General features: G+C 33.8%; 1 protein-coding gene across 1 annotated transcript; it reads right to left on the reverse strand.

Annotated features, from left to right (window-relative positions):
• Window positions 1–10596: 10596 nt before the first annotated feature.
• On the reverse strand, window positions 10597–29394 carry LOC126878607 (uncharacterized). The gene is made up of 3 exons (XM_050641418.1): window positions 28740–29394; window positions 27222–28540; window positions 10597–10812 (listed from the first exon to the last, which is right to left on the reverse strand). Exons 1-3 carry the CDS (start codon window positions 29392–29394, stop codon window positions 10597–10599), a joined length of 2190 nt encoding a protein of 729 aa, XP_050497375.1.
• Window positions 29395–72089: the final 42695 nt, after the last annotated feature.

Consider the following 72089-nt stretch of genomic DNA (forward strand, 5'->3'; position numbering starts at 1 on the left):
TCCTGGAAGCGGGCATGTCAACTATCTTTCATCAACCATATGTGAGGAAATTGTACATCTGATGGGTCAAAACGTATTAAATGAAGTAGTTTCAAGGATTAAGAAGTCAAAATATTATTCAGTTCATACAAATCAATTAACTGTGACATTTCGTTACATAGAAGGTTTCACTCCTGTTGAAAGGTTTACCATATTTTTGCCAAATCGCCGTCATAAAGCAGAAGATATATTTAATTATCTAATGACATTTTTGCAAGAACATGATATCGATCTGAAAAACTGCAGAAGACCGTTCTACGTTAATGTGTCAGATATCAATGGAAAATACAATGGTGTTCAGGCTGAAATTATAGAACAAAAAGTTACACATCAATACGTGGGTGTTCCGTGCTCGGTGTAGCTGCTTAAGGTACTAGTACACTTTAGAAGACCAAAAATAATCATTTTTTTCAAGAATTTTTTTCTCAGAACCTTTATTAAAAATGAACATACAACTTTTTACATATTATTAACTAACTCTTAGAGAGTGCAAAAAATATATCTTTTTTCATTTATGCACGTACACTAATATTGTAGAGGGCGCAAAAGTCGAAGGCTCCAAAAATGATGGCGGACAGTTAATCTCAGGATTGGGATATCTGAAACAAAAAAATCGTACTGCATTTGAAAGAGGAAGATTTCTTACGTGACAATTTACCACAATTTGACCAAAAAATAAAAAAAAATTTTAACAATGAAAAGCCGAAGAAAAACGGGCGATTTTTTCACAATTTTTTTTCAAATTTCCGTAAATTCCTTTCTTTTGCAGAATTTCTCACTAATGGTGGTAAATTGTCACATAAGAAACCTTCCTTTTTCAAATGCCGTACAATATTTTTGTTTTAGAGATCCCAACCCTGAGATTAACTGTCCACCATCGGAACTACTTTTTTTCGAGGCCTCGACTTTGGCACCTTCTACAATATTAGTGTACATGCATAAATGAAAAAAGATATATTTTTTGTATTCTTTAGAGTTAGATATTAATATGTAAAGAGTTTTATATTCATTTTTAATAAAGGTTCTCAGAAAAAAAAATCTTGAAAAAATGCTTATTTTTGGTGTTCTAAAGTGTACTAGTACATGGATACGGCATGCGCTCCCCTACATATAAACAGCAAACCGGTTAAATCACTGGTTGGCGATCACCAACGTATCTACTATGTGGAGCTGCTACACCGAGCCCGGAGCACCCACGTATCTTAACATCTTGGAGTTGTGGATTCCTTGTGTCGCCCAGTCTCTAAATTTAGTTTCAAAAGCTGCAACTGAGTGTTATCATGCATTAGCATAGCACCGCATTCTTTAATTTCTTAGAAGAACTAGCTTATATATATTTTTCACTTCCTCTACATATAGATACAACTTAACAGAATGTTTTAAAGCTGCGTCTTAAAGCGACAGCAATACAGACCGTGCCAAAAATATTATTGTCCCTAAAAGAGCAAATACTACTAGATGGTCATCGAGGTAATGCCGCAAAAGAACTAGTTAAAGGTTATATTCAGATTAAAGGAGCAATATCCAAAATTTCGGGAGACTATGAGCAACAATCTAAGACTCATTGCAAATGGTTTGTTGTACCTATAATCGAATGTGTTTACTGGAAACAGAGAGGATATCAGGGAGGACAAACAGCACAAGTCGTATTCTTCAAGATCCAAATATTGACCTTAATTCAGGAGTGGCAGTACTTAGATCACTTATACAAATTTTACAGTCAAGACGTGACAATTTCGAAAGATATGAGAACATCGGGGAAGTTTAGAACTCAAAATTTTATCGGTATTATAGATTACGTCTAAGTCAGAGACTTTCTGCATAGGATTCCATCCATTCCAATTTTGGATTTTTACATCATTTTGGAAAATTGGAAAATTTAACTCTGAGTGAAATTGAAGCTCACTCACTAAAGCTTACCAACATTTATAGCAATGATTTAGATGAAAACTTATGTGTCCATCTGGTACAGTTTGTAACATTCTTTAATTCATTTAAAGAGGAAATCAGCTCATCAAATATAAGCAAAGAATTTCAAATGTACCAACTGCTAAAAAAAAGAATATGAATGATGCTTTTCCAAATGTTGAGGTGACACTTTGTTAATATTTAGGTCTGATGCTAACTAACTGCAGTGGTTAGAGATCATTCTTAAAATTTAAGTTAATTAAAAATCGACTTCGGTTTATGATGGGCCAAGAGTGTTAGACTCATCTCTCTACAATGAGCATTGACCACGATGTCTAAATGCAACTTATGTCCCACATAATCGAGAAATTTTTAATTAAAATATCTCGAAAAGTTCCCGGACTTTAACCATACATCTTACTATTATTTTTAGTATTTTACTGTAACAAGTTACAGCTCTTGTACTTTTTATTATTTAAAATTATATTTATAAAAGTAGATCAATATTTTTTTAATGGTAGGAGGTAGGGCCCCCACACCAATTCTGCCCAGGGGCCCCCACAGGCTTAAATCCGGCTCTGAGGAAGGGTCATGTTCAAGGGAGGAATTATTATCGGTAAAAAAATCCTTTAATATTCATCCAACCAACTTTAATAGCTCGCATGTATGTTGATTTGGTTCTATAAACCTGTAATTAGCCTCCTGAGAGATGCGATGCAAGAAAATTTAGTTCAGCATTCATTCGCTTAAAATAATAAAAAATATCAGATGATTCCATATAAGTTTGTTTAGACCATATCGAAGATGAGACTCGAACAAAGAAAAATGAGTTATTTTGGAGGATGCTAAATTGATTTCCTTCAAAACAGATCTTATTGCATAGCAACTGAGGCTAGTTTCTTACTTAATAAGTCGATATGAAGGTTTTTGTCTATAAAAATACCAAGAAATGTTAGAAAATCAATGGTACTGATCTGGTTGTTATTAAGAACCAAAGGTTGAAGAGCTCCTTTATAGGATAATGCTACCGTCTTATCGACATTAATGTTTTTAGCAACTTCTGTTAGATAGTTTAAAATATTCATACGGTATGTGGTACAATTAATGAAACGTTATGATGAATCACATTCATGGTTTTTATTTACAGTAAGTTTCTTGAAATAATGCTACACTGTACAAAGGAGTACTTGTCCACTGCTGAACGTAGCCTCGTGTAGTTAACTGAAATATCCCTTTCAGGCCTGAATTTTTTTTGAGTGAAAATGAAGTTTCCCTTTGAATAAATACGATATACGTTATCTAAAAAGGTGTAAAAAATGCAGAAAAAAAATTCATTGTTTGAATCTGTCACAAATGACATGTCACGTTCGTGCGCTCTGGGCCTATGTTCTATGAATGCATCGTAAGTGTATGAAAAAATTCATTTTTATTAAACGTAAAACACCATTAGGGCCAAATAAAAATTATTTTTATAATTGTTTAATATGCTATTACATACTAACTAAAATAGAACAAACATTTTTTGCTGAAATGTCATGTCTTTGCATTGCCTCTTTGCTGAAGAAGAGCTCGTTGAAGGAACAGGTTCTTCATCCAATACAGGTTCTTCATTTAATACAGTTTCCTCAATATCCTTGTCATCGGTGTTATTTTTAAACATTTGAGCGTCAAAAGCAACATCATTTTCGCCATATAAATCTTCTATTTCGGACTAGTTACCATCATTTAACACCTCTAGAGCCAAATCGTGGGTGAGAGGCACACCTGTAATAATTAGAAAAACTACTTTTATCATTAAAATATAGAAAAATTTATAAAAAGTCAAACCAATAAATATTTAGTATTTTAATTTCCTGCTATTGAACATTGAATGTGTGACGGCAACTCACTATCGTGATATTCAAACATTACAGGACAAGATCTCTACAAACAAACCAATAATTTCTTAAATCTTGTTTATTATCTTGTAGTTGAAACTTTATCTATACCACAACCCCGTTACAATAACATAAACACTTATAAAAAACAAGATATCTTTTACTTACCTTTACCGGTTTTGTCGTCAAAATACACAGCCTTCTTTATAGGGTATTCTATTGCAAACTAAGCGCGAATTCGTTAAATAATTTCAGTTACTCTGATAATGCACCATAGACACAACATATTGATATCATCTTTCCTAGTAAAAATATGTTTATTTTGATATTGATACCCACATAAACATGAGCTCACGATCGTGTCAGCCGGTCACGAAAGGGCTATGTACTTCAAATGATAAAATAGTAAAAATAAATGACTCCTCCAATTTAATTTATCGTCTCCGCCGCTGTAAAATTATGATAAACATCTTGTTAGTTGCTTACAGGTATTATACTCAACCCGCCTTCCGCACCCTCTAACTAAACTCTTAACCGTTCCACTAATCTCGGTTATCCAAGAAACATGTCTTTCCTCCACTATCGGATGCAGTTTACAACATTAAATGGCTCATTACGTTCATTAAGAGTTTTAAGAGTTCGAGAAGGAGGAAAGTATATTGCCATCTAGAGACAAACTTTCTAAATATTAACTACTACTTGCCACCATTTAATATTTCCACAACACCACCAGACACACAAAAGTTATGAAAGGTATAAAGATATTATTTAAATGGATAAGTTTGGTGGGTCTGGTTTAGGATTCATGGGGGCTTATATTAATTCTTTTAAATTATTAATGGGTAGCTTACATACAAATGTGTGTTTTTTAGAGGTACAGAAGTTTGAAGTGGAATAAAACAAAGATTATTTTTTATATTAACATGAAATTGACTTCATTTGAAAGATAATTTTTTGTTATTAAATTTTAAATATGATTTCTGGCATATGACCGCCACGCATAGGCGTAACCAGGGGGGTTTTGGGGGTTATAACCCCCCCTTGGGATGTATTTTGAGCTTTATACGCTTAACACCATACCCCTCGGAGACCTTCCAGTAGTTGTAACCCCCCCCCCCCTTTAGGATTATCCTGGTTACGCCTATGCCGCCACGACTGGCTCGGACGTAGTCTAATCTGCATGTCCAATTTTCGACGACTTTTTCCAACATTTGTGGCCGTATATCGGCAATAACGCGGCGAATGTTGTCCTTCAATTGGTCAATCGTTTCAGGCTTATCGGCATAGACTAGCAACTTCACATAACTCCACATAAAATAGTCTAGCAGTGTTAAATCGCACGATTTTGGAGGCCAATTCACAGGTCCGAAACGTGAGATTATGCGGTTACCAAACATTCCCTCAATAAATCCATTGTGGCATGAGCTGTGTGACATGTTGCATCTTCTTGCTGAAACCATAGCCCCTGCACATCATGTTTGTTTAATAGATCACATGCCATAAGTCAGTTAAAAAAATATCCGTAAGGGGCGCTTACGTCGAGGTTTGGTATTAAATCATAACCTCATATTATTCAGATATACATTTCAATACATTTTTGAGGATTTTTAGCCGTAGTTCCACAGAGTTTAAAATTTGTGAAATTAGTGAGTTACCTATTTTGCTGTGCTTTGTCAATAAATAACTATTTTTTTTATTTTCTGTCTCATAGTTAACCAATGTCATAACACAAATTAAATTTTGTTTAAGACTTATATTTTCCATTTTTCAGAATCGAAAACAAGCAAAAACCATCTTTTACTTTTATATTTTCCAAGTTTAAAACAAATTATACTTGATAAATAGTAAGAAGTCCCAAAATATTATAATATGTGAAACTAATAAACAATAAATGCAGTCCCACCAGGAATTCAATTGATCAATAAATATGTAGATCAATAAATAGCAAAATAATTTTCACAAAGTGTTAACTACTTTAAATTATAAATCATAAAACAGTTATAAATTATTTCATGCATATATGAGAATAATTTAGAAGAAATTCTATCTTTTAGTATTTTATTTTATTTTATTAACAACATCAGAATATGCAGACGACACCGCGATCATGGCTGAAAGTATCGAAGATCTTCAATTCCTTATATAGATCGAGTCACTAGTAGACTAAGAGCCGCTATAGGTGAAATTTCTTAATCATTTTAGGCACGATGGGACCCTATAACTTAAATAGTAGAACCTAAAAGAAAACGTTTGAAAACTGTGCCGTCACTTTTCAGTGGCACATGCGTCGACAGTGGCGCATCAAACGTTCCACTTATGGACGGGATAAATAAATTAAAAGTTAACAGAACTTACTAACAGAATTAATTTTTTTTATTTTTTTAAGTTCTATGTGATTAACACATAGGATTCATCGTGATTTTAACCCACCACCCCCTTCCCTCTGCCCCCACCATCAAAAACTTCATTTTTGGTTTTTATTTTTTTTGGTGGGATACAATAAATTTTGAAATTTCAAAAAATTCACACGCATAGTTGAGGCTTTTATAAAACATGCCTATTTTTTATAGACCCATAGGTAGAGTGTACATAACCTCAAAAAATTAAAAGAAATTTTTTTTTTTCAAAAAAGCGTATAACTTTTTTTGAGGAATAGTTGCAGGTCTAATTTTTTCTTAATCTTGTGTGTTTTATCAAACACTATATTTTTAATTTTTTTCAGATTTTTCCGTAAGTCTCCCCACTTTCAAAAATCCGAAAAACTGTTTTTTGGGGGGTTGTGGGGGATTTTCCCTATTTTATAGACTTCATAATATATCAAATCAATTTTGTTTTTATAGGTTATATGTAACTTGAAGTAACTGAGTTCTTTAGAATATTTAGAAATCATAAAAACACGTGCAAACCCCCCAAAACCCCATTAAAAACAGTTTTTTTGGATTTTTGAAGGTGACTAACGTTACAGAAAAATCTGAAAAAATTGGAAATATAGTGTTTGATAAAATACACAAGACTAAGAAAAAATTAGATCTGCAGCTATCCCCAAAAAAAAGTTATATACTTTTTTTCAAAAAAAAAATTTTAAAATTTTTTTGAAGTTATGTACATTCAACCTACAGGTCTATAAAAAATAGAAGTGTTTTATAAAAGCCTTAACTATGCGTGTAAATTTTTTGAAATTTTAAAATTGATTGCATCCCACCAAAAAAAAATAAAATCGAAAAATAAATTTTTTGATGGTGGGGGCAGGAAGAAGGGGGTGGTGGGTTAAAATTACGATGAATCTTATCTCTTAATCACATAAAACTTTAAAAAATGAAAAAAATTAAATTATGGTAATGAGGGAGGGTATTTTTTAATTTATGTATCCCGTCCATAAGTGGAAAGTTTGATGCGCCACTGTAGACGCATGTGCCACTGAAAAGTGACGGCACAGTGCTCAAACGTTTTCTTTTAGGTTCTACTATTTAAGTTATAGGGTCCCGTCGTGCCTAAAATGATTAAGAATTTTCATCTATAGCGGCTCTTAGTCTATAGAGAATGCTCCAAGAACGGACTTAGCATAAATATAACAAAAACAAAGTTACTTGTGGTTATCAAACAAGACGTCGGCCCTATGCAACTAATTGTCAGTAATGAACCGATAACAAAAGTTAACCATTTTAAATACCTAGGATGTCGGATAAACGGGACACTAAATACGGATGAAGAAATTAAAACTCGTATAGAAATTGCAAGAGGAGCATTTATGAAACTTAGATCTATTCTGAGCAACTCTCAGATAGTGATGAGCAAAACAAGAACAAGGCCAAGACCAGACTAGTCTTGGTCTTGGTCTTGTTCTTGCAAGTTGCAATTGCCGGCCTTCGGTTGTGTCACGTTGTGTTTTGCATGCTGTCGATACCTGCCGCCTGCCTTCAGACCACGTCTTGAGTCTGTATTATTGTTTATTGCCCTGTATTTTAATAAAATGTTAAAGAAAAAGAGCTTCTTAAAGGTGCCACAAATGGTCGGGGACCTTCAATTCACGGATTTTACGAAAAGGGATAAACGGTTTATAGTTGTTAACAGATAATGATCTGCTCCTTTCACTCGAACACTGTGGTATTTATCCTACGAGGGTCAAATTTAAGAACATAAATTAAATTTTTTTTAAGAGAACACAAAAATCAAATATTTTTTACTCTATTTAATCATTATTTAATTTAATTAACTTTTTTTATAAACTAACTAAAACATACTTTTTAGTAAATACGTTCATATTTACCATACCTATTTATAGACCTAATACTATAACATAATAACTAAACCTAATGGGGAGTTATAAACGCTTAATTCTGTAACTTGCTATCTTGCAGTTCTTTAATTTTATTTAAACTACATTGCTCTCGTAACACGAGTTATTCGCACTTTTATTTTCACATATTTTTGGATTGAATACCATTATGACATTTAAAAAGTTGAAAATATTCGGATGTGGATAGTAAAAACTAGAATTTAAAACACACTGAAATGATGCGCATACATTTCAAGTGCGGCACATTCTATTTGTAGTACTGGCCCTTTCTGGGGAAAACCTAGATTCTTCCAAATAGTTTTCTTAGATAAATTAGATTTAGATAGGTTTTAAATAGGATTTAGATAGATTTAGATAAGTTAGACTCTTTCCAAATAATTTTAAAAATTTCCCAGTATCGGAATTTTTGTCATTATATTCAGAAACTGAACCTAAGCTTTGGATTTTGCGATACCAAGCTTGACACATTACAATCGACAACCAGTTATTTTTTATTCAGGCCACAATGCTTTCACAGCATTGTGAATCCCTTTTCAAAATTTATTATGATATTTTTTGTATTAATTTTAAATTTAACGACCTATATTTTTCCTCGATTATGCGAAAAGAATTGAAATAAGTGTCAGTATTTTTATTAGACAAAAAAAGCGAAAACTACTGGTACATAAAAACCGTTTTTAATTGCATTTTTTTTAAATGGATTACCCTATCTATAATTATATTTTTTTTGTCTTACAAGTAATTTCAATTGTCCTTGAACTGTAGCCGTTTGAAAACTTGCCTTCTGGACACTTTGAAGGTTGAGAAAATGCAAACCGTTTGACTTAATCAAAACGACTTAAAAATATAACCAAAATATTATGTATTTTAAAAATTCGATATTGTTTAAGGTTTCTTACAATGTCAGTATATATTATTGAACTAAAAAATAAAGTTAAATAATAAAATCCAATTTTTCTCAAAAAAGTGCAAGAGTCTTGCAGGTTGGTCTTGGTCTTGCGTGGTCTTGCAAGGTTCGGTCTTGGTCTTGGTCTTGTTCTTGCAAGCTTGGTCTTGGTCTTGGTCTTGCTGCAAGACCAAGACCAAGACCGCAAGACTAAGACCAGTCTCGCTCATCACTACTCTCAGATGAATTTACAACTAAGAATCAAGTTCCGAAAATGTATCCTGTATTACTATATGGATGTGAAACCTGGATCATGAAGGTTAACATGATCAACAAATTAGAAGCCTTCGAGATGTGGTCATATCGTAGAATGCTCAGAATATCTTGGGTTCAACGCATTTCAAACAGAGAAGTCTTAAACAGAGTAGGTCAAGGCGAAGGTGACTTAATCAAGATGATAAAAAAGATTAAACTTGAATATCTCGGGTATATAATGTGAGGTAGCAGATACAGGATGCTGCAGTTAATAGTCAATAGAAAGATCGACGGAAAAAGTGGAATTGGTAGGAAGAAATATTCATGGCTCCGAAACCTTCGTCAATGTACTGGCTTATCAGCAGATCAACTATTATATGCCGTGCAAGATCGAGAAGGATATCGGCAAATTGTCATGGAAGCTACCCACGCCTAAAATTTGGGCACTGTACTTAAAGAAGATGAAGAAGAAGCATTTTATGTTTTTTTTTTGTCAATCCTATCATATTTTCAACAGTGATTCTATGATTGGCAATGGCTTTTTCTGTTAACTCAGCTATTTTTTTAAATCGAAGTATATTTAAATGTATTTCTTTTTCCTCTAAAATATCTGATATATTATTATCAAAACCCCTGTCCGCTAAAACATCTCCTTCTTCAATAAGTCCTAAAATTCCGCATTCCACTGTAATTTTTCTATCTGAAATTCTGCCTCCATAAACATCAGATACCTACATAGGTATATTATTTTACCTTTTTCAGAGCATGTTATGTTATCAGTATTTTAAAGGTATTGGTTCCATAATAATATGTAGAATATGTTGCCTGTTGCATAATAGGGTCATTGCTTTGGTCTATTGGAATTTCGGTAGGGTCCAGAATAATTTTGTACTGGTCTTCTGAAGACACAAAATTGTAAGACAACTAGGAAACGAGTACCAAAGAATGTAAATAAATGCCAGAATAAAATAAGGTTATGTTTTAATGCCAAACCCTGACGCCAGTGCCACCTACATGCATGTGATCTATTCAGGAATAAAAAAGTCAGTAATCATGGCTCTACAGCGGTCACCATTAACTGTAACGTTCTGGCCAGCATTGTTTTTGAAGAAGTACGGACCAATGATTCCACCAGCCCATAAAGCACACAAAACAGTCAATTTTTCTGGAGGTAGTAGTTTCTCAACATACACTTGAGGATTGTCTTCACTCCAAATATGGCAGTTTGTTTATTGAAGTAGCCATTTAACCAAAAGTGAGCTTCGTTGCTAAACAAAATTCGCTTATGAAAGTCGGGATAAACGACAATTTCGTTTTGGGCCCATTCATCGAATCTACGCCTTGCTAGGTGATCGTGTGGCTTCAATTCCTGCGCGAGTTGAAATTTGTAAGCACGTGAACCAAGATCTTTTCACAAAATCTTCCATAAAGTGGATGGACACATATTCAACTGCTGTGCACGATGGCGTATAGGTATACTGAAGCGGGTCTTCCTCTATGCTACGCTCAACAGCAGCAACAACATCTTCTGTACGCACTGTACGACGTCTCTGTGGATGCGTATTATCATTTAGAGTTTAGAGTAAACGTGGTGCGAAAACGTTCCACAGTTGTTAATCGAATTAATTGCTCTGATGGGCGATTAGGTATACCATAAAATGGACATAGTGCGCGATACGTATTTCGAAGAGAACTATGATTTTCAAAATAAATTTGCACAAGGTAAAAGCGTTGTTCAAGCGTCAGTCTATTCATATCGAAATGTCAAACCAAATTAAATATAAATCACTTGACAGCTGTCAAAATGGTTGCCAGTTAAAAAAGTGTTGCCAGCTTATATTTCTATACCTCTAAAAGAACACCCATGTAGATACAAATACTTTAGTCACTTGTTCATAAAGATACTGTAATTTCTTATATTTTTATTAAGAAACTCTTCTACTGAATAATATTATGGTCTTTCAGATAGATAGGTTTTTGTAAAGGGAGATGGTTGTATAGTTTTTTTGCAGAAATATAGTTTATGTAGAATACAATATAGATTTATTTACTAACTTAGTGGACGGGATGCATATTTACAAATGCTCCTATACTACGGCACCAGAGTGCTGAAATCGCTTAGCCTTTGATATACACTATTACGCTACAAACCCTCATTGATTTCGGCACCTATTAAATTATAAGACATCTATTAAATTTTGGTGACTAAGTTTTTATTGCAATTAATATTATTGTATAGTATTGTAAGTATTGTATATTTATATTTCAAGTTATTGCTTGAAAAACAGGAATAGAAATGTCTTTTCTTTTCTGAAAAATGTCTTTGGCAAAGCCAATTACCCAGAATTGTTTGGTTTGTGATTAATTGCAGATTCATAGTCATAAATTTCTTATTTGATAACATAAGTACTACAATATTATTTTTATAGATACATAGGTACATCTTGTTGCTTTACTTTTATTTTTTTTTATAGAAATGTCGAAATTTTTAATAGAAATGTCTGAAATGCAATAACCTAGCATATTTAAGAATGTGTTTTTTGACCCTAACCCGAGAAACAAATAAAACAAAAATGATAAAAAACGGCATTGAATAAAAAAGGAATACCTATTTTTTATTTTTATTTATTTATAGGTACAGATATAATTACTCGTATACAGTGCGTCCATAAAGTATCGCATAAATTCATTATTAGCTAAATCAACAACATTAATAGAAATTACCGAAAAAGGTCGACTTTTGATTTTAATTTATGATATTTGGCATATATATCATACTAGTGACGTCATCCGCCTGGACGTGATGACGTAATCGATAATTTTTTAAAGGAGAATAATAGGGGTCGTGTGCTAGCTCATTTGAAAGGCAATTCAATTTTCTATTCAATAATATAAACATTAACATAATTATTTATACAGGGTGTCCAATTTTTTTTATATTAAATTAATTGACACGAAAAGACGAATGTGTGTAATTTATTAATTCAAAATACATTTTACTGCTGTCATAAAATAGAAATAAAATTTTTATTTGGCAAAAAAAACATTGCTTTTCGCTTAAATTAAATGTTTAAACTGTCAAGAGGCAGGTGGGTGGCAGCTTAAACATTGAACTTAAGCAAAAAGTAATGTTTATATTTGAAATAAACATTTTATTTTTGTTTTCTGACAGCAGTAAAATGTATTTTGAATTAAATGAACTACGCAAAGTCAATCAATTTAATTAAAAAATTGTTTTTGGACAACCCTTTATAAATAATTATGTTATGTTTATATTACTGAATAGAGAATTGAATTGCCTTTGAAATGAGCTATCACACGATCCCTATTCTTATTGAAAAAATCATCGATTACGTCATCACGTCCAGACGGATGACGCCACTAGTATGACATATGTATATGCTAAAAAATCATAAATAAAAATCAAAAATCGACATGTTTCGGTAATTTCTAATAATTTTGTTTATTTAGTTAATATTGAATTTATGCGTTACTTTATAGACGCACTGTATACATACGAGTAATTATATCTGTACTTATAAATAAATAAAAATAAAAAATATTTATCTGTTTTTTATTCATTGGCGTTTTTTTTTTAATTTTTGTTTTATTTGTTTCTCCAGTTAGGGTCAAAAAACACAGTCTTAAATATGCTAGGTTTATTGCAGTTTCGACATTTCTATTTGAATAGAATAAATTGAAATATACAATACTTACAATAATATTAATCGCAATAAAAACTTAGACACCATAATTTAATAGATGTCTTATAATTTAATAGGTGCCGAAATCAATGAGGGTTTGTAGCGTAATAGTGTATTTCAAAGGCTAACCGATTTCAGCACTCTGGTGCCGTATTATAGGAGCATTTGTAAATATGCGGACGGGATTGGTAAATAAACATCAAAGGTTGAATTTCTGGTGGAGTAGTGATGATAATCGTGCATCATTCATTAAACTTAAAAAGTTTCTTTGTTGTCGGGATATAAGGTTAGAACTACGCCTAAGGATGCTTCGATGTTACGTGTTCTTTACTCTTCTTTATGGCTTGGAAGCGTGGATGTTGAAACAAGTCCATTTGAATAAGTTGGCCGCCTTTGAATTTTGGTGTTACAGAAGAATCCTACGAATATCATGGATTCAATGAATGTCGAACGTGGAAGTAACTAGAAGGATAGGAAATCAACCGGAAATAATACTAACTATCAAAAGTCGAAAACTTGAGTACTTGGGACATGTGATGAGAGGGCAAAAATACTCATTATTACAACTTATTTTGCAAGGCTAAATCCGAGGAAAGCGAAATGTGGGAAGACGAAGAACATCCTGGCTTAAGAACTTACGGGAATGGTTCGAATGCAGTAGTGCAGAGCTATTTAGAGCGGCAGTCAACAGGGTCCGCATTGCCATGATGATTTCCAACCTTCGATAGAAGATGGAACTTAAAGAAGAAGTGATGATAAGGTCTTGCTGGAAAAAAATGTGGTGTATTTTTGAAGTAGCTTCTGCAATGCGCTGTTCTTCTGAGGCCAAAAAGATACCGTACCTATTGCTCTTTTTGTAATTTAAAAATAACATCAGATTGGGCAGCTGTACTAGAACCCCAAAAAGAAAGACCATATCGAAGATGAAACTCGAACAAGGAAAAATGTGTTATTTTGGAGAATGCTAAATTGATTTCCTTCAAAACAGATCTTATTGCATGGCAACTGAGGCTAGTTTACTTAACAAATCGATATGAAGGGACCATTTAAGGTTTCTGTCTATAAAAATACCAAGAAATTTTAGAGAATCAATGGCACTGATCTGGTTGTTATTAAGAACCAAAGGTTGAAGAGCTGCTTTATAGGATAATGCTACGGTCTCATCGACATTAAGAGGGAGTAAATTAGAGTCGGACCTGAGTCATACTGAGACATACTGAGAAATAATAAGTACCAATATTCTCAACTTATGGTGAAAGGAAAAATCGAAGGAAGGAGAGGACTAGGGAGGAAAAGACTATCGTGGCTCAGAAACATCCGACAATGGACAGGGCTAAATTTTGAACAGCTAATAAGAACAGCTGAAGACAGAGAAGAGTTTGCAATTGTAGTAGCCAACCTCCATTGAGGAGACGGCACTTTAAGAAGAAGAAATCAGAAGTTATAGTTACACGAAGAGTTGCAATATTAAAGTTGCTTCAAGTGATACTTGTATCATCAGCAAAAAGAAACAATTTTTCATTTTTTTAGCAACTTCTGTTAGATAGTTTAAAATATTTATACGGTATGTGGTACAATTAATTTTTTTTATTTATTAAACACCAATAAGATGCTTAAGGACATTACAATCTGATCAAATAATGTGATCAATGAGCAACTTATTTCTAACCTAAATTACTACTAACAACTTAAGACTAAGGACAAACTCAATAGTATAGTAGTAGGTTCTGTTAATATATTGCACAAATTTTAACTTGTACCGTCACTTGCACCGTGCACTATTTTTCACTTAACTAACTCGAAAGGTTTCTTCCTCTTGAGTCTTCTAGCTAGATCCGTGTTGTCGAGGAGCTGGATGGCCTCAACATTGACGTGTTGAAGAAGTCGTTGTTCGTGACTCTTGGCAAATTTTTCTATCGTCTTGTTAACAGTATCCATGTCTAGGTCCCTATGGAGGTCACTGTTCCTATAGTACCAAGAAGCGTTGACAATGTTCCTTAGCACTTTGTTCTGGAATCGTTGAATGATGTTTAAATTAGTATTACTAGCCGCATAGCTGGATGCCATATGTCTATATAGGTTTTATAATCTGTTTATACAGAAGTATTTTATTATAGATCGAGAGAGTGGATTGTCTTCCCAATAAACAATACATTTTTTTATACTTCATGTTAAGCTGTTCTCGTTTCTTTTTAACATGGGCCCTCCAGCGTAGCCTAGCGTCTAGTGTAATACCCAAATATTTTGCGGTATCGGCGTATGGTATCTGGGTATTATTTACGTTAACAGGAATGTATTGTTTTTTCTTTTTTGTAAAATTTATATGTACTGACTTCTTCTTCTTCTTCTTCTTATGCAATCCACTAATGGATGTTCGCGATCACGTTTGACCACGTACTGACTTCATTTAGTTTATTTTAATTCGCCAGCGTTTAGTCTACTTGTTAAGTCTGTTAACATAGATTTGTAGTTTTCTTGCTGCTTCTTCATGGTCTTCACCTACGGCTAAAACGGCAGTGTCATCAGCAAAGGTAGCTATTGTGTTATGATTTACTTCAGGGATGTCACTAGTGTATAATAGGTATAGGACCGGTCCCATCACACTACCTTGTGGTACATCTGCATTGATTTCCTTTAGTTCCAAGTAGGCTTCTTCTTGTTTAACCCTAAAAACTCTCTCTGATATATAAGATTCCAATAATTCTGTGTATTGTCTTGGCAAAATCCTGTTTAATTTGTATTTAAGTCCTTCGTGTCATACCATATCAAAAGCTTGCGCCACGTGGAGGAAGACAGCGGAGCAAACTTTCCTTCCTTCCAGCGACCTCTCTATTATATCCGTTATTCTATGGACTTGGTCGATCTATTATAGTGATATGGTCGTGGTGATCTATTCAGCATTCTTTTAAAGCTTCTAACATTTTCTGGTGGTTTACTGTGTCAACTGCTTTCTCAAAATCCACAAATATTAAGACGACGGGTTTGTTGTACCCTTTACATTTTTCGATGAGGCTTTTAATAACTTGTAGATGGTCATTTGTGCCGAAGCCTGACCTGAATGCTGTCTGCTCACATAATTGGTGAAATTCCATTTTGTTCGAAAGTCTGTTTGTTATAAATTTTGTGAAAAGCTTATGTTTGTGTGGCATGAGGCTAATTGGTCTATAGTTTGCGAGATTTGTTAAATCTCCTTTCTTAAACATTACAATTATCACTGCATTTTGCCATTGGGATGATGTTGCCCACTTTCAAGGCATTTTGTGAAAAGTATGGTAACCATTTTTATCTAGTCCAGAGAAATAAGATTTTTCTCGCGACACATCCTCCTTCAGGCCGAAACCAAATTTTTTGAGTAGTATGGACATATATAATAATAACCTATATGTTTCCTGCAGCCAATTTTGATGATATACATAGTTATAAACAAACGAAGATCAAAAAACGGTAAATCTTCGCTATTTTCGTCTATTACGAAAAAGTTAAGCATTTTTGAGAGTAATAAACTCAAAAAACGTATAAAAAAACTTCAATATGGCGTTCGCTGAATATGTCTATCTTTATTGGTTGCTTAGAAAATTGCAAAACAAATCATAAATTTTGACTTTTTATAAATATTCATAACTTATGTAAAAATTAACCCAGAATCTTCTCTTTACACGGAATGTTGAGACTTTTGGTGCTTAAATCATACCCTAAATTTCAAAGCAATTGGTAAAATAGTTTAACAGTTATTTAATTTGTTTATACCAAATTAATTTTTTGTGCAACACTATAAGTAAAAAAATTATGAGGTTACAGTAATACTTCGGACAGTTTATGAAAGAAGAACATTTTAATACTATTAACTTAATTAAAAAAAATGACAAAAAGTAATTTTAAAGAGTGCAAAATTATTTTGCAAAAAGATGTCGATTTTTTGCTTACTTATAAACAATTAGAATAACTTTTTATAGTTATACACATTTAGAAAGAAAAACAATTGTCCTAGATTAATTAGGGACGAAGTTAGCCCCCCTTTTTTTAATGCACATGTTGTTGCACAATAATTTTGCAATATTTAGAATTATTTTTTGTCATTTTTTTTTAAATTAAATTAATAGTGTAAATCTTCTTTTTTCATAAACTATCCAAAATATTACTGTAACTTCATCATTTTCTGACTTATAGTGTTGCAAAAAAATGAATTTGGGATAAACAAATTAAATAACTTTTAAACTATTTTACCAATTGCTTTGAAATTTAGGGTATGAATTAAGCAATGGAAGTTAATTTTTTCATAAGTTATGAATATTTATAAAAACTTAAAATTTATGATTTATTTTTTAATTTTCTAAGCAACCAATAAGGATAGACATATTCAGCGAACGCCATATTGTAATTTTTTATACGATTTATGAGTTTCTTTTTCTCAAAGTTTAAAATGCCTAACTTTTTGATACCTAATAGACGAAAAAAGCGAAAATTTACCGTTTCTTGATCTTCATCTGTTTATAAATATGTATATCATCAAAATCGGCTGCAGGAAACATATAGGTTATTACTGTAGATGTCCATACTACTAAAAAAATTTGGTTTCGGCCTGGAGGGGGTTGTTTCACTAACAGGATATTTTTTTCCTTATTTCTCTGAACTAATCAGTTTCTCGCCTCCTAATTTTATGCCTTTAGCAACGATCCAATTATCGCCAGGTGACATATTATTTCATTTGTAGGAGAGCTTTTTTAATTTCCTCTACAGTAACAGGCATTATGCGTGAGGATACTTTTTCCGCTCTTTTTATTATTGTATTGATATCATGTATATCTGTAATTTTTTGGATCCAAAAAATTACAGTGTGGAGACCAATTACAGTATCCAGAAGCCCGGGTCCCGGAGAGGTCCGAAGGTTCCTTTTAGTTATAAAAAAATAAATTCGCTAAATAATTTATATATTCTCCAAAAAACATCTCATACGCAGATACGCCAATACACTGCAAACGCTTTAGTTCTATTGTTACATCTCTTCACGCCTATACACAGTGCCGTAACCTAGCCCCACAGGGGCCCCGTGTCAGTGTGTTTGGCCCCTTTTCCAAAAACTACAGAAAGTTGTCAGATTTCGCCATGTCATTAAGTAAAAACTACCCAGTTAGTGGGTAGAAACTGTAGATAATCGCCTAACGGAGTTTTTTAGTTTCTAATAATTTCTTTTTGAATTGTGGGGCTTAAATAATAATTTCTCACTTTTCGGCTTTAAAATAAGTTCTTTTAAAATAGTTAAACGAAAGACAAAAATAAATATACATAAATCTAATTTATAGATAAAGAATAGATTATTCTCGAAAATGCCAATACCCAAACAATAGGTACACACTCTTTGGCATTATACAGTGGCCCCTAAAGCTAACACTCCACTTGCGATTTGTAGTCGCAGCGACAAAAAAATCGCTGTCGCAGAAAATCTAGAGTCTATAAAATTAGTAGTTGTTTTCAGAATCGCCAATTGAACGCTACAAGGATGTAACATCAGCTTTTAGATGTTTTTTTAACTTAGAGATAAAGAAGAAGTCAAGACCTCAATTAATACTTTATGCGAGAAACAAAAACGATGTTGATGAAACCAAAGAGAACTTGCATAATGAAAACATCATACAATTTATGAAAAATTTGATTCTTCCAGAATGTAAAAGCAACTTTTCCCAATATTTTAACTTTACTGCAAAATTTGACGATACCAATTTCTAATGCGTCAGGCGAGCGGTCTTTTTCGGATTTAAAAAGAATAAAAGCATATTTAAGGTCAAATTTGGGTCAAGAAAACCTAGACGCATTATCGCTACCTATTGTATATAGAGAATGAAGAACTGGAGAAACTGAATTGTGATAATGGTATATGGCAGTTTGCGAATGCCAAGTTAAGAAAAAAAGTGATCTAATTTTTGTCTGTATGTATTTTTTAGAATATTTTTTTTGCATGTCATGTGTTGTTTTGTGGAACTTTAATTCTTTCTTTATTTATGTTTTTAAATGTATTTTTTGGATTATTTTTTACGTTTGCTATTCTTCTTGCTTGCTTAAAAAAAATATTTTATGGATTTTACAATAAACCTTTATAGTTAATGCATGTGTTTTTTTGTTAAAAAACTTACAACGAATAGCAATGAAGGGGGCCCCTAATCCCCCAGCGCCCAGGGCCCGAAGTTAGGTTAAACCGGCACTGGTTTCTACTGCTGCGTTTCGTGTGTCATTCTTTTTATACTTTGCGTCAGAATCTTTACAGAGTACAGGATCACTTTCGTACAATTCTACAAATAATCTAACTTACAACGGTCTCCATTCATTCAGACGTTCATTTTTGAGGGTAAAAAGCACGTGCTTAATCAAATACAAACTCTCTACGACTGTCTTTAGAGCGTGAAATATTTAACATGTTTAATGTCTATCGTGGCGTGGCGTAGACCATTCGTAAGACAATCGAGCTGCACGAAAATCTGTTTACATTAGTCGTGTAGCACGGGTCAACTACGTAAGCGTGAGCCACGTTCGTTATTAACTAGTAATGTCAACCCGCCTGTATTGAGTCATGTACGCCAGGGAGTACTAGTGATGTTGATTATAGTTACTTTCGAGTATTCGTTACAAATCGTTACTTTTGTAGAAAGTAATCATTTACAGTATTCGTTACTTTGATTACTATGATTACTTTTGTTACTTTTGTATTTGAGTACCGGTAATCATATCGAGAATCGTATTTCTCAGTAGGTAGGTATTTTGTATAAATTAATCATTTACAGTATTCGTTACTTTAATTACTATTATTATGTTTGTTACTTTTGTATTTGAGTACCGGTAATCATATCGAGAATCGTATTTCTCAGTAGGTAGGTTTGTATAGGTATTCCGATATAACAAGGATCTTCACGAAGTACGAAGTAATCAGAGTAATCAAAGTAGATACAAGAGTCGTTACTAGCTCTGATACGATTGGTACGAAGTAACGAAGTAATCAGAGTAATCAAAGTAATGATTTCCCTCTCCGTATAGTAATCGTTACTTTCGGTATTCGTAAGTAACGAGTGCTTTGTAACGAATAGTTACTTTTTCAACATCACTAGTACGCCACTAGTTCCTGGTCGTGCCGGATAATACAGTGGACAGTGGCAGTGGCCGGCTGCTGAACTATATTTTATCGTCACCGATAAGCGGTCGGCGTGTGTGAAATGTCCCGTTCTCGCATGTGTTTCACTATCGGAATTTGGACGGGCGATAAAAATCGACCATCCAAAATCGATACGTGTGTATTTAGCGTAAAAAACGGAAAAGAATGCAAATTATTTAAGACCCGTAGCGGACTATAAGCTGTCAGGTAAAATATCAAAAGATAAATCGAAGGTGTAATATAATGGAAAAGTAAAGAAATACATACATAAAAAATATGGTGATAGGATACATACGAAATATAGCAAAAAAATACAAGTCAGTTGTCCTGTTTTACATACGACATTAACGTTATTAATAACGGTAGTTTCATCTATAAAAACCTACTTAATTCTTGTTCGTTTTTCTGATTAAAAATTTAAGTCGTTGATTTTTATTTGTAGTGTTTCATGTATGCATTTCTGGTAGAGTGAAAAGACACACTGATCTAAACACTAATAGAACACGAGATCCCTTCTGGAGATACTATTAAAATAGCGTTCCAGAGCGAGAGCGGAATGTATTTTCCAGGGGTGTGAATCTGTTGCTAAAATATCGCAGGTTGTCCTACATGCCAAAAGTGAGAGGGCGAAAGAGGCAAAGGAGAACGACAGCCGGTGGCCTCCGTCCATCCGGCAATATGTTAGCTCCTATAAATCATTGTTTAGGATGACTAACAGCTTCGTACGACGCCCTTCTTTTCAGAAATATGATGTAATTTATATGAAAATGCATCCGAATCTCTGTCATTTTGAGATATGAATGAAAAATTCATCAGAGGCTGGCTACTGAATACCACTTGTCGAAGGAGATAGGATAAGTCTTCTAATTTGCCAATCTCGTATCTCCTCCTTGTTGATTTTGACTACGAAATTTTTTGATTTATGAAAAAAGTTTCGGACCAAACATAGAAAAATAATAAGGATTTATTTCTCATTTCGTTGGGAAATTATTCTTGTACAATTCCGAGAGATATATCTCCTGTCCAATAGAAATAGTACGGTTGATATATTCTTGATAAAAATTTATTCCACAAATAAGATACTAAAAGCCTTTATTTACCGAAACTGATAGAACTTGAAGTAATAAGATATATGATGATTAAACCATATCATCATTATCATCATCCTCCAGCCCTTTGCGTCCAATGCTGGACATAGGTCTCCCTCATTTTTGTCCATTGTGCTCTATTTTGAGCACTTTGCATCCAATTTCTAAACATTTTCTTGAGATCGTCCAACGAATAAGGGGTCTTCCTCTAATCTCGGCCTCCACTCAAGTAATCTCTTCGTCCATCTCCCATCACTGATTCGGGCGACGTGTCCAGCCCAGTTCCATTTCAGGGTGGCAATTCGGGAAATTACATCTGTAACTCCTGTTCTTCGTCTTAAGTCTTTATTTCTAACTCGGTCACCTCGGTCACGAAGCGATATACTCAGCATTGACCTTTCCATTTTTCTCTGGGCTATTTGCAGCATTTTAGAAGTTGTAGCTGTCAATGTCAAAGTTTCGGCACCATAAGTCATCACAGGCAACACACATTGGTCAAATGTTTTACGTTTTAAAGAGGTAAGACCCCATTTCAACAGTCCCCGTTTCAGCGGTTCTCGATTCCACCGACCCTTTCCAGCAGTCCCCGGTTCAGCGGTACCCATTTCAGCAGTCCCCGTTTCAGCGGTTCTCGATTCCACCGACCCGTTTCAGCGGCGTTTGGTTCTGCAGCATGCCGTTTGAGAGGCATCGTTCAGGAAAATCAGTAAAAACAGGACCCTCTTGGGGACAGTAGTTTTAACAATAAAAAATGAATTTTATAAAATAAACAATAAGTTGTCCCAAAATCACCCTATATATTGCTTTGCAATTGCATAAAAAGTAGGGTAATATGGTAAATAATTTGCAAAAAATTTGATGTTTTATTTACGTATTTTCAAAATAATACTACATTATGCAACGAGAATTTTTAATGATGGTCATTTATGATGCCAGTATAAAAAATACGACAAGCCTGGAAGAAGAAGAGAAAAAAATGTTTCAATCGCACTGCAGTCATTCTTGACGAAGTTGAGTTAGATGATTTATTTAAAGAAATAAATACACTTTGTAGAAGATGAACTATAACTTACAAAGAAACAATTTGTAAGTTGTAGACGTTGACTAGGATAATCAAATTAAAATTCATGAACATTCTTTTATTTTTAATTTTTGTATTTAAATATATAAATTTATTCAAATAAATTAATATTAAAACGAATACAGAAATTTAATTCTAATTATTGAACTTACACATACATCATTAAATAATGCAAAAATATAATTTATACTTATTAGATGCTTACCTAGACAAATATTAATAGATTCATCGAATAAAATTATAATAAAACAAAAATTACTTTATTAAGGCAGTATCAAATTTAAAAAATATATTGCATTAATTTATAATTATTATAGAATTTATCTAACTAATATACTTTATTTAATAAAATTTACAGAATCCTTACAAAATAATAATAATTGTAAAATTCAATAACTTTTATAATAAATGTAATCAATTTACTTTTTAGGGATTTTCCATTATTTTAAAGGGTCCTTACTTTTTATTATTTCACTGCATAGGTAGTTCATAAACTGGATCATAAAATGTAGATTCTCATATACAATCTGTTCAATTTTCAGCTCTTAGTTTTTATGAACAACGGAAATATGATTTATTAAAAAAGAAATGCTAACTTGATTTCTGTTTGTCATATAAAATTATTTTTTCTTTTTTTATATGAATTTTTTGATCAGCTTTTCATTAAGCCTACATGCAAGCACGGAACATAAAAAATATCTAAGTTATTCTAATTGTTTATAAGCTAAAAAGTCAGGTCTTTTTCAAACAGTTTTTTAAAAATTTTTTAATACGTCTTAAAACTAAAGTCTCAAATAATCCACTGCGATCTGCTAAATATCTCACAGATTCACTGTAGGGCAAGAACAGTTGTATAAACAATTGCTCTCTGGGATAAACAAATTGAATAACTTATAAACTATTTGGTCGATCTGGTTGAAATTTAGCACACTTAAATAACTCATTAATTGACATAATTTAAAGTCATTAAATTTTACGTCATTGTGCAAAAAATAAAGTTATTAATATTTATAATTTACTGCAAAAATGAGGGGTTTTTGCAATTATCTCGGTCAATTGTTTATATATTACAATATGCTTACCACCAAATTAAAGAACTTTTTAAGATCTACATTTATTTGAAACATTTTTCTCTAAAATGTACAAGAAACGTTTTATAGTCAAAAAACTGCTTTTTTCATTCTTTACAATTGTTAAAAAAAAAAGCAAAATCAGCTGTACGTCTTCACGGAATTATCATCAGTTATCCCTCATCTACCGTTTAAAACTTTGAATACCCTGTAGAACATCTTTACGTGAAATCGATGATTTATTTCCCTATTAACTGGGGTATATACCAGATACTTAGATATTACCTGTATATTTTCAAACAAGAATTAGTTAAAATAATATCCTACAATAAAACTAATTACTTATCATTGTCATATAATTATTTTCTTATTGAGACCGCTCTATTGGGGACCGCGTTTATGGGGACCGCTGAATTGGGCACCGCTGAATCGGGGTACCGCTGAAACGGGGACCGCTGTATTGAGACCGCTCAATCGGGGACCGCGCTTATGGGGACCGCTGAATAGGGGTGAAACCTTTAAAGAAATTGGTATATCGCTTTTAAAGATGTCTTTGAGTTTTCCATAGGCTGCCCATGCTAGGTTTATTCTTCTTCGTAGTTCGCATGTTTGGTTGTCTCTTGTGATCTTTATTTCGTGTCCAAGGTATATGTATTTTTCCACTGCTCTACTTCGTTGTCTCCAATATTAATATTTCCGCTAGGTACTAGGTTTGTCATGAATTTTGTTTTGGAGATGTTTATTGTAAGACCTACACTGGCACACACTAACTGAAGTTCATGTAGCATTGTACATATCTCCTTAAGGTTGTCAGAGAATAACCTATGTCGTCTGCGAATTTCAAATTTGTTAATCTTCTACCGTCAATATTCAGGCCTCGCTCTTTCCAGTTAATTTTTTTACAAGCATATTCTAGTACTGCGGTAAACAGTTTAGGCGATAAGGTATCGCCCTGTCGGACTCCTCTGCCGATATGGTCCGTGTTTTTATGTAGTTTCACCGACATAGTTGCGTTCTTGTATGTATTGTAAATTAACCTTGTGTATCGGTAGTCAATGCGGCATGCTTGTAGTGCTTCCAGAATTTTGTCAAATTCTACCGTGTCAAAGGCTTTATGGAAATCTACAAAAGCCAAAACGAGTGGTGATTGTATTCGATAGTCTGTAGGTGATCATTTGTTCCGAATCCGGTACGAAATCCAGCTTGCTCCATTGGCTGGTAGAAATCAAGTTTTTTCTCCAGACGATTCGTTACTATTCTTGTAAGGAGTTTGTATAAGTGACTAAGAAGGCTTATAGGTCTGTAATTTTCTAATTCATGGAGATCTCCTTTTTTGTACATTAAACCATATGCTCGACCCCTAATCATTGAGTTAAAATTAAAATCAAGATTTTTCTTCTTCTTCCTAATTTAAGTCCTGTTTATTCTTACAAGTATGTCTTGGGATTTCGATGTCCAGCTCTCGTATCATTGTTTTTAAGGTCTCTCATATGCTCTAGATTTTCTTCTTCATGTGCTATATCAGAATTAATCGACGTTGGCGATAACCATTCGAAGGCTTCTCGATCTTCTGCAATATGGAATAATTGTCCTATATTTAAGATCCGAGTCCATTCACGCATGTTTTTTAACCAAGAAACTTGTTTACTTCCTACACCTTTACGACCCTATATTATGCCTTTAAGGGTCAGTTGTAGTATTCTATATTGGTTTTTCCTCACTATATGTCCCAGAAACCAGAGATCTTTAGCAGTTCTCGGTTGACTCTCCTTAGTACTTCCTTATTAGTTTTTCTTGCTGTCCAAGGTATCTTCAGCATCCGTCTATCAATTCACATTTAAAATGCTTCAATTCTGTTCATGATCGATACTTTTAGTGTCCACACTTCTGCACTATACAAAAGTACAGACCAAACATAGCTGTTAACCATTTTTTGTCTTAGTTCTAAACTGAAATGATTATTGCAAAGAAATGACTTCATTTTCATAAAAGTTGTTTTAGTCATTGCTATTCTGCGTTATATTTCTATGTCTGAATCTAGTCGGTCCGTTATGACAGTTCCCAAATATTTCATTTTGTGAACTTTTTTAACTTGGACTCCATTTACTTGTAGCTCTGCCTCTGGATATGGGTTACGCTTAAAAACTAAAAAAAAATTTTATTGACTTTATTTTAATGTTCATTTTCTCTCTTACTTTGTGAATACGATCAAGCAGAATTTGAAGACCTTCAATATTATCTGACAGAATTACTGTATCGTCTTCATATCAAAGTACATTTATTTATTTATTTATTTATTGAAATATACATCCACCAGGTATAAACCCATAAAGGTGTACATAAGAAAACTACATACATTGACTGAACACTTGATGACAAAATATAAAATAAAATAAAGAATAACCAAAAATGTTTCTGTTGTGAATACACATACACAATAATAAACAAAGACCTTAATAAAGAAAAATAACATGGCATCAATTCGATAAGCTATTGCGTATTTCGCGTTTAAAGATGTTAAAACTAAGAAAAAAAATGTCCACAGATCTTAAGTTATTGACACTTCTGCACATACTTTTTATCGGACAATAGAAATTATGTTGCGAATTAGGCACCGAAATATGAAAAGTTACACCTGAACATGACACAGCTCGTGGTACATTAAAGTCTACAAGGCTAAGCAAAACATCGCTATTAATTAGGCAATTGACAATTTTGAAGATGAATATTAGGCCGTTTATTTCACGCTGCTTACGCAGTGAATGGAATCCAAACTCAGAAAGGAGTAAATTATAGCTATAGCCTCTAACCGGATATCTGTTATATTTTTTGAGGTAACAATATCTTAAGAATCTTTTTTGAACAGATTCAAGATTAGAGACAAGTTCTGCATGATTAGGATTCCATACCACGCTGCAGTAATTAAGTTTACTACTAACTAGTCCAAAATATAAACTACGCAAAGCTTCCACAGACGTTACATCTCTGCAGCTTCTAGTAATATATCCTAAAGATTTGGTTGCTTTAGAGACCACGGTATTAATATGAGTTGAGAATGTTAATTTACTGTCAAATATAACACCAAGATCTTTAAACTCTGAGGTAGAAGACAGTAAAATGTTGTTGACCTTATAATCGAAATGTATGTTATTGATCTTTCGGGTATAGGACATTACTTTACATTTCTTTATATTTAAGGATAGTTGATTATCGAAACACCATTCATTAATGGCAGAGATATCCTGTTGAAGTTTAACGCAGTCGGAAATATGGTTAATTTTGCGAAATATTTTCATATCGTCCGCGTACAACAGTGTTTCAGAGTCTACGATGGAGCAGATATCATTAACAAAAAGGAGAAATAATAAGGGACCCAGATTTGACCCCTGAGGTACTCCAGACGTGGCAACAAAACGAAAAGATCGAAAGCCTTGATATTCTACGAACAAACTCCTATCAGTTAAATATGATTTCAGTAATATTTGAAAGTTATTGGAAATTCCAAACTGATCTAATTTTGTTAGCAATTTATTGTGTGAGACTCGGTCAAATGCTTTACTGAAATCAGTGTATATGACGTCCACCTGTTGTCTTGAATCTAAAGCTGACGAAACATATTCTGTAAATATACAAAGATTTGTTGCCGTACTCCGAGCTTTCACAAAACCATGTTGACTGCTGGTAATCAAACAACGCACATGAGCATACAAGTAATCTGTCAAGATAATTTCGAACAATTTAGAGAATGCTGATATAAGAGCGATAGGTCGATAGTTAGATATATCAGAGTTTGAACCTGATTTAAAAATAGGACAAACTCTTGTATTTTTCCACGCAGCTGGAAATGTTGTTGTCTTAAGAATGAGGTTAAAAATTACAACAAGTGGTTCTATGAATGACTCGACGTGACATTTAAGTATCGAAACAGGAAAATTATCAGGACCGCAGGAAAATTTATTTTTTAATTTCTTTGCACCTTCTATAATATCGTTACTGGTAATTTTACCGATATTAAAGTAAGAACTTGGATTATAATTAAAATAAGATGTAACAGAAGGAGAGCTATTACTATCAGAAATATAAACACTCTTAAAGAAGTTTGCAAATGCGTTTACTATATCTTGACTCGTGGTAAACTTATCACTACCGTATTTCATCAGACCAGGTATCCGTGATTTATTATTTTTGGCATTAACAAAGTTCCAAAATTGTCTCGCATCTGACTTAAAAGAATTTTGGGATCTTTCAATAAATTTTTTATATTCTAGTTGTATTTCTAATTTAATAGTTCTCCTGAGATCTTTAGCTCGTTGGAGGTAAAAACAATATTTACTTCGTCTATACATTCTCAGATAATGATGTTTACGTTTAACTTTGGCGATTATTTCAGATGTAAACCATGCTGGATATTTTTGAGATCTAGTTGAACTAAGTGGAACACATTTATCTATAATTTCTTGGAGAGACAAACTAAACGAATCTACAGCAGAATCTACATCTGAAAAATGTTTTAAATGACTCCAGTCCATTTCGGTTAAAAGTTTATTAAATTTATTTACGTTATATTTTCTAAAATTAAGACGTTTCTGATTCGGAACAAAATATTCATCTTCTTTGACTTCATACGGAAAATAACAAGTTAAAGCAGGATGATGATAATCAATAGGAACTAAGGCATTGACTTCAGGTGTAACTTCGCAACTAAAAACTGACGGTGTTACAATCAAATCTAATATCTTTCCATGTATATTTTTTATTTTGTTACATTGTACAGAATCTGTATAGTTTAATAGTTGAACAAATCTATTAATTAAAGGAGTTATTTGACTATTATTAACATAATATGCCGCAAGATCTGTTAAATTAAAATCTCCAATCAAAACGACCTCATGAGTTTCATGGAAAGTTTCAATATAGTCAAAAAAATCAGAATACTCACTAAATGTCACGTTAGGTGGGATATAAACTGTTATAAAGAAGATTGGTTTGATATTGGTTTTGAAAACTTTAACACATAAAACATCAATTTTTTCTATAGGAAACACTACACTATGTTGTTCTGAATGACACACGTTATTATTTACAGCAAAAATCACTCCTCCTCCAAACTTGCCAAAACTTCGATCTTTACGATAAACTGAGTAGGTGTCTTCAGGAAATAGTTCACTACTGCGTACTCCATCCCGAAGCCAAGATTCTGTGATTGCAATAATGTGATATTGTGATATTAGGACATTTTGAAAAAATATAGTTGTTTTCGAATTTAGACCGCGACAGTTTTGATAGTATACAAAAAGCTGTCATTATTTTTCGGTGATCCAGTGGATGATACTACAGGTTTTTTGAGACAATAAATGGTAGATTATTTTTGTATTTTATAATCAAATTTTTTTCACCTGCTGCCAAACGATCGCTAAGTTCCTTTTTGATTTTTGAAGTATACTCACGTTGCATAACAGTTTGATCTGACCTCATATATATATTCTTATAACAGTCTAATGATTTGAGTTTGGGATTTAGCTTTAAAAAATTAGTCACTTGATTACTATTCGGAAACTTAACTTTAATTGGACGACATTTATTTGAGTTGGCTGACGGTTGTAGACCTAAACGGGAAACATGTAAACCATTTAATTGCGGATTTCGATTCATTGATATAGCTGTAAACATATTTTCAATATAAGCTTGCAAATGAATTTCAGTTTCAGGAACACCAAATATTAAAATATTACTTTCTTTTCTTTTAATTTGGTTCAACTCTGTCGTTATTTTTATCATATCGAAGGAATCCCCTTTTTTGTTTAAGTCAATTAGGCTTGCCTTAATTGTCTGTATTTCGACTTCGTGGTCAGTTTTTATTTTTGTTATTTCAGTTTTTAGGTCGTCGATCTTTTTCTCATAAACATCAAGTTTGCTATTTAAAATTTGCACTATACCAGCAGAAACACTATCGACGATGGATTTAATAAAAGTTTGATCTTGACAAAGTTGTTTAATAGATACGTCGGCCGCACTTCTTATTTCAAGTTGCTGTTCCCTGGTTAATGGCATTTTTTTACAAGGAAACGATGCTGATTGTCGAAAAAGAAAAAATTAAGTGAAAATTTAGTAGATACTTTTAACTTTTTTAGAAGAAGATTGAAAAAGTTCGAATAATAATATATTAACAACACTTGGTTAATTAACAGTAACACAGCAGGTCAACATACGTGTTCACTCAACGGCGGTCGAACTACTACATTAAGTAGTTCCCCGTTGATTTTTATTCCATATGGCCGCCTCTCAAGTGCCTTTTTAAATAACTGGTCCGAGTAAACATTGAACAATGTTGGCGACAAAATACAATCTTGTCTGGCTCCTCGTTGTATGGAGATTTCGTCTCCATATATTGGGTTTTTCAGACCATGCAATTTTTTCTAGCCTCTCATCGTTCAATTTACTGATGAAGTCTCTCCACTCTGCGTTTCTGTCTAGCCCGTCTAACAATATCCCGTATGCCGCATTATTTTCTGGTAACTTCTTTTCTTTTTCTATCTCTAAGAGTCTAACCAGAAATGGATTTCAGCGTTCTTATTTCAGTTGTCCTTTCAAGAGCTTCTTGGTTGCACCTGTTTTCACTCTGGTCGCGGTCGCAATCTCATAGATCATTACTGATCTAATGCAGGTCTTGTATATTCTCACTTAACTTCCTATGCTCATGTGCGCTTGTTTCTCCAGATAATGTTACGTAGGTATCTACATAGGCGTCATTTCACGAATTTAATTGGGGAAGCAAAACCTACCGGGGGTTTGGGGGGAAAGGGGAGGAGGAATAGGGAGGACCAGATCCCTTTCCGCCAAGGGAAAGGGGATTCCTCCCCCAGGAAAATTTTGTAAGTATTGATGCAAAATAGAAGGGTTTAACGCAATTTATACATTATTTTTTTATTACTATACACACTGGCTGTACACATCCTGATTTTTGATTTTTTACAATATTTGCCCCAACCTTTTGTATCAACCTAGGATTCTACTGGATACAGGTCTAAATCTTATAAATTCAATACTTTTTTTATTCTTTTAAAAACACATTTTTTACTTTAATTTTTTTAATAAAAAATAACTCTACCATCACAGCAAAAAGTCTGAAACTTTGATTTTTATACATAATTTATTTATAAAATTTAGATTTGTGGGTCCATCTTTGGGGTGGCAAAATAGGAGGGTACAAAACTTTGGGGTGACAGCTGCCACCACTTGCCACCCCCGAATTACGCTTAAGGGTATCTAGATATCATTGCTGCTCTGTTAGTCTGTGCTTTGACCGTCTTCTTGAGGTGTCTGCTAGTGACTCATAGATATTTTAAGGGGGGAATAGGGAAATCCCCACCCCAGAAGGACCAAAATTCATGACACTTACACCTCAAACAGACAAATTCAACCCAATAAATCCGCTAGTTATTGGAACTTAATACATATGTATAATGTAAGTCATTATTTATGTCTTTTTTGTATTTTGGGTTTATCTTTTTCATGTCATTTGGTTGGTATTTCCCCCCGGAAACTTCCAATGAAGTTTCTTCCTCAGGTAGCTGTAACTTCCTCCGTGAATGTGTTAGTTGTTGCTTTGGAATCGTCGGAGTCTTTAAACATTATTGCCACAAATTGCTTGCATTGCTACTGTAGTGATCCTTTCCCAAGTTATACACCTACTCTAACTTGGCTATACCGTACTGATGACGACTAATAAGTCAGAAACACGTGTCTGCGGTTGCATTCCATCTTATACATATTTTGTTTTATTTTATTATATTTTAACAATGTCATTATAAACCATTAATACAGTTTCATAAACAATTCTTAAAATATGTATGTAAAATGTATCTGGTGATACATAACTTTTCCCACAAGACAGGGAATCCAAATAAACTAAAACCTTAAATAATACAGTCTTCGCGAAGATGTGAACAGATAATTTTGATTAGTTTGTCCAAGTCGGTGAGATGCGATCAGCTGGGTTTTCAGAAAGATTTAATAAGGAAGTTTATATCACCAGTAGCGGCTCTTTGTTCATACACAAAAAAAGGATCATAAAAGTGTATATTACAGAAGTAAATAAACACTCCTTTCAAATAATCATTAAATTAAAACGATCTATAATAACAATTGTGATAGTGAATATATATAATGTCAATTTGTATTTTTAATGCCGCAGCTCTGAAAATATTAACGCAATATCAGTTTTATTCTTCTTTCATTACGATGAGCCACTAATTGTCTCATTTTTTCTAGTTTTGGGATTTGTTCTAGCTACACAAATCAGAACTACAAAAGCTGGAGATTCCAATTTGAGTATCTGACATCGCCATCATCAACTTCATCCTCTAAAGTTTATTGCCCCAATTTTTGAACTTTCAGCTTATTACTCTGTGATGTCACTTCGTTCATCGTTCACCATCAGAAATTAGAGTGAGAATTGAAAACGCACGTGCCAACTTCGTGAAAATGAAAAAGATTTTATGTAGCAAAGATCTGACTTGATTGGCCCTCAGACTAAGACTAATTAAATGTTATGTACACAGTGTGCTTTACTACGGAGCCGAATCATGGACATTAAACTCAAATGCAATAAATCGACTTAACGCGTTTGAAATATGGACTTTTAGAAGAGTGTTAAGGATTTCATGGGTATATAGAGCCACGAATATAGAAGCCAGGGCCGTAACTACAACGTTGGGGGCCTCGTGGCAAACGTCATCTGGGGGCCCTCCACCGGGGTGTCTGGGGGTGTCTATTTCGGAAAAATGTTTGACATTTAACCTCTTGAAAACGCATTTTAATGCATTCCATGACTGAAATTTCTTGTACTTTCATATTGCTATTTTAGACCAACACAAAAAAATTTTGAAATCACCTTATTTTAAGCTAAATAATTTTGCAAGTATTCTTTTTCTCATAGGCATCTTTCAGTGCGTCACAGTTTTTCGATTTCTTTCTAACGCATTAAAGTGTATGTGACAGAAAAAAAGGCACGTCTGTGATTACAGGCAATTAAAACATTTATTATAGTTGTCGATAGATGGGGCTATAATAAAAAAAAATTACGAATTATATAATATAAGACTATACAAATCGAAAAAAATACCATTTTATAAATGCAATAAACACAATTGATTTATTTTTATGCCAAATTGCAAATAAAATGTGACAACTGTCAGATTTAACTAAAATGTCATTTTAGAATAAATGTTATAAATGTAGGGTCTAGGAAAGTTGGTCGAGAACACTTCGTCGACGGAAAATTAGTCGACAACATTTGGTCGACAAACAGTTGGTCGAATGCACAATTCATCGAGTGTACAATTCGACGACGAACATTTGGTCGAATGTATTTTTCGTCGACAAACTGTTATTATTATCTTTAGGATAAAGGGATTAATGGTGACAAACGACGAATTATTGGTTTTTATTTTGTTAACTGGAATATTGTATTATACATATCTGAATTTATTTTTCTTTGGAGTTTTGTAAATTTTTTTTTCTAAATCTTGTTGCGTTGTAATTACCTAAAGAGTCTTAAATTTTAAAATTTTGTAGTAAAGCGTTTCTATAGTTATAGTGGGTTTATTGCTCTACCTCTTTACATATGTGGCTTAACGATTTGGATTGTAAACACAGATAAGGAAGGGTTTGAATGCCATGTAATGTATGAGTTTATATGTATTTAAATTGATACTTATCAACATTTTAGACTACAGCAGAAAATTTAAACAAAATCGTGGAAAAAATATAAAAATCAATAATCCTTTATTTGTCACCATTAATCCCTTTGGGTCTTTGTCGACGAAAAATTCTTTCGATCAAATGTTCGTCGACGAATTTTACATTCGATGAATTGTGCATTCGACCAACTGTTTGTCGACCAACTGTTTGTCGACCAAATTTTGTCGACTAATTTTCTGTCGACGAAGTGTTCTCGACCAACTTTCCGACACCGATAAATGTATATTATCACGGCACGGACTTACCTTTTCTTCTATCATTTATGACGCAGTGAAAATGCCCATGAAAAGGACCATACCATCAATATAACATCTTTTCTGTTTTCATAACAAAAGATATTATAATGTTAATTACATTGTTCGGCTACAATGTTCTTACATCTGTTGGCAAATCTGAAACAAAAATGTTATATGGTATCGGCGATTAAATACTCCCCTGAGGCATCCCTTCCTGGACTTGTTGTAGCTTAGCCCGGGCCCCCTCTTCCAATGGCATTTTACATTTTATTACGTGGAAATAACTAATTTCCCAAGTAATAATTAAATTTTTATGTTAAGGTCTCAGGGGCCCTAGCTTCGCCCAGGCCTCAGGGGCCCCTGTTCTGTTCCAATTGCATTTTAGTCAAAAATACTAATTTTCCCAGCGAAAAATTAAAATTTTATGTTGTGGTCTAGGGTGACCCTGTAAGATCTTTTTAAAATTCTGTCAGTTGAAAATATTTCGTTGGGATCGGTTTTTAAAATACGTATTTTATATTCCTAGTTAAAATTTATGCACGGCCAAAGAGAAAGGGGCCACCCTTGGCTGGGGGCCCCGGGGCACTGCCCCATTTACCCCAATGGTAGTTACGGCCCTGATAGAAGTGTTACGGCCCTCTGACTGAAGGAGAACAGACAGAGAGAGGGAAATTGAAAACACGATAAAAGAAAGGAAATTGCAATATCTCGGACATGTGATGAGAGGCGAAAGATATAGCATCTTGAGACTCATAATTCAAGGAAAAATAGAGGGTAGGAGAAGCGTAGGAAGAAAAGCGTTTCCTGATTGAAGAACCTGAGAGAATGGGTTGGTTGCAGCCCAAGGCAACTGCTCAGAGCAGCTGCCTGAAAGGTCAAAATAGCAATGATGATTGCCAACCTTCGTCGCGGAGATGACACTGAAAGAAGAAGAAATCATTTCTTTAGGTCATATGCTCGCAGTTGCATTATTGGTTATATTTATTATATTATTGCTTATATAATTTGTTCATCGGTATTGGTTATAGTAGTCCAAGAGGCGGGGCTGAAAATTTTTTCTAAATTTACTAAAGCTAGTTATTTCACAATTGATTACTGTCATTGTGTAGAGAAATTGTCCTTTTTGACATTCAATAATAATGTATACAGGGTGTCCCAATTTAGAGATATGACGTCATCGTCGATTTTCTTAAATGGCAACACTGTCATTTTGATAGCTAATTTGATAGGGTTTGTAAAGTTATACATAACTGCAAAATATCAAATTTTTATTCTCTACCATTTACAAGATAATAGAAAATAACAAAGTTATATCTGTAATTTGGATTATATTCAATAATTAAAATACAAACTGTTTTTTTGAAAAATGCTCAGACCCGTCGATTAGTATATCAAATTGTCCTTTTTGACATATAATAATAATGTATACAGGGTGTCCCAATTTAGAGATATGACGTCATCGTTGATTTTTTTAAATAGCAACACTGTCATTTTGATAGCTATTTTGATAGGGTGTGTAAAGTTATACACAACTGCAAAATTTCAAATTTGTATTCTCTACCATTTAGATGATAATAAAAAATAACAAAGTTATGAAAAAGAAGTAATCAACTAATAATTGAATTTAATTATTTCAATAAATTAAGCAAAAACTCATAATGTTGCCCTCAATTATTGTCAAATTGTCAATGGGCAACGTTATGAGCAGTTGCTTAATTGAAATAAATAAATTCAATTATTATTTGATTACTTCTTGTTCTTCATAACTTTGTTATTTTTTATTATCTTGTAAATGGTAGGGAATAAAATTTTGAAATTTTTCAGATGTGTATAACTTTACACACGCTATCAAAATAGCTATCAAAATGATAGTGTTGCCATTTAAGAAAATCAACGATGACGTCATATCTCTAAATTGGGACACCCTGTATACATTATTATTATATGTCAAAAATGACAATTTGATATACTAATCGACGGGTCTGAGCATTTTTCAAAAAAACAGTTAGTATTTTAATTATTGAATATATTCCAAATTACAGATATAACTTTGTTATTTTCTATTATCTTGTAAATGGTAGAGAATAAAAATTTGATATTTTGCAGTTATGTATAACTTACAAACCCTATCAAATTAGCTATCAAAATGACAGTGTTGCCATTTAAGAAAATCGACGATAACGTCATATCTCTAAATTGGGACACCCTGTATACATTTTTATTGAATGTCAAAAAGGACAATTTGAAATACTAATCGACGGGTTTGAGCATTTTCCAAAAAAACAATTAGTATTTGAGATATTGAATTTATTCCACTTTACAGACTCTCTCTCTCTCTCTATATATATATATATATATATATATATATATATATATATATATATATATATATATATATATATATATATATATAAGAAATACTGGATATTACATTCCTACATTCCTGGTCTGACACCGAAGCTATTCAACATTTTCAAAAATGTGAATGGCTTAAAAATCGCAACAAGGAATGTGAAAACGGTGTCTATGTTATACACAAAAACTAAGGATCCCTTCACTATGCAGGAATCTTCGAATGTTGTATATTCTATACCTTGTTTCAATTGTAACAACGTGTACATTGGCGAAACATCTCGTAATTTCCATAGTAGAGCCATCAGTCACCGTAGTGACATAAAAGTTAACAAAATAAATGCATGTGCACTAACAGAACATGCTATAACATTGAAACATGAGTTCAATTTCGAGGGTTCCTGTATTTTGGCAAGGGAAACAAACCACTGTAAACGCGTTTTTGTGGAAATGTGTTGCATAAAATCTAGCAACTCATGTATAAATAAAAAATCAGATATAGAAAAACTTAGCAACATATATTGTTATCTACTTGCGCAACACTAAAAACCAAAACATAAAAATACTTGTTTGTTTTACAAAACACACATGGACGTATAATGAGTTGCATACTCTTAAGTACAGTTAGTGAATTTGAACACACCTTGTATGGGCCTCTGATGTTTTAAAAAGAACCACAATAATCATAACACTCAATTACTTTTTTACTTTTTTATTTGATACTATTTAATTTGATTGTTTCTTCTTTCTGTTCTCTATGTGTCAGAGTTTTTGACTTACATTATCAGTAGGTTAACATGACAGAATAATTATTGTATTTCTGCTAATTATTCAAAAATTTTAAAATGTATTGTGTCCTTTGTTTTCTATTTCCAATATTTGTGTTAATTTGAAATGTTGAGCATCATCAAGCTTCTCTTTAATAATCTCAACGACTAGTAGGTTTACTAAAACAATGTAATATTTTAAAATACTTACATTTTTGTTTTATATTACAGAGTCTTGATAAAGGGGTCAAACAACCCCGAAAGCTAGACAAAAAGTCAAAAGAGTGTTTCTTTGATATCCTGGCCAAACTTCTGACTGCAACCCTAACAAACCACTTGTTTATATATATATATATATATATATATATATATATATATATATATATATATATATATATATAAAATTTTGGTATTTTATACCAAATAATATTTATAGTCTTCTAATAGTAGCTATATAATATAAAGAAACTTGAAAATGGCTAAAAAATGCTTTGAAAAGAGATAATTTGGAAAGCAAGTTTATTGAACTACTAAAGGACGACCGAATTAAGACCGAGAGATGCTTGTTTAAAAAAAACTTGAATTTATAAATATTAGTAAATCGAATTACATTGAAAAAGTTTTAACGTTATAAATTTGTTCTAAACTATTAGAAAGTGCACCATTGGGATGTGGAGATTTGTAAAATAATACAACCAACAAGACTAAGATAAATATCTTATATTTAATGTTGTTTACTTAAAGAAATATGGAAATTTTCTCTCATAAAACGACTACATTTTTTTGGTGGAAACATAATTGTTTCAAATATTGACCTCGATGCAATAATTTAGCTTGAAAATACACAGTTGAGTATCTGTTTAAATAATTATTTAAAAATAACGTTTGTAATTACGTCACTACAACCACAAAAGATTAAAATCAACATACCTACTGTTCACCTTGCTTTTATAATCATAACAATTATTATAAAATCTTAATATGGTTAGACCAAACCGTACTTAGTATTATGTTAAATGCAAAATGAGATAATTTACTAAATTTTTAAACGTTTAAACAAATTAAATTAGACATATTAGACATATCATTTCCAGATTACATAACCATTAGGGTGGATCGAAAAACGGGTTTTTTCTGTTATACAATTCTAATAGCACGGAAAACTTGCGCATAGACGTCATTATAAAGGGAAAAATAATAAAAAAAATTATTTTTCAAATTTGAAATCGCGCAGAAGGCCTAAAGTTACAAAAAAGACAAAATACCGGTAATTTTCAAAAACAGGTAAAATTACAAAAAAAAAGTCTGTTTTCGTTCTAATAGTGAAAAAGGTGTTGCCAAGAGTGTCCTTAATGCATACAAAAAATAATTAGACCTGTTCCCGTTTATCTGAATTCGCGCAAAAAGCCTAAAGTTGCGGGTTGTTTCGTAAAATAACGATATTGCATAATTTTTGACGATTTTTAGACTTATTCCAAAACCATACCATTTGTATTTTTAATTTGTAATAGTGTGAAAACCATTCAAAATTGTTTTCCTAATCCAGAAAAAATACTTTCAGACCTGATATTCCTTAACTGTATTCGCGCAAAAGAATAACGCTTACTCCCCTTAGCCGGCACCGAGTGGACTCGCCCACGCGTAGTTGAACTCGCACACGTTATTTACTACTTTGCTACTATTTGCTAGTGCAAAGTGCAATCAACCAGTGTTGTATCAACAGTGTGACAAAGTGGAAGTATATTTCGTAGTTTTGTGTAACATTGAAGTTAAGTGTCGCCGTCCTTTACAATGGTTTATCTGCTTGCTACATTTCAACGAGTTACCTTATAGGCATTTGTTTGATCACTTGGATGGAACGACAACAGGACCAGTTTCATTCAGCGGTCCAATTGGAAAACAACTCCCTGGCTGTGAGAAACTCCCTGTTGTAGATTTTGAGCCGATCCAATTAGAAGAAGTCATTGATATCACTAAAACCGATCTGAGTAAAGATCAGCAGTATCTCCTAGACATTGTCAGAGCCGTCAACACAGGAATCTGTAATCCAGAATTGGCTGCTAAGAATCCTGGATGCATCAGTCACTCTCGTTGGCTAACCTGTGCTAACCGGGTTTTAAGATTGTATGTCTCACAAACTACTCCAACAATTGAGTTACAGATTCTTGCAAATTACATAGTGAAGACATATGCACCTGTTTGGTTTGATATAAAGAAAAACTACACTGTGAAAGATGGACCGAGGCATATTTTGAAGATAGTTAAAACAACCAGACATCTACCGGACAATATCAAGAAAATCCTTGATCCAGTAGTTCAAAGGAACGCATTCTTCTGCCACCCTGAAAATATGATGTTGGCTATGATAATTGATGAAAGACCACACATTAAGGAACTTGGCTACAGAAGGATCCTAAAATCCAGAAATGAGCCATCAGCTGAAGGATAGGTACGTTAGGGACTTTAAAATACCTTCAATAAATTTTAGTGCAAACGACTATACCGAACTTATTGATTGGTTAATCTGTAAGTTAACACCACCGCCACTACTGTCCAAGATACCAACTGCACATATTACTTCTTTATTGAAAGACAAAACTTTACCAGAGTTTAAATACCTCAAATTCCCATGCCACAGCCAGTCAGTTGAGAGGTGTGTAAAACTGGTTACAGGGGCAGCAGAAAAATTGTGCGGGCATGAAAATCGAGATGGTTATATTCGAGCTACTTTAAAATCAAGGCAGCTGATGCCCACATTTAATTCAAAGTCAGAATTTAAAGGGGCTTCTATGTAAATAACCTTTTGCCTACAACAAATACATACATAGTACAAAGTACAGAGTAAATAATTACTGTAAATATTGTAAATAACATTCACCCCGGTTGGTTGGTTGGGTAGGGTGGGGGTGGGACTCGCCTTGCAGCCACGTCCTCGTCGTGAGTCCTGGGTCATTTCAGCACAGATTAAATGTTTAAATGAGCTGAGAGCTGCAATATGATGTGTTGGCTAATAAATTTGTTTGTAAATCACTTGTCATAGTCTTATTACAAACCTTAATGTGTTAAAAAACACTCATCAGATATGGAAAACCGCGTTTTTACGGGACAGTACAACTTACGTATACTACACTTTAGACCTATTGCGCGAATACAGTTAAAGAATAACAGGTCCGAAAGTATTTTTTATTGATTAGGAAAACTATTTTGAATAGTTTTTACACTATTACAAATTAAAAATACAACTTGTATGGTTTTGGCACATGTTTAAAAATCGTCGAAAATAATGAAATATCGTTATTTTACGAAACAACCTGCAACTTTATGCTTTTTGCACGAATTCAGTTAAACGGGAATGGGTATAATTATCTTTTGTATGCATTAAGGACACTCTTATTAACACTTTTTTCACTATTAGAACGCAAACAGTTTTTTTTTTGTAATTTTTGCCTGTTTTTGAAAATTACCGATATTTTGATTTTATTTGTAACTTTAGGCCTTCTGCGCGATTTCAAATTTTGAAATTTTTTTTTTATTTTGTTTTTCCCTTTATAATGACGTCTATGCGCAAGTTTTCCGCACTATTAGAATTGTATAACAGAAAAAACACGTTTTTCGATCCACCCTAATAACCATCTAATATTCTTGATTTTTACTGCACACGTGCCATTTCAGATGGTATTTCAAGATCATACCCCAAAGAGAATCAATCTCATATTAAAAAAAACAGCTGATAAGTAGTCTATAGAGGGTAGCACCCATTAAGATAGACAAAACGCGTTCTGTGACTGAAAACTGAGCTCAACTTTAATGTTTATGCTTTCATTCCGTACAAGAGCACAGGCCAAACGTAACACTTTATAATCTTGTATCGGAGCTTGAAATCCAATTATTTGCGATCAGTCAGAAATTTAAGAAAGCCTCAAAAATCAATTCTGGACTGTTTTACTTTGCTCTTTATTTCATTCTCAGGGTCCCAAGTCTCGTTCAGCAAACAACCCAAGTATTTCAATTGCTTGACTTGTTCGATTTCTTATCCAGATACAGATCTTTGCGTTGGGATAATTATTTCTACTTATTATCATTGTTCTTGTCTTCTTGATATTTATTTTCGAACCCCGGGCTTCACTTGCAAGAGTTAGACCATTTAAAAGGCAATGTAGATCTTCAATGTTATCTGCCACTATCGCTGTGTCATCGGCATCCCCGATGTTATTAATGAATATGTCGTTAACTGTAATACCCTTGTTTAAGTCTGCCACTTCTTCTGTGAAGCTTTTTCGACGTATAAACTGAACAACATTGGAGACAGTATACAACCTTGTCTTACTACTTTTTTAATTGAGAAATCTTCTGTTTCTTGAAATTTTGAAGACGTACTGTTGCTGTCAACAATCATTGAACAAATTGGCTTGTTTCTTCTTGAAGATACCAGCCGAAGATACCCGAAGGGGGCCGTGTTATACCCCACGGAACTGGGTCCCTATCTGAACTTAGCCATATACTAGCTCCGTCCTGCCGAGTCAGCAGAGAGAGAAGCAAGAGATGCCCACCCCCGCGACTTGGACGCCCCAGACAGGAATTACTCATATGAGTGACAGAGAAGGTGACTCTGTGCCCTATGAGCCGGGCTCATAGGGCACAGAGGGAATTTGGTAATGTATGATTCCATTCCCAAAGACTTTCGAGGTATATTTAAATAAAATGCCCTTGATGTTAAAAATCCGATTGTTCTTTGTGTCCCTGTTTTATTTATGTTATGGGTTAATTGTATAGTACTTAGACGGCTTGTAATTTTATGTGAATATTTGTGCTTTCTTTGATTGCCACAACTTCTTCAATGGAACGCTGTCGTAGGCTTTCCATAGGTAGACGAACAACATATGCAGTTCTGATTCCGTGTCCTCTTTTTTCTGTTATCTGGGTTAAGGAGAAAATGTGGTCAATAGTGGACCTGTATGAAATCCTGCTTTTTCTTCTGCTTCAGGTTATAAATATTCTTTCGGTAATTGTCACAATTGCTTTTATATTTAACGTTATCCATTTATTGTACGCAAGTGAGGTACCTCTAGGAAAAATTAAAACGATCGAAAATATCTACCACAACAACACAGTAAAAGTAAAAGTAGATGAAGAACTCCAATTGAAGCTGGCAATGGGATAAGAACTCCCTGAGTCCTCTATTGTTCAACCTTATCATGGATGAAATAATAAAAAAAGTAAGAACAAAAAAAGGATACCAAATGGGACAAAAACAACTTAAAATAATCTGCTACGCAGACGACGCAATATACTAATCTCTCAAAGTGAAGATGATTTACAACTTATGCTGCACCCATTTAATATAACGGCTAGAAAATTTAACACGGTAATTTTCCCAAAAAATACTAAATGCATGGTTATAACAGCAAATCTAATAAGGTGTAAATTAAAGCTGGAGGTTCAGATAATGGAACAAGTCATGTAGTTTAAATATCTAGGTATCACGTATCACATACTATCTAGCTACGGAAAGCTCGAAACAGAAGTGGAAGATCAGGTGAATAAAGTAAACAGAGCCGCAGGTTGCTTGAATGAAACAATATGGAGAAATAAAAATATCGGAAAATAAGTGAAAGGCAGAATTTACAAAACAGTCATCAGACCAATAATGACACACGCGGCAGAAACACGATCTGATACAGAAAGGACAAAAAGAATGATAGAAACAGCAGAGATGAAAACACTTTGAAAAATCGATGGAAAGACACTATGGGATAGAGCTAGAAGTACAGATATAAGTGGACAAGGGGGACAACATTAATAACTGGGTGAAAAACAGGGGAGTAGAATGAAACGACCACATAAGCCGAATGACAACAAATAGAGTAGTAAGGAAGCGTTCAAGTATTACGTAACGCAGCTTGGGGGGAGTGGGGTCATGTAAAACGTTACGGTGCGTTACATGGGAAGAGGGGGGTTCGAACAGCGCGTTACGTAACATTGTTTTTTAACCTATGTAAATAAAAAGGACTACGGAATCAAAATCTCCCAACTTTGCAACTTCTGTTTATATTTTACGGAGAACCCCTAGATTGTATTATATTGCCCCTTATTATCCGCTCATGTTCCGGCCCTTCTACAACTACAATAGGACAATATAGTATCTATTCAAGTGAAAAATCTTCAAATTTGTCACCAGATCAAGAACAGTAACATATGTTTGCAATAATTGACCTTTTTGGAGAACAAAAGCTGAAAAGATACAGTTACAGATGGGATTCAGACCAAAGAAATTTTTAAGAGAGTAAATTTAAATAAATCAGTCATAAATCGTTTGTGTACTCGTTTTCTGTCCATATTATGCAGTTTAGTTTTCTCACTGTTCTGCAGTATTCATTAGTGTTTTAAATACGTAATACAGAGAAACGTATGTATTGCTCTTGTCAGTGTTGTTAAAGTGAATTAATTCATACTTTAATTAATTAAATGTCGTTTTTATCATTACCGCAAAAAGTTCAAAAAGTTTTTATTATTACCGCAAATGCGGTTAAATTATTTAAAAATGTCTTTAAATAAAAAGCATTAAATACAAAACCCACTATATTGATACTTAGTTTAGAAAATTGATAGATATTTAAAAAAATAATACCCTTGTTTTAAGATGTGATTCCTGAATTATTAATTTCAAAGTTTTATGTGAAATATCTTGACGAAATTATACATAATTTCAAAATTTCACTTGCATTATTCATAATAGACCCTACATAATACACATTTTTGAGGTGAGGTTGTTAAGCAGCTTCTAAAAACAAAAATATACAGGGTGTTTAATTAAAATTAAAGATAATGGACTATGCTAGACTTGAGTGAATCACCCTGTATATTCAAATTTATGTTTAAATAGTCCATAGTTGAATTTAAAAGTTGACGTATCCTAGCGTTTTTATAATTTTCTAAAATAATGACACATGACACAAGCAATTTTATTCCATAAGTGGTTTCCATACATTATAATTTTAAATGATCATTATTATTCATAAAGACCATGAAATCAGATTGTTAAGCAGCTTTTAAAAATATAAAACTATACAGGGTGTTCCATTAAAAATAAAGCTTATGGACTACGGTAGGCTTGCGTGAATCACCCTGTACATTTAAATTTATGTTTAAAAAGCACACATTTTGATATATGAAAATCTACGGGTCTCAGCGTTTTTTAAAATTGTTTTAAACAAGGACAGAAATAATTTTATTCCATAAGTGCCTTCTTATATATACAGGGTGTTTCAGAAAAAAAGGTAACACGATCTCTAGGATAGGTGAAAAATTGAAAAATAATTGGGGTTTGCTTACTAATTCATTTTTGTAACGGCATGCTTTTTCACGATACAGGGCGTTGAAGAACAAAAAGTTTTACACATTTTTTTCACTATTTTTCCGAAACTACTGGCAACATCGTATATTATTCGTTATACAAAAATTATTACTGAGCAAAATAAAATGTTGAAATAAATATGTTATTTTATTTTAAGCTTTTATTAAAAATAAAGATAAAATAGAAAAATGCATGAGAAGAACAATAAAGGATGATAGGAAATGGTTGAATGCTCGAATATATGAATTTTAAAAGTCAAAAGGCAGATATCGAGCACTGAATTTATTAAATCTTGCCCAAGTATACTTTCGCTATCTAGAGCATCCTCAGGGGCATTTCGTCAATAAAAGAAGGTATCCTCGAATGTCATTTAATTAAAATAAATAATTTGTTGGCAAACTTAAATTAACATCTAACTAAACAATGAACAAGGGAAAAAACAGATAAATAAAGTGCCAGTATGTACTACATTTTGCAATATGGAGGCAGAATCTGCAAGTATACTTGGGCAAGATTTAATAAATTCAGTGCTCGATATCTGCCTTTTGACTTAAAAAAAAATAAAGGATGAAGCCAAAAATGTATGTAAGGATTGGGGCCAAGTAGGGAAAATGTAAATGTAAAATTAGTAATAAAAGATTATTATTGTAAGTTTTGGACATATTTCATGTCATGGGACATGAAATTACGATTAGCAGGGATAACCTGAACTAAATAGAATAAAGTGAATAGAAGAATCGTTCTTGGGTGGGCAGCATTTGGAAAACTGGGAGAAACTTTTAAAAGTGAGTTGTCCGCATGCCTAAAGAGAAATGTATTTGATCGTCTTCCCAGTCTTGACTTACGGATCAGAAACACTTACCTTAACTAAAGCCTCGGCTACCAAACTAAGAGTAACGCAGAGAAGAATGGAGCGGTCAATGTTAGGAATAATTCTGCAAAGAAAAAATCAAAAACGAAGAAATCAGGAGAAGAACAAAGGTAACTGACGTCATCGAAAGGATAGCCAGGTTGAAGTGGAGATGGGCAGGACACTTAGCCAGAATGATAGATGGGCGATGGACAAAAAGTTTATTGGAATGGAGGTTAAGAAAAGACAAGCGAAGCGTTGGTTGACCGCCACAAGATGGACTGACGACGTAAGAAAGCTAAATAAAAACTGGATGAGAGCGGCGCAGGATAGACGTGGTTGGAATCGAGGGGAGGAGGCCTATGTTCAGCAGTGGACATTTGAGGCTGGGTGATGATTGTAAGTTTTTATTATTACCTCAAATGAGATTAAAATACTTAATAACAAAGTTCTTTTACCGAGTTACCGGTACTTTTCGCAACCTAGTTTTCCATTTAGGTTCAAATGGTCACTTGGGTGTTACGTAACGTTTGGGTAGGGGGAGGGGGTAGAGAAAAACGTTACGGTGCGTTACATGGGGGAGGGGGGTCAATAATCTTCAAAAATTGCGTTACGTAATACTTGAATGCTCCCTAAGGACGGCGAGAGACGGTTTCCCAATAGGAAGACGATCAGTGGGAAGACCACGAAACCGATAGATTGACAATATACTGGAGGTACATTGAAAAACAGACAGAGTCATGTTTGCACAAAAAGAAAAAGAAGAAGAAGAAGAAAAAGAAACTTTTATATTTCTTTTTGTGTATAGTACTGAGATATGACGTTTTCTATTCCATAGATATGTCGCTTGTGTTTATGCGTTCTGGAAATAGTTGTCGAAGATGTTCGTATAATTTGTTCGTTCCGTACTTAAACAATTCTCCGAGTGTATGCTCTGGACCAGGTGCTTTGTTTCTCTTAAGCTGTTTACATACACGAATATACCCAAGTATTTCAAAAATTATGCTCGATCTATTTTGATGCGACTAAAAATATCAATAGTCACTTTTATTACTAACGAACCACCTTGTGTAAGTAGGTGAAACAGGGTGTTGAAGTGCCTGTATAATTTTCTTGCGATTTAATTCCTAAATACTTGCAAAAGACCCGATTTAAGTATACGATAAGAAACAAAAGGGTGTATAAATAAGGGCAAGAAACAGTTCGTGTCCATAATGATGGGTGTTTGTCGGTCAGCAGAGAGTTCACCGGTTCTTGGAGGGGCAGTTCCTATCAGGGAAGGGGCCAAAGCCAAATGGCATTTCATTCTCACTTCCAATGTGTAAATGTCCGATTACTCTGGCCATAAGCTCAACATATAGCGTCCTTTCAATTTCCAATTGTAATGGAGATCCTTTGGCCGTCGAGGGCAATACTGGCAAAAGCTGCAAACTGCCTCTTTTTATCGCTGACTTTAAATAACTTTATCTCCAGTCATTGTATTATTTTTATTACTGGCCGTAACCGTATTTCGGCATTGTTTTTATCACGTGCAAGACTTACCTCAAGAAGTTATTTTAATTTTTCATATTGGGGATCGTATAATTTCTCTACGACATTATTCAAACGTCTTTTTTACTACACTCTACCTTTGTATCACTATTTGTTTTAAATTTTATTTTGGGGCAATAAGTTTTTAGTTGAGAAGGGGATATGGTATATGTAGGGGAAAGGAGGGTAAGATGGAAGGATAGGGTAAGATGGAAATTACCTATAAAATCCGAACTGCGCAATGAAGCGCCCGGATCCACACTCACACAGATGCAGGCGAACCTCTTCCATTTACAAACGACCGACGGCTCAATCAGTTCAGGTCAGCTAATGAGTGTACACGCTTCCTTCTTATTTTCGCAGTTAAATATTACGCAATTATTGAATTTTTGTGACACGATTATTTAAACAAGGTGTATAATATTATTATTATGCATTTATACAAAGTCTCTATTAGGTACATGTTCTTTGAATTGATATTTAAATAAAAGAAATAATAAAGCATTTTTAAAATATTGATATTATTATTGGAAAGGGGCATATGGGCAAGATGGAAAATTGCAACTTAGGGCAAGTTGGAAGATAATAGTTAGGCAAAAATAAAAGCAAGGAAATAGGAACCTGTGAGAATAAAAGAAAAGGTAAAGGAAAAGGGACAAAAACAGAAAAAGTTAAAAATATTGTACAACATTTAGAACAGTCTGCACAAAATGATGTGTTCTGTGTATGTAGTGAACGTTATGTGGAACATCCCACACAGGACTGGGTACAATGTCTTGTATGTAATGGTTGGGCATATGAATTGTGTACCGACACAGAAGATGGCAGTTTTATGTGTGTAGACTGTAAAATGTAGTGCTTTCCTCTACGTTCCATCTTGCCCGAACAAGCTTTCCATCCTGCCCTCAGGGTAAGGTCAAGATGGAATTTTTGACATTATTTTTTAATTACTCATAAAAAAATTTTACTTATTATTAATAATATTTAATGGCTGACTTTTGTAACTGTATAAGGTCTCTTTCAAGAATGATTAAAATGAAAGTTTTGTATTACGTTGTTTTATTTTTTTACACATCATAAAGTTAAGCCTTCCAGCTTGCCCTCCCTTCCCCTACCATTTTTTTTATTTTCAGAAAGGTATATTTTTATATTTTTTTAAGTAGATTCGATGTATTTCAAACAAATAAAAATAAGGCATTAATAACTCATATTCCTATTTCCACAAGTTTATATTAATTTATTTTTTTTTTATTTTATTTCAATTTATTTATTTTTATTTCCATTATTTTTAAATTTTTCGATACCTTGTCTGGTATTCCTTTTTGTCCCATAGTAGGGGTAAACATGGACTACCAAGAGACAGAAATGTCCAATATTTAACTTCATTTTAAAAATGATCTTAGTTTATTACGAAATGATAACAATATTTAATGAAATAAAATGCAAAATTTATTTTTAATCTAAAAACTAAACGTCAAAATTACTGTAATTATAAACAAAAAAATCATTTTCATAATTTTAACCCTTAACCACTGACATGCGGTATGCCATGCCTCGCCGAAAATATATTTTGTTGTAAAACTTGTTTTATAAAAGATTCCTTCGAACACCATCTGTGTAACTTCAAGTGGTGTGTAATTGTACCCATGGCCTATTTTACCACTAGGCCCATGAGGCCTTTGCCTCGGGCCCGCATTTTAATGGGGCCCGAGGCAGAGGTAATTAAAAATTGAAAAAACTGTAATTGAAAAAACAAATTAAATTTTCAAAATCATTTAATTTTACGAACAGGAAATTATAACAAATTTGGTTAGAGTTATATTCATAAACCATAAACCATTCTTATCATAAAACTGCAATAAGAGTAGGTAGATTGCCTTGCCGGCATTTTAAAAATAAGCAAAATTTAAACACCCCTCCGAAAGATTAACAAGAGGTACGATATACAAGCGGTATAGTCACGTATTTGTCATAATATTTATTCAAAATGCTTAAAGGGCCTAGCCGGGTAAGATGATGAAAAGTGCCCCCAACTCGATTCGAATTCCATATAGGTCACCGTTTAGCATACATAGTGAAACTAACTTTCTGAAATTTTTAGCCCCCTAGGTGGTCATGTGACCCACCTAGAGCCTAATTAGGCCTTTTATGTTTTTATTTTTTATTTCAGCCGCATCGAGAACTAGCGAAAAACTTTAAATAAAAAATTTGTTAGATTATAAAGTTCTGTGCGAAAAATTTTTTTTTTATTTTTGGCGGAAAATTTAAATTTTAGAACGATTTTAAAATTTTAAATGAGTATAAAAAAATAACTAAGACCTTCTTTTTCACGAAAAAAATATATAACGTGTATTTTTACATAATGTTTCACCCTGAATTTTTTCAAATTTTTAAAATTGGTGAAACGCACCTTTAAAAATAAAAAACAGCATTTTTTTTTTTTTTTTTTGATACAATTTTATACATATTTTTCAAAAAAGGTAACACCGTCACTGGAGTAGGTAAAAAACTGAAAAATAATTGGGGTTTGCTTAATAAAATTTTTTTGGACCGCCCTCCATTTTCAAGAAACAGGGCGTTGAAGAAAACAAAATTTTACACATTCTTTACAATTTTGCCGAAACTACTGGCAACATTGTAATAAAACTTGGCGGGTTTTAAAGTAGTTATTGTGCATGTTTTGACATACAATTAAGGATTTGATATTCATCATTGGCGCGCTTAGGGTTAATGATGTGAACTTTTCAAAGAAAAAAAGATAGTACTCCACTGACATATTTCAAATTAACAATAATTTTTGAATTCCTCATTCAATTTACGATCAAAAACTATGTTCTCATTTTTTCATACGAGGCGCCGTTTTGCTGCAAAAAATAAAATATCTTAACGCTTCTAAAGTATTCGAATTAGTTTTTATAATGTATGTACGAGATTATGTAGATGTAGAAACTACTAATAGAAGTTCGAATATAAAAAATAAGAAGATAGATTTTTTGTCACAAATTGAACGAGGAATTCAAAAAGGATTGTTAATTTGAAATATGTCAGTGGCGTACTATATTTTTTCTTTAAAAAGTTCAGACCATTACCCGTATGCGCGCCAGTGATAAATATAACATTCATAATTGTATGTCAAAAAATGCACAACAACTAACTCTTAAAATTCGCCAAATTTTATTACAATGTTGCCAGTAGTTTCGGAAAAATCGTAAAAAATGTGTAAAATTTTGTTTTCTTCAACGCCCTGTATCTTGAAAATTGATGGCACTACAAAAAATTTTTATTAAGAAAACCCCAATTATTTTTCAGTTTTTTACCTATTGTAGTGACGGTATTACCGTTTTTGAAAAATATGTATAAAATTGTATCAAAAAGCGAAAAAAAAAACCGAAAAAATGCGGTTTTTCATTTTTGAAGGTGCGTTTCACCAATTTAAAAAATTTGAAAAAATTCAGAGTGAAATATTATGCAAAAATACACGTTATATATTTTTTTCGTGAAAACGAATGCCTTAGTTATTTTTTTATACTCATTTAAAATTTTAAAATCGTTCTAAAATTTAAATTTTCCGCCAAAAATTAAAAAAAATTTGTTTCGGACAGAACTGTTTAAAGCTTACAACTTTTTTATTTAAAGTTTTTCGCTAGTTCTCGATGCGGCTGAGATAAAAATTAAAAACATAAAAACCCTAATTAGGCTCTAGGTGGGTCACATGACCACCTAGGGGGCTAAAAATTTCAGAAAGTTTGTTTCACTATATATGCTAAACGGTGACCTATATGGAATTCGAATCGAGTTGGGGGCACTTTTCATCATCTTACCCGGCTAGGCCCTTTAATATTATATAGTTTGATGTTTGATGCCGTTTTTTGCAAAGATAAAGTATTGCTTGCTTGTATTAGTTTTCAGTCCTGTTCTTTTTAAGTTAGCTCAACTAATCTATTTATTAATCATTACTAATCTATTCATTAATCAGTACCTAGTCGTTTTATTACATTTTTTTGAACACTTATTTTTCTTAACTAAGTAATCGTTTCGTTATTATCATGAGTTACAAACATTTAAGTGGCAGTGAAAAACGAAAAAAACCAAAAATCAAGAGAACAGAACCGGCAGGCACAAAAATATGCAATATTATCAGATTTTACAACCCACAACAGTGTGCAAAAAGGAAGTTCGTCCTCCCATCCCGTTCTTCTTCTTCTATACGGCACTACAGCCCAAATTGAGCCTTGGCCTCCTTTATTTTTCGCCACCAGCCTTATTTATCTGTCGCTGCTCCTCTCCATACATGGACTCCTAAAAATGCTTGTGCATCGCTGCTTACTGTATCTTCCCAGCGCTTTCTTTGCTTTCCTACTGGTCTCTTTCCCTGCATCCAAGCGTTCAGTGCTCTTTTTGGTAGTCTAACCTCTCCCATTTTTATCACATGTCTGGTCCATTGCAATCTTCGTATTCTGATGAAGTTTGACAGGGTTGTTTCCTTATAGAGTTGATAAAGCTGGTTGTTGTATCAAATTCACAGGTCCTACTTTTCTCCTCAGTACTTTACCTTCGAATGTGTCGAGTTTGTTTTTGGATGTTTCTTTTAAGACCCATGCTTCACTGCCATAGCATACTATTGGTCGAATTAAGGTTTTATAGATTCTCATCCTTGTATTTCGGTGGACACTTTTAAACCGAATTCTATGGGAGAGTGCAAAATAAGCTCTGTGTAATTCTATTCCGTATTTCTCTATCTTCTAATCCATCGGCATATATTTCTACTCCCAGGTATGTAAACTTTCCAACCGTTTCAATGTCATCTTCATGTATGTTTTGTGGGACTATATTTCTTTTCGTCTGTATCATTATTTTTGTTTTTTTTATGTGTTAATTTCCAAACCTAGCCTTCTCGTCTGCGTTTTTAATTCTGCGTATGTTTCCTGTGCTCCTGTTGATGTTCTACTCATAATATTAATATCATCGGCATAAGCGGCCAGTTGAACGGTTCTGTTGGTCAGTAGGTTTCCTCGTCCAGTCTGCATTTGCCTAACCGCATACTCCAGTGCCAGGTTAAACAATGTTGGGGCCAGCCCATTTCCTTGCTTCAATCGCTGCGAGATTTTGAAAAATTCTGTCAGGTGGTTTTGTGCTTATACACATGCCTGAGTTTCATTCATGGTGTCTTTAATGAGCCTAATTAGTTTGTGTGGTATTGCGAATTCAGTAAAAGTATAGTCTCTTCCTTTCGACTAAGTCGTATGCCTGTTTAAAGTTTACAAACACGTTGTGAACATCAATGTCGTGTTCCCATGATTTGCTAAAGACCTGCTTGACTGTAAATATTTTGTCCATTGTCGGTCTTCCCCGTCTGAAGCCCGTCTGAAACTCTCCAATAATATTTTCTGCTAGTGGTTAGAGCCGCTAGTTTAAAATATACTTATATGAGGACTTTATAATGCTGTACATAGTATAAAGAAACTCCATGGTAGTTTTTGCACTTCAAACAATGTTTAATTATTGAAATATAAATTTTATTTATTGCAATATTAAATATTAAAAATTTTATTAATTAAAAATTGCAATCTTAAAAATTTAAATTTTTGGTGCAACTATATTTCTATTAAATAATGAATACATTTAAAAAAGTTATTATTATTATTACTATTTATATAAATTTTTGTTAGGGGCCCGAAAATTAAGTAGTACCTCGGGCCTGATTTAAAGTAAAATAGGCTCTGGTTGTACCTCCTCCCAGTTGGTGCAGTTTTAGTATGGTTTACTCTTTCAGCTACGTTGACGTAAAGTATTCAGGCGGTATCACGTACTGCATGTCAGTGTTTACGTTTCTATAGTTAAAAGCTATACTACTACATATTTTCTATATTACTATACGGAATGGAAGCTTGGACATTGAAAAGGCAACATATAAGAAAAATAGTAGCGTTCGAAATGTGGTGTTACAGAAGAATGTTGAAAATTCAGTGGGTTCAAAGGATTACCAATGTTGAAGTGCTACAGATGTTTAAATAAGGAGTTACACAGTATAAAAACAAGAAAACTGGAATATTTGGGTCACATTACCAGAGGAGAGAAATATGAGCTGCTGAGAGTTATTATGCAAGGAAGGATCCAAGGAAAAAGAAGCATAGGAAGAAGACGCATCTCCTGGCCGAGGAACCTTAGAGAATGGTTTAACTGTAGTTCATTACAACTGTTCAGAGCAGCAGCCAACAAAGTGACCATAGCCAATATGATATCCAACCTCCGCTAGGAGATGGAACTTTAAGAAGAAGAAGTTAAAAGCAGTCCATTCAGTATTCTTTCAATATTAGAATGGCAGCAAGTTCATCCAGTTATTCGACTTTCAAGTCCTTTTAACATTGTTTTACTATTTTTTAGTTAACATTACTGGTTTTTTTGTAATTCAGTTTATAAAGATTTTTTAAGAACCTCCAACATTTTGTAATATAATATGCATTCGTTTATAATTTTCTTGAAAAAATAAAGTTTATTTTATTTGGAGCAGTATTTTATTTTACAGCAGTATGAAGAATCATTTCGTAGTTGATGTAAAAAACAAATACAGTGATATGTCTAAGACAAATTCAAATTAAAAACAAAGGAGAATAGGCAGCGGTATGACACACCGCATGTCAGTAATTTCTAACTACTTGTCACAATAACCACTAATAAGGCTCAATGTGACAACAAAATTAAACAAGACAACTCGATTAATTCTGGAGTAGTTACTATGACATGTCTTTAAAATCTTATAACAATTATTTCTTATTATAAAATCCGATACCAATAGATATTATAAAAAATTAAAAGGAAAAGCCCCAGTAGTTGGCTGTATAAAAAAACAGAGAAGTAAAAACTAAATTTGTATAATGGTATAAATGGTTTATTAAAAAACTTTAAAAAACCGTCCAAATGGATTATAAAATTCCAGAACGTTTTCGATCTTATCAGATTATCATCAGTGAAACATTATATTATGTAGTTGAAACTAGCTCACTTTCGTGTTTATAAAACTTTACTGTGACATAATTTTCAAGTAAAACTTACATTTGAAGTGACACTAGGTCGATGTTAACAGATTAACTTATAGGGCAACATTTCTCCCTGATCGAAAACGAAAAGAGTACTTATCTTTATGAAGGATACAGACCCACCAAATATTATAAAAAACTAAAGATAATTCGTTATAAGTAACGTAGAATAAAATTATTTTAATTATTCCTTAATAATTATAACTATCTCTATTTTTTTCACACAATTTTGAAAAAACGTGAAAACTTTGAATTATCCACGTCCCTCTGTCTGTCTCTAATCACAACTCCTCCGTCAATATACCAGCTAGAATGACAAATGAGGTGTCAAATTAAAGCTTATAATCCAAGGATGGTACTAAAGGTAAGATATTTGACCTACACTGTCTGTCCGTCGGTCTATCCGACCGCGAATATAACTCCTCCGTCATTATACCAGGTAGAATGACAAATGAGGTGTCAAATGAAGGTTTATAATCCAAGGATGGTACTAAAGCTTTTAATGCAAGGGTGGTACTAAAGGTGAGATATTTGACCTAGACTGTCTGTCCGTCGAACCGTCCGACCGCGAATATAACTTCTCCGTCATTATACCAGGTAGAATGACAAATGAGGTTTCAAATGAAAGCTTATAATGCTAGGATGGTACTAAATGTGAGAAATTTGACCTAGGCTGTCTGTCCGTCCGACTGCGAATATAACTCCTCCGTCATTATACCAGGTAGAATGACAAATGAGGTGTCAAATGAAAGCTTATAATGCAAGGATGGTACTAATGTGAAAAATTTGACCTAGGCTGTCTGTCCGTCTGTCCGTCCGACTGCGAATATAACTTCTCCGTCACTATACCAGGTAGAATAACAATTATTGAGGTGTCGAATGAAAGCTTATAATCCAAGGATGGTACTAAATGTGCGAAATTTGACCTAGGACTTCCGCTTTTAGAAATGCGACCAGAAGTACTGTTTTAAAGTCACCGGAATAGTACACGTGATATATTATTCGACGCTACTTCGCAAGAAGAGAACAAATATACACTTCCGGTTTCATGACGGTCTGTTCATCTGTCTTTCCGTCCGCGAATACAACTTCTCCATTATTAATATAGGTAGAATGACAAATGAGGTGTCGAATGAAAGCTTATAACCCAAGGATGGTATTAAAGCTGATAAATTTGACATCGCACTTCCGGTTTTAAAGTTGCAACCGTATGAACTGTTCTAAAGTCACCGAAATAGTATAGCGATATATCATTCGACGTGCCTTAGAAAAGAGAGAGAAACGATGAGAAAAGAGAGAAAAGATGAGAGAAGAGACAGAAAAGATGAGAGAAGATGAGAAAAAATTTTGATTTTGGTATTATTATCATTTTCGCTTAAAAAGTTCTAACCAGAAGTGCCGTTATAGTCGCAGAAATAGTACATGTCCACATCAATCGAAGCGTATTGAAAAGTTGAGTTTTAATCTTTAGTTCCTGTGTTGAAGTCATTTCTGTTTAAACAATGATCACCCAAAGTTTGTCAAAATTACTCAAAATTAGTAAAATCGTATATCGATCGACGCAAAGTTACACGAAGCGTTCAAATATCGACTTCCAGTTCTACTTTCGATTACTTTGGGTGAAAACCTAGGACTTACGACGTCCAGTTACTTGTTTATACAGGGCGTTTCACACTGGTGCGGTTCGAGTTAAACTACATTTATAGCCTCGCCGACTTTTATACCGAATTACAGGGTGTTTTATCGATTTTGTCGATTTTTTTCTGGACCCATAACTTTAGAACCACCTTGTATATTTGTTTGATATTTGGTACATATATATGTCTCATTTAGAAACCAAACCACACAACTAGTACTCACAAGAAAAATCTAGGTCCGGACTCAAAAAATTATAAATTCATTGTGACCTTGAAACAACACCCTATATTGAAATTTTCAAAATCCGTTTGCATATTTGAAAAGAGCACAGAAAATTAAGTTTAATGGTTCGCTTTAATTTTTTGGCCAGACAATGTACCTAATGACTTTAATTTTGAAATTACATATATTGAAATTTTTAAGAACTTTGAGCTTAAAAAGCAGTTAAGTATTAGTACCTTTTAATAGTAAATTAATATAGTTAATGATATCAATATTTATTTACTACATTGGAACGACCCATTTACTAATCACAATAAAAATCCGGGTCCGAATTAACAAAAAAAAACATAAAGAAATTGTGACCTTGAAACAACACCCTTTATATTTTTAAACTGAGTTTATAGGTTTGTTTGAATTTCTTGCGCAGACTATTTAATGACTTTAATTTTTTAATTAAATATATTGAAACTTTTAAGAACTCTTAAGTTAAAAAGCAGGTTTTTTAAGCACGTTTAATAATAAATTATTAAAGTTATTAAATAAATGCTCATTTTAAAAATAATCAATACTTTATTTACGACATTCGAACGAAATCACAACACCCTGTATATTGAAATTTTCAAAATCCGTTTGCATATTTGAAAAGAGCACAAAAATTTAAGTTTAATGGTGCGCTTTAATTTTTTGGTCAGACAATTTAATGACTTTCATTTTAAAATTATGTCGTCATTTTTACTAACTCTGAGAACACTTCACAAAAATTTCGATATAATTTCAAAAGTTGTATCATTATGCAAAAGTAGTGTCAAAATGGCTCGCAATAGAACAATAGGAACTCTATATAAATATACAGTTAACTTACAATTTGGCGACTGTTTACCATACTTAAGCAATATTAATAATCTATTATAAATATTATTTAGAAGATAATACATAAAGCACAAAGAGAACAATAGTTGCGGCCGACATGAAACATACAATTCAAAAAAAAATTACGGTTTTTGTTTTAGAACTAAACTACCCTCTTTAAAAACATAGAAAGTGCCATTGCAACTGACAGCGATTTAACAAGTTATCGCGTCATGTGCTTCGTAGAACATTACGACAAATTAACTTTAAATTCCAAAAGAAATCTTAAAGAGTATGCTAATATATACGGATAAAATTCTTTTATGTTGGTTAAAGTTGCAGAAAATATTTAGAAATTTTACTGTTCTAAAATCAGGCCGAAAAATGTATTATATAAACGAGACCTAGCTGGATAAAAAATATACTCAAAAAAATATATTACATAAAATTACCAGGTTTAACTAAAAAATTCCCTTGCTTTTGGTGGGTTTGATTGAACATCTTTCTCCCATTTCAGTTACTTCAAATTATAGATAGCCTATAAAAAAAACTTTGAATTGAACTATTTTGAAGTCTATAAAATGGGTAAAATCTCCCAATATTCCCTAAATAACAAAAAAACACCTTACGAGAAAATCTGAACAAATCGAAATATAGTTTTTGATAAACTACACAAAATAAAAAAAATTAGACCTGTTGCCTTCTCAAAAAAAAAATTGTACGCCTTTTTAAAAAAAAAAATGGAATTTTGTAGTCTCAACTCAAGTTTTGGTAAAAGCGTTAATTATGCGTGTGAATTTTTTGATATTTGTAAATTAATAGAATCCCACCTAAAAAAAACTAAAAAATGGCGTTTTTGGTTAAGGGGGAGAGGGAATGGAATATTGGAATATGGAGGGTTAAAATTGCGCTAACTCTTATTTTTTGATAATATAGAAGGAACAAAATAAATTTGATCTTTTGTGATGTCCATATAATGGGGAAAATCCCCAAAGACCCCCCAAAAAACAGTTTTTCGAATTTTTGAGAATGGCACACCTTTGGGAAAAATCTGAAAATAATTTAAAATATAGTTTTTAATCAAATACAAAAAATAAAAAAAAATGATCTACAGCCATCTCTAAAATAAAAAAAATACGCTTTTTTCAAAAAAAAAATGCATTTCAGTAAGTGTGTTTATGACGCTCTCTGAACAAACTGAAATATAATACGTCTTCTGATTTCGTTTTACGTCGAATTCTTCAAAACATTTTCGTTTATAATTTACATAATTTCAAAAATATTCTTTATCATACATAACAGTTTGTAAATTATTTAGGTGAATCTGATGATATGTTTCGTAAAAACACCTGAATTCTTGACGCAAATTAGAAAAAAGATTATAATTCTTCTTAAATCGTGTCATTTTTAAACGCTTTTATTTAGTTCAATCGTTTGCGTCAAATCTTTAGACGTTAATTTGACTGCCTTTCCTTTAATGCAAATAAATGAAATTTTGCAGACATATGCATTCACGGGAACAATACACGAATAGTCGATCAAAAATTTTTTTTTGTTTATGAATTGTTTAAATAAAAAATAACAATTTTAATGGAAAAAGCTTAAATTCTCTTGTTTTTTACAATGCATAAACTTGAAACTTTTACAGATTGTAGCTAATTATATGAACTATACATAATTTCAATTTTTACGTTAATTGTTTACGTTATGCTTCATACATAAGCAACATAAGCTTCATACAAAGTTTCAAATTTAGTCAATTTCTGTCCGATTTCTATCCAGTTTTCAGCGAAAAAAAGTTATGGCACCGCAGAGAGACGAATGCTGCCCTTAGTATTGTCGTGGGCTTCGACTGTCCATAAAACGCAAGGTTCGACTGTTGAGTACGCTGCGCTATCGTGAACTTGGGCCCGAAAGAGTTTGCGTAAGGACAGGCTTAAAAACTTGCATTGAGCCTGCAAAGCTTACGTTTCATTGAGCCGAGTGCGATCATTAAGATACGTATCCATACAAAAGTGAACCCCGCTCGGTGTAGCTGCTCAAATGGATACGGCTTGCGCTTCCCTACATATAAACCGCAAAACCGGTTGAATCGAAGAGGGTAAGCACCGAGCGGCGATCACCGACGTATCCACTATGTAGAGCTACTACACCGAGCGAGATTTACCCTTGTAGGGATATGTACCTTTAGACGGCTTACGCATCGAAGAACTGCATTGCGAAAAATTAACAGGGTCTACACCCTTAAAAGTCTCTTTTGCCCCATTCGTTCTTTTGTCCCGTTCGTGTGTCCAAACCAGCTTAAATTGCTTGTTTTCGATCTTCCTCATTATCGGTTCTTTTTCCAGCTCTCTTCTTATATCTTCATTTTTAAATCTAGCAAACTTCGTAGCTCCAGCTATTCTTCTCATGTATTTCATGGTCGCGTTTATCATTGATTCATGTTTCTTTTGCACAATCCATGTTTCCACCCCATATATCATTATGGGATTTACTATGCTGTTATATACTCTGAGATTAGTTTTGTTGTTTATTTCTGACTTTCCAAAAATTGTAATATTTAAAAAGTAATACACGTTAGTTGCATTCTTCAGTTTATTACTTATTGCCAAGTCCGTTTTCCCATCATCTGATATTATATTTCCCAAATATTCAAAAGTAAATACGTGTTCTATTACTTGTTCCCTTACTATTATGTTAGTATTCCTATCTTTTTTCTCATCTTCATTTATTATCATAAGTTTTGTTTTGTTGAGATTCATTTCCATTTTTAAATTCTGTATCTCTTTTTGCTAAATATCTATTAGTTTGTGCATTTTCTCTACTGTGTCTGCGATTAAAACTATATCATCAGCGTATAGAAGGGAGTTGATCTTTATTGCATTTAGATTCAACTAACACAAATTATTCACTATCATTTCACAAATCATTTTAATCTAACATAATATACAATTTTGGTCAGGCTGTCTGATCAAATAGATTCATAGACTACATAAATATAATTTTCAAATGATAACAGAATTTACGCGATTTAAATTATGGCAGACAATAATAAGCCTGGCGTTTCTATCGAAAGTTGACAGTAGACTTAAAGAAGTGGTTCTTAAATCTGTGTTGGTAGGTACACCGAGTAAGTGTTGTGGTCGGTCCCACAGCACAGCACCAGCACCCAGCACCCAGCACAGCAGAGACCAGCACAGGCACAGGTGAATTCACCTTTCATTGTAGCCGTATAATCAACTCGAAACCGCAGATCTTCCCTATCAAACAATTACACTCGCGGACCGTATAATTTAGAATCATAAATTAAATTGAAGTTTGGTCGGCATTTGTGACTAACGTAACAATACAATACAATTGTTTTTACAATAACTCTACAATCATATTTTCTGATAGTTTGGTACTTATTAGCGACCACGAGATAATTTTCATAAATAATTACAACGCGCTGTATACCTATTAAGCCAGAACTTTTTGTTCTTTCATTGCTGTATTCAATTATACCACTAACCATCTAGAGAAAATGTGTTCTAAACGATTTGTAAAAATGTGTTATTGATATGATTTCTTCGTTGCACAGTGGCGGTCCCTTAAAAAGGTTTTATTCTTTGTTTTACAGATTTCTATTAGAGACTGAAAATTTAACAGTAGAACGAAATTGTATATAAACTGCTCGTCAAAATTAACGCATAATTTTAAAATTATAATTTCAGTCGTAATGAAAAAATATTGTTTGTTCATTTGTTCTTTAAGATTGCTTTTAGAACATCTGAAATAAAAAACTCTTCTTTTTTTACAAATAATGTATTGCAATAAAACTACATAACATCATAAATAAATGACGGAATTGAAAATTTTTAAAGTTCAAGAAAATTAAACTAGTAGCGTGTTTTGCCTCCTGTGGCATTTATTACTGCTTGACAACGATCTCTCATACTGATAATTATCGTTCTTATTTTATCTTGATCAATTTAATCCGAAATTTCAACTAATCGCAAAAACTTGTTGATGTAATTTGTTTTTTAATTAATGTGTTAATTGGTGCATTAGTTGGGATGTCTCGCAGGCCAAACCATGGCAGGAATCCCAACCTCCTGACGATATTGCGGCACAATTCTTACAATGTGTGGCTTGGCATTATCTTGGATAACCATTAAATTATCCCCAATAAATGCTGCCAATGCCACGACATGCTCTTCCACAATGTCTGTAATATACCTGTGTGATATAAGCCGCCCGTGACCTATACTCACTAACTCCGTACGAGCCTCTAAATTAATCACACTCCACACACACAATTAATACAGTCCCTACAGTGTTACATTGTGCGTAGCGTTCCCCAGACCTTCTGTACACTCTGTTCCGCCTGTCATCAGGAAACAGGCAGTACCTGGATTCATCAGTGATAAATATTCTTCGCCAATCGTCATTATTCCAAACAACATATTCACGACCAAAATGTAATCTTTGCCTTCTATGATCTCTGGTCAACAATGGGTCAGGGGTGCCCTTCCAGGGCGCAAGTCGTTTGCGGCAAGTCTTCTCCTTATCGTATTTTGGCTGATTATAAATTTATAGCGATGCAAAAATTCATTTTGTAAAGAAGTACTCAGTACAGTAACAGTGTACAAAACAGGAAATATACCAAAACAATGGTTACTCTCAACCTTTTGTGCTATCCCTAAAAATACAAACGCTAAAGATTGCAGTGAATACAGAACAATATCATTAATAAGTCACATTCTCAAATTATTCTTGAATATAATACATGATCGTATAAATAAAAAACTAGAAGAAGGAATAGATGATAGTCAATTTGGGTTCAGAAACGGACCTGGAACCAGAGAGGCGTTATTTGCTTTTAATGTGTTAGCTCAAAGATGCATGGACATGAATGTGGATGTGCATGTTTGTTACGTTGATTTTGAGAAAACTTTTGACAAAGTAAGACATGAAAAATTAGTCCAATTTCTAAAGACAAAAAACATAGACAAAAGGGACTTACGAATAATAACAAACCTTTACTGGAATCAAAGAGCACAAATTGTAATAGATAACGAACTCAGTCCAGAAATTGAAACCAGGAGAGGAGTTCGGCAGGGATGTATTATGTCTCCATTACTCTTTAATGCATATAGTGAAGCCATTTTTGAAGAAGCATTGCTATCTCAAAGTGAAGGAATAATAATTAACGGAAGATCTATTAACAACGTAAAATATGCAGATGACACCGTGATTATGGCAATCTCTGCTGAACAACTCCAACTACTACTAAATAAAACAAACAATTTCTGTGAAGAATATGGACTAAAAATGAATATAAAAAAGACCAAATACATGATAATAACTAAGAAAACAAACATACAAACAAACATACATTTGGGAAATTTACCGATAGAAAGGGTTGATAAATACAAATACCTAGGAACCCGGATTTCAGAGAAAAATGATCAAACAACAGAAATAAGGACCAGGATAGAAATAGCAAGAAAAATGCATTTGTAAAAATGAAAACAGTTCTTTGCAATAGGGATGGGAAAAATCTACCGGTTTAAACCTAAAACCGGTTTTTTTACTTCGCAATAACCGGTTCTACCGGTTGTTTTTTGTCCCGGTTATAACCGGTGTTTTCTTTTTAAAGTAAAAACCGGTTATTAGGTTTTTACGGTGATTAGGATTAGGTTAGGTATTATTTTGGATCCAATCATAATTATTATTCTCAAGTTATTATTTCAAACAAAACCATAATTCAAATTTTATTTTATTTTTTAAAATACAGAAGCAAACTGAAAGTGAAATCTTACATCAGCCAGAAACAATCATTAAGTTTTATTATAATATTTCCTAGAAAAGGTATTTGTAATCATAATATTTACATAGGAAGTGATCTGGTTGAATTAGAAGCAAACATCATTTATTTTTCACACTTAACTCTTGACATTGAAAGTGGGTGAATGACTTATTCTGATTACCAAAAATAATGCTCTGACTATGAATATCCAATTACTGATTACGAATACGAATCTCCAAGAATTTCCCTACGTTTTCAAAACGATACACTCACACAGGAAGTATTAAATGAGTTAAAATGTACCTATTCTACAAATATACAAACGTGTTAAAAGTAATACATGTTCTTTCGATAGTACTAATTTTGATCATATTGATATCGAGTCGAATGGAGTATCGCAAACTAAAGTGTATTGTAAATGTAACTTCGTAATCTATTGGATTAAAAAAACCGAAAACCGGTTTTTCCAAAAACCGGTTTTTCTTGGCCGGTTATAACCGGCAGGTTAAACCGTAAGCAAAAAACCGGTATAACCGAAAACAGGTGTTTTGTCAAAAGCCGCCATCCCTACTTTGCAACAAGGATCTTAGCTTAGAACTGAGAGTAAGAGCTTTGATATGCTACGTGTTCTCGATACTACAATATGGACTTGAAAGCTGGACATTAAAGCAAGAACACATAAATAAGCTACAGTCATTTGAAATGTGGTGTTACAGAAGGATGCTTAGAATAGCATGAACACAGAGGAAAACGAACACGGAAGTATTGCGAGAAATGGGTAAAGAATGCGAAATAATAAACACAATAAAAATAAGAAAGTTACAATACCTGGGACACGTAATGAGGGGACCGCGATATGAAATGCTAAGACTGATAATACAGGGAAAGATAAGAGGCGGAAGGAGTATAGGAAGAAGGAGAGTGTCATGGTTAAAAAATTTAAGTGACTGGTTTAGATGCAGTTCTATAGAACTCTTTAGAGCAGCGGTGGATAGAGTAAAGATAGTGATGATGATATCCAACCTCCGACTAGGAGACGGCACTTGAAGAAGAAGAAGAGAAGTACTGGTAACATACCTTTCTCTCAGTGTACGAAGTGTCAAAAAACCGGTCTTGATTATGAGTTGTAACCCTTGTACGGCCTTGACCGGGTCTTCTCGGTCGTGTTAGTTCCAGTAACAGTGAAACGTACTATGACTCTTGAAAGGGTTGACTCAGTGACATTAAACTGTTAAGCGAGTTACACTTGACAGTACCCTTCTTCGCGAAGAATATCGATTCTAATACAGTCGTTTTCTGACGAATTTCGATTTTCTTGCTGCTGGTGGTCCATTTCAAAGGAAAAACACTTAATAAACTTAAAAAACGCATTTGAACATGCAGAACAACGGATCACAACCCAACCAAATTCGAATTAAAATTAAGCACAACTAGCATATTTTTAATTTGTTTGCAAAAAATGATAAATAACATCAGTATTTTTTACTCTCCTTTTGATATACTTTACAATATACCGGCGGTAACAATAATTATGTTATCACAAAAATCGAAACATTAAAATTATTTGATTTACCAGGATTTTTAAAATTATGCGTTAATTTTGGCGCGCTGTGTATATAAATATATCATTCTTTTCTGTCTGCTGCTTTATTTTTCCAATTTAGGATATTAAGTCCTTCTCTGTCGAGTTCAGCATCCTTCTTCCACCTGGTTTTCGGCTTACCTTTCTTCTTCTTTCTCCTCCTGTTCCTCAAGATAGTATTATTTTAAGTAGTCCCGTGTTTGGCATTCTTTGATGCTATTTATTTACGAGGAAATCCGTCCCAAACAGAAAAAATAGAAAAAACGGTCACACAAACATTACAAACATATTAAAACTATTTTCATGACGTGGGTGTATCACCCAGCCATTACGACCTAGGAGAGATAGCTGACTGACATTTTATCAGTCTTTCAACTAAATATTTGAAATAGTCTAACCCTTTCAAATTTTTGCCCGCTTACACATACATATATGAGTTATTTCCCGAATTATTTTCATGTAGGTCTTTGAGACATTAACTTCTAGACCCATAGTATGAGCCGTTTCTTTAAAATACGTATAAATCTTTTATGGGTCTTTTGTCATCTTTTTGTCATCTGCGTAAGCAACGACTTGGTTGATCTTTGCGTTGAACGCAATGTTAAAAAATTGTTGTGGATAGCACATCTGCTTGTGTTAGACATTCGTTAATATTAAATTCATCGGACAGTTGATTTTGGTTTTTTTTACTTTTGCTTTGGTGTTAGTTGGGCATATTTTCACTAATCTGATTAGTTTTTTTTGGCCCCATTCAAGTCCTGCATTGCGCTATATAATTTCTGTCTAATTACTGAGTCATACTCATATGCCTGTCTAAAATCTACAAATAGATGATGTAGTTCGGTATTTCGTTCGTAGAAATTTTCCGGCGTTTGCCGTACTGTAAATATTTGGTCTATAGCTGATCTACCTTCTTTGAATCCTCCTTGAGGCTGTTGTTTGTTTCATTATATTATTTAGCTTTCCTTCTAATATTTCGCTAAATATTTTGAAGCCAACGTTTTCGTTTGTATAGGGCATAGCCAATGTCTCCTTATGTATAGGGCATATCACTAGGTCCATGTCACCAGCCCCCCCTTTTTCAATTTGAGGGTCAAAAAAAAGCTCATTCGTTTGTATTGCGTTAGTACTGGATTGTATCACCCTTCATTCGTTTGTACTGCCCCCATCCTTTTAAATCTGCCTGGAGGGGCTGGTGACATGTCATCCCCCCCTTTTCCGATTTGAGGGTCAAAAAAAAGCTCATTGGTTTGTATTGCGTTAGTACTGGATTGTATCACCCTTCATTCGTTTGTACTGCCCCCACCCTTTTAAATCTGCCTGGAGAGGCTGGTGACATGCCATCCCCCCCTTTTTCGATCTGGGGGTCCGGGATGGGTATGTTCGTTTGTACTGCGTTAGTATCGGATTGTATCGCCCTTATTTTGTTTGTACTGCCCCCACCCGTCTAGATTGGCCTGGGGGGGCCAGTGACATGCTACCCTGTACTCTGCACTTTTTGCCTTCTAAATGTCGAAAATAGGCTATTTCGTTTGTACTGCGTTAGTACTGGATTGTATCACCCTTCATTCGTTTGTACTGCCTCCACCCTTTTAAATCTGCCTGGAGGGGCTGGTGACATGCCATCCCCCCCTTTTTCGATGTGGGGGTCCGGGATGGGTATGTTCGTTTGTACTACGTTAGTATCGGATTGTATCGCCCTTATTTTGTTTGTACCGCCCCCACCCGTCTAGATTGGCCTGGGGGGCCAGTGACATGCTACCCCTCTACTATTCATTCTTTGCCATCTGAATGTCAAAAATAGGCTATTTCGTTTGTACTGCGTTAGTACTGGATTGTTCCGCCCTTATTTTGTTTGTACTACCCCTACCCTTCTACATTTAAAACAGAGAAGGATTAGTGCTAGGAGTAAGGACACAAAATCAGCCAAACATTGCACATAGTAACACCGTGGGTGTAAAATTTGGTAAATTCGTCAAAAATGAAACGAATTAAATTTTGAAACTGAAAAACAGGCTTACAAGCCACTCTCCACTCTCTATGGGGAATGGAAATTTACCCCCTCAGATGGATCTCGGAGTAGTAGTGATTTGAAAAATGGTACATGTATTTGTTGGAGATATTTTGAACACCATTTTCGATCAGAAATCAGAGCAGCGACCTTGTCTTTTCCTACTAGGAAGAAATTTATCCATCCCCTCAATAAATTTTACAATTTCAGACGCTATCGATATGATTATCAAAGATCTTATGCGGCGTATTCCGAAATGCACTCTTCGTTGTACAATTTCAACCTCTCTGGATAACTGATTAACTGAAACATACATACGGCAGAATTCATTGGAATCGAAAATTATTAAAAGTATGTATTTGGAACATTAAATGAAAAGTTCCCACAATCAATATCTTTCTTACCATCAAATGTCAGAGACCAGATAACAATAATTGCAGCTGCTATGTTCTGGCAATTTGTTTTCTAGAAAGGTTTGTATTGTTCATTTATGACTGCAATAAGATTCAGAATTTCCGTAGGTATTTCATTATTTGTAAAATAAATATAGTGTCAAAAACTTGCTTATACATTTGACGCACTGTCCGTCAACGTGTTAATTGACTCTACAGATTCAGTGCCAAAACGAGACATTTTTATAGAAAAATATTTGCAAGTATATTAAATGCCAAACTGACCTATTAAATAAACAATGACATTGCAATTTTCGATTTCTACTATGGAATTATCGCTGTATAGACCAGGGTGGATCTGTTTTGAGGTGGATGTGAGAGGTGGCATTCCGATTTTTGCAGATAAAATTAGGTGACAACTTCAGTAATTATAATTGACTCACGCTCCTTCTCAAATAAGTTTGGAACATTATTAAAAAAATTTAAATATTTAAAAATTTCGAAAAACATCGATTTTTTTCAACTTTCATTGCTTGTAACTCAAAAACGATTCATTTTGGAACAAAGTCATAGGGAAATAAAATAAAGATAATTGAATTTTGTATGATATACGACACGACTGCTATAAAATATCTTAAATGATTATCCTTTCTGCAAAATAGCAATAAATACAAAATAAGAGGGCAAAATAAGCCTCTTTTTATTCAATGTTTTTCAACCACTTTGGTTGCACTTAGAACCTTCGTATTTTACTTAGAAAGTTCTTACAACATACTCAATCCGTCCACCAAATTTTATTAAAATCGACATAATAGATTTTGCATAATAATTTTGCAATCTAAATTTTTTTAGAAAAGTTCAAATTTTTTAAAAACTTTCTGAACAAAAAGTAGACCTGTTAGAAGTTTGCTAATTTTTTTACATATCGAGAGGTACTTTACCGATCCAATACACTTTACAAAATTAAAATCGGATTATTTAAGCGGCCTCAGCACTGTTTTAAGGATATAAACAATTTTTTTGCTTATAAACAAATATAGTGAGGACGTTTGTTGGAATAAATTCATTTTCTCGAGAATGGGCAACTCTGGAGATAAATCCCTAAACAGGTCGATTTTTATATTTAAATTATAATTTTTGGGATATCTATCATACTACTAACGTCATCCATCTGGGTGTGATGACGTAATCTATGATTTTTTTAAACGAAAATGTGGGTCGTGTGCTAGCTTATTTGAAACATTATTCAATTCTCTATTTATTACATAATTATTTATACAGGGTGCCCAAATTTTTTTTTAATTAATTGAGACAAACAGAAGAAAGTATTTAATTTAGTTAATTCGAGATTCATTTTACTGTTGTCCTAAAACAGAAAAAAATGTTTATTTGATAAATAACAGAAAAATGAATTTATTCGTATTTATTAACTCAAACGTCCTCACTGTATTTGTTTATAAGCCAAAAAATTGTGTATAACTTTAAAACATTGCTGAGGCCGATTAAATAAACCAACTTAAGTTCTGTACAGTGTATTAGATAGGTAGAGCGTATCTTTATATGCAAAAAAATGAGCAAACTTCTAAATAATGGTCTACTTTTTGTTCAGAAAGTATATAAAAAATTTTAACTTTTTTAAAAAAATTTAGATTTCAAAATTATTATGCAAAACCTATTAAGTGTATTTTATAGTCGTATATCATAAAAAATTCAATTATCTTTATTTTATTTCCCTACGACTTTGTTCCAAAATGAATGGTTTTAAAAACGATTGAAAAGTTTTCAACAGAGAGGTTGAAATTGTACAACGAAGAGTGCATTTCGGAATACGCCGCATGAGATCTTTGATTTTCATATCGATAGCGTGTAAAACTGTAAAATTTATTGAGGGGATGGATAAATTTCTTCCTAAGAGGAAAAGGCAAGGTCGCTCCTCTGATTTCTGATCGAAAATGGTGTTCAAAATATCTCCAACAAATACATGTACCATTTTTCAAATCGGTAGCGTAGAACTACTCCGAGATCCATCTGAGGGTGTAACTTTCCATTCCCCATGGAGAGTGGCTTGCAAGCCTGTTTTTCAGTTTCAAAATGTAATTCGTTACATTTTTGACGAATTTACCAAATTTTACACCCGCGGTGTTACTATAATAGTTTTGGCTAATTTTGTGTCCTTACTCCTAGCATTAATCCTCCCCTGTTTTAAATGTAGAAGGGTAGCATGTCACTGGCCCCCCAGGCCAATCTAGACGGGTGGGGGCGGTACAAACAAAATAAGGGCGATACAATCCGATACTAACGCAGTACAAACGAACATACCCATCCCGGACCTTCAGATCGAAAAAGGGGGATGGCATGTCACCAGCCCCTCCAGGCAGATTTAAAAGGGTGGGGGCAGTACAAACGAATGAAGGGTGATACAATCCAGTACTAACGCAGTACAAACGAAATAGCCTATTTTCGACTTTCAGAAGGCAAAAAGTGCAGAGTAGAGGGTAGCATGTCACTGGCCCCCCCCAGGCCAATCTAGACGGGTGGGGGCAGTACAAACAAAATAAGGACGATACAATCCGATACTAACGCAGTACAAACGAACATACCCATCCCGGACCTTCAGATCGAAAAAGGGGGGGATGGCATGTCACCAGCCCCTCCAGGCAGATTTAAAAGGGTGGGGGCAGTACAAACGAATGAAGGGTGATACAATCCAGTACTAACGCAGTACAAACGAAATAGCCTATTTTCGACTTTCAGAAGGCAAAAAGTGCAGAGTAGAGGGTAGCATGTCACTGGCCCCCCCAGGCCAATCTAGACGGGTGGGGGCAGTACAAACAAAATAAGGACGATACAATCCGATACTAACGCAGTACAAACGAACATACCCATCCCGGACCTTCAGATCGAAAAAGGGGGGGGTGGCATGTCACCAGCCCCTCCAGGCAGATTTAAAAGGGTAGGGGCAGTACAAACGAATGAAGGGTGATACAATCCAGTACTAACGCAATACAAACGAATGAACCTTTTTTTGACCCTCAAATCGAAAAAGAGCGGATGTCATGTCACCAGCCCCTTCAGGCAGATTTAAAAGGGTGGGGGCAGTACAAACGAATGAAGGGTGATACAATCCAGTACTAACGCAGTACAAACGAAATAGCCTATTTTCGACTTTCAGAAGGCAAAAAGTGCAGAGTAGAGGGTAGCATGTCACTGGCCCCCCCAGGCCAATCTAGACGGGTGGGGGCAGTACAAACAAAATAAGGACGATACAATCCGATACTAACGCAGTACAAACGAACATACCCATCCCGGACCTTCAGATCGAAAAAGGGGGGGATGGCATGTCACCAGCCCCTCCAGGCAGATTTAAAAGGGTGGGGGCAGTACAAACGAATGAAGGGTGATACAATCCAGTACTAACGCAATACAAACGAATGAACCTTTTTTTGACCCTCAAATCGAAAAAGGGGGGGATGGCATGTCACCAGCCCCTCCAGGCAGATTTAAAAGGGTGGGGGCAGTACAAACGAATGAAGGGTGATACAATCCAGTACTAACGCAGTACAAACGAAATAGCCTATTTTCGACTTTCAGAAGGCAAAAAGTGCAGAGTAGAGGGTAGCATGTCACTGGCCCCCCCAGGCCAATCTAGACGGGTAGGGGCAGTACAAACAAAATAAGGACGATACAATCCGATACTAACGCAGTACAAACGAACATACCCATCCCGGACCTTCAGATCGAAAAAGGGGGGGATGGCATGTCACCAGCCCCTCCAGGCAGATTTAAAAGGGTGGGGGCAGTAGAAACGAATGAAGGGTGATACAATCCAGTACTAACGCAATACAAACGAATGAACCTTTTTTTGACCCTCAAATCGAAAAAGGGGGGATGGCATGTCACCAGCCCCTCCAGGCAGATTTAAAAGGGTGGGGGCAGTACAAACGAATGAAGGGTGATACAATCCAGTACTAACGCAATACAAACGAATGAGCTTTTTTTTGACCCTCAAATTGAAAAAGGGGGGGCTGGTGACATGGACCTCATATCACTGCAATTTTCCATTGCTCTGGCATTATTTCTGTATTTCTTATATTATCTAGTACATACTTTGATATTTCACTATGTATTCTATGTCCTCCATATTTTCACATTTTTACTGTTATTGTATCGCATCCTGAGGCATTGTTATTTTTCATTTTTTCTTATTACATCTTTTTCTTCTTCTGTTGGTGCATATACGTCTGCAGGCCCGACGAGAGGGCGGTACAGCCGGTACATTTTACCGGGGCCCGGCGATGTAAGGGGCCCGGTGTCGACCAGACAAAAGACGTAATTTTTCCCGTTTTTTTGCTCTTGTATTTATGTGCGTAATGTGTAATTTATCACTCGTCTATATTTAATATGACCTTTACCTCTATTTTGAACATATTGCATTGTCCGAACATATTCGGTAGGTAATTATTTCACGATTGCATAAACACAAGCGAAATATGTACCTATGGAATGGAAAACATCATAGCTCAGTACTATACATAAAAAGGGTGATAAAATCAATTGTGAAAATTACCAAGGAATAGCTGTGAACGGATCTATGAGTAAAATATATGGAATGGCTTTGAACAATCAAATCGAGAAAGAATATTTAGATTCTGAAGTAGAAGAACAAACAGGATTTCGTATGGGTCGATACACTATTGACCACATTTTCTCCTTAACCCGAATAATACAAAAAATATGGCGCGGGATCAAGAAATTCATATGTTGTTTGTCGACCTACGGAAAGTCTACGATAGCGTTCCTCTGAACAATATGTGGAAATCAATGGAAAGCACGAATGTTGATATATAATTGAAAAACCGTCAAAGTAATATACAATCAACCCAACACAAAAATAACACAATGCAGGGACACAAATAACAACAGGATGGGTGTGTAACAACAAAAGGAGGAAAGCAATTATGATGCCGGTCCCACACTTTATTTGAAATATACCTCGGAAGTGGTATACCTTTAAAAAGATGGAAGCAAAAGAACAACGGGGCTACCACTCACCAACACTATGGTATATACGCTCAACTGTGAAAATTTGAGCGTATAACTCTTCAAAGGTGAGAGTATAGGTATACCATAATGTTGGTAAGTGGCCATAAACTATATGGCCCGAAACTTAATTAATGACTATGATATATGGGGTTATTGTGAATAAAAAGAAAAACCGAATACTTGTGCATTCGATGAGAACAAAAAAATCTCATAATAGACGACATGACCACGATACACCGGTGCTACGACTACAAATATCTATACATCAATATTTCGCACGACGAAACATTAGACAAAGCCATAAGAGACATAATTCCGTCAGGAAAGAAACAGCCATCACAGTGTTAAACAGCATTTTTAGGAACCAATCCATTAGCAAAGAAAACAGAAAGAGGATATATGAGACTATAGTGAAAAGGATCACCCTATACAGCTTTAAGGTTATTGAAAGAAAGAACACTAAAAACGCTGAGAGGAACGGAAATAGATTTTTGAAGAAGAGCACCAGGAAGATCCAGAAGAGAAAGGATTACAAACGAACACATTCGAGAAATAATGGGAATCAAACGAACAACCGCGGATGACTTATCGACAAAACAACTTATCTGGCTCGGTCATATACAAAAAATGGATGAACAATGGATACCAAAGAAAATACTAAAATGGCAAGCAGAAGGAAACCGAAAACGAGGTAGACCGAGGAAAAGTTGGAGCGAAGACATAGACAAAGAACTGAGAAAAAGAAACGAAAGAGGACCTGTGGAACAACTAAACGAGGTGGCGATTGGAAGTCGTAAAACGGCAGAGAACGTTATAAAGCGACAAGTAGTAGTAGTACCTCTATTTTGAAATATTCCATATCTTATTGTTTTATTGCCATTCCGACATCGTACGTTGTTGTTTTGGTTACGGTGCCGGCGTACTGCTTTCATATAACTACAACCAATGTTGCTTTGAACAAAACAATTAAACAAATTAAACAATTTTCTCGCAATTATTTTTTTGCCGGGGGCCAGCTGTTCAATCCTTACCGGGGCCTGCTCATCCCCCTCGGAGGCCCTGTAGGTCTGCATTAGCCACTCCTCACCAGTAATAAGCCTATTTCTACACTTTTTTATATTATCAAGTTAGAAAAAAACAGTTAACTTCAAATCACCAACATTCGTTTCCCCTCGAGTAAACTCTGAACAGAACAGTAGCACATTTTTTTATTCCGTATAGATTGCCTTAAGCTCTATAATTCTCAGTTGTTAATTTGAAACGTCATCATATATTTAATCACGGGGCGTTAGGAAGGAAATGACGCAAACCAAATTCTCGTGTTAAAACG

The sequence above is a fragment of the Diabrotica virgifera genome, chromosome 10 (genome assembly GCF_917563875.1).
Source record: "Diabrotica virgifera virgifera chromosome 10, PGI_DIABVI_V3a".
Taxonomy (NCBI): domain Eukaryota; kingdom Metazoa; phylum Arthropoda; class Insecta; order Coleoptera; family Chrysomelidae; genus Diabrotica; species Diabrotica virgifera.

Excerpts from the sequence above, each read along its gene's own strand:
- LOC126878607 (XM_050641418.1), bottom strand. The coding sequence starts at position 29,394 with ATGCCATTAACCAGGGAACAGCAACTTGAAATAAGAAGTGCGGCCGAC. Across the intron at positions 28,541-28,739 it reads TAGCGATCGTTTGGCAGCAG|AATCTTGGCTTCGGGATGGA; the intron begins GTGAAAAAAATT and ends TTGCAATCACAG. Across the intron at positions 10,813-27,221 it reads CATTCATAGAACCACTTGTT|AGACGTCGTACAGTGCGTAC; the intron begins GTAATTTTTAAC and ends ACGCATCCACAG.